At 39.4% G+C, this 72089-nt stretch overlaps 1 protein-coding gene across 1 annotated transcript; it reads right to left on the bottom strand.

Moving 5' to 3' along the window:
* Positions 1–32153: 32153 nt before the first annotated feature.
* Positions 32154–63357, bottom strand: LOC141744075 (uncharacterized). The gene is made up of 2 exons (XM_074589357.1): positions 59426–63357; positions 32154–32250 (listed from the first exon to the last, which is right to left on the bottom strand). Exon 1 carries the CDS (start codon positions 62378–62380, stop codon positions 60062–60064), a length of 2319 nt encoding a protein of 772 aa, XP_074445458.1. The 5' UTR covers positions 62381–63357; the 3' UTR covers positions 32154–32250; positions 59426–60061.
* Positions 63358–72089: the final 8732 nt, after the last annotated feature.

Genomic DNA, 72089 nt, shown 5'->3' with positions numbered 1-72089 from the left:
ATAACAAAAAGGTGCTGAATAGGTCAATCTAGCAGAAAGAACACTATATCTTAGCTGAACTGCAACAAATGGGACAGATCCCAGATCTAACTGGGGTCATGTTTCTAAATGCGACCAGATAATGTACCGACCGGTGTTAATGGAAAGGCAAAGCTGGTTTTGCCCTGTGGGTTAACTACAATAACTTTTACCACTTAGATCAGTGATACCTTGATGCTGTAATTACTCACTGCATGTGTCGGTCGATATTTGCAATGTGCTTATTTACTGCCCACTTTCAGGTTGGTAGCTGCTCTGGAAAGTGCAGATGGCTTGTCCCGCTGAAAATAAATCCATGTAATTTCTTTTTTTTTTTTTTTTTTTTGCTTTTTCAGAGCAGCAGGCAATTTTTCAGCTCGGCTGTATCTTACAGCTGGCTGAGGCTGCAGAATCATGAGCTACAAACATGGAGAAACTCTGTATGAATTCTGCTGAAACTTAATAATTACTCTACTGTTAAATATGCAGCCTGTATAGATTCAGAGATGGATCCAGGGGCAAGGGGGAAACCCGAACTCTTGAGTTTTGTTTAGCTCTGAGTATAAAGCTGTTCAATACATGAATTGAAGTGGTCTAGAAACTCTGAGCCATTTGCTCTGGGTATCTTTGCCATGCAGAAAACTAGAGATCATTAAACTGCAATTCAATCTTATGTGGCCCCCGAGTGAGCAAAACAGACAAGTTAAAACTATCTCCAGCCCTCAATGTGTCTTCTCCTTTTCAAAGGCTCAGAGGACATAGAAGAGTTTACAGTACTGAATAACATTATGCTCTTTACGGCCTCCTTCATGCCAGAGGAACGCTGTGTGCATCTAAGTGTTTCTCTTGCAGTCTAATGAGTGAAGGCTTTTGGGGACATCTTTTCTGCACCAGGTTTGCACAGGACCTGTCTTCGAGAAGTTAGAGAAGTTTCTGTCTCAATTTCTAGGATCCTAACTATTACAAATTAAAAAAAATATATATAAAATAAAATTACCAAGTCATTAATTTAATAGATTTTGCATTACTTTAGATCATTTAATAGATTTTAGATGACTAAGAAAGGGAATATCAGAGATGGAATATTTTGGTCTCTTCAACTGCTTTAACTCGTACTAGGAACAGTTGCCATGTATCAGCTAACAAAATGTGTATTAGCGAACTAATAGCTAATAACTATTAGCGAACTAATAACTAACTGATAGCTTCACTATCATAGTGTTTCTGATCTCAGATTTCGAGACTTGGCAGCTGGAAGCGTTTTGCATTTCCTGTTACAGTTGGTAAGTAAGAATAAAATGGGAATAGATGTCATTCACGTAAAGGCACAATTTCTCTTGATATTAAATCCCTTTATTTCTATTTAGGCTTCATTTTTAACATGTACAAAAAGCAATTATAGTTACACCTAAAGGTATGATTTGACTACAAAGTTGCAGGAGGGAGTTACAATTTATTATTTTTTTTTAAATTATGAAAGATCTACCTTATACATTTTAAATAGTGAGTAATCCTTCTTACTCTTAAAAATATTAATAGTTTTCTATTGCATTAGAAATTTTCAGAGCTTACATCCGACACATTGTGCCATACCCTTAAACCAGCATATTGATAAAGAACAAATGAGTAGTTTACTAAGGAATAATATTCATGGGTAGCATAAAGTATCTTGCAGATATTACTGCACTTCTCTCCCAATAAAACGCTGTCGAGTCTTCACCATAGTGGGTTTAAAATAGCTGACATTGTAATATGACCTGCCATAATAGGTCTATTCCAAATGAATGGCTAAAGTAATAGAGATTGAAAATGGAGCAGTCGCCCAATCTCTGCAAAAATAATTTTTTTTGGCATTGGGTGACATGCTGAAAAATGTTTGCATTTTGGAGCTGAAATGACTTTTCTTGCCTGTAGCCAGCTGAGTTGGCCCAGAGCCGGTGGGCAAAAGGGGCACTCGGGAAGTTATCTCATGGTAATCGCGCTGCAAGGCTGATGCAGAGGGAACTTGCAGTCCAATAAAAGCAAATAAAACATTACTTTTTATGTATATTTGAGCTGTGTGCAATTTGCTGTTTTACAAAGAGACTTGGCGGGTTCTCATAAAGAAGCCAGAGACGAGTAACAGCATACTGCCTATGCGTCTCTTTTAGCTGAATTCGGTGTGTGACAACAGAGATGCAAATCTCACTGTTCTTCACAAGCAAGGAAGCTACAGAGGCATGACAAGGGCACTTTATGCTGACAGCTGAGCTGGAGTGACACAAGGAACTATTACAACAGCAAGCTATCTGAATCATGAATGAACTGACAACCAGCTCTTGGGAAAATTTTTGACAAAACTTCTGTATCAGACATGCTGATTCATTAAAATCAGAACCATTGGCCTTAACAAGCTTTTCTGAAGAAATTGCTTAGGTCCAGGATGGCTTTCCTCACTTAAAACCAGCGAAAGAAGTCAGAATAACCCATAACCCAAAGGTTAGCGAGTGAGCTCAGAGACCAGATGAGCCAAGAGTTCAGTGGAGGGGCCATCGTATGGAGATGGCATAGGACAGTATAAAGCTTTGAAACAACTTTTATCAACTTTTATCTGTTTTTCCAAAACGTTGGAATAAAATATTTTCACAGTATTAAAAGGCTTCTGTATTGGGTTTGCGTGGCAAAATTTTGGTAGTGGGGGGGGCTACAGGGGCGGCTTCTGTGACAAGTTGCCAGAAGCTTCCCCCAAGTCCGACGGAGCCAATGCCGGCCACTGGCCAAGGCTGAGCCCATCAGCGACGGTGGTAGCGCCTCTGGGATAACACAGTTATCCCAAGATGAAAAAAGTCCTGTGTGGCGGCAGCCAGAAGAGAGGAGTGAGAATACGTGAGAGCGACAGCCCTGCAGACACGGAGGCAGGCTGTCCCTCTGCAGCCCATGGACAGTGGAGCAGATACCCACCTGCAGCCCGTGGAGGTTAACAACAGAGCAGATACCCACCTGCAGCCCGTGGAACACCCCACACCAGAGCAGGTGGATGCCTGAAGGAGGCTGTGACACCATGCAGAGCCCGTGCTGGAGCAAGGTCCTGTCAGGGCCTGTGGCCCCGTGGAGAGAGGAGCCCACGCTGGAGCAGGTTTGCTGGCAGGACTTGTGGCCCCGCGGAGGACCCACACTGGAGCAGTTCACGAAGAACTCCAGCCCCATGGGAAGGACTCATGTTGTATCACGAAGTATGTGGAGGACTGTCTCCTGTGGGAGGGAGCCCGCACTGGAGCAGGGGAAGAGTGTGAGGAGTCCTCCCCTGAGGAGGAAGGAGCAGCAGAGACAACGTGTGATCAACTGACCACAAACTCCATTTCCTGTCCCCTGCGTCACTCGGGGAAGGAGGTGGAGAAATGGGGAGTGAAGCTGAGCCCAGGAAGAAGGAAGGAGTCGGGGAAGGTGTTTTAAGAGTTATGTTTTTATTTTTTCTTTATCCTACTCTGATTTGATTGGTAATAAATTCAACTGATTTCCCCGTGTTGAGTCTGTTTCGCCCATGGCGGTAACTGGTGAGTGATCTCCCTGTTCTTATCTCAACCCATGAGCCTTCCGTTGTGTTTTCTCTCCCCTGTCCAGCTGAGGAAGGGAGTGTAGAGCAGCTTCGGTGGGCACCTGGTGTCCAGCCAGGGTCAACCCACTACAGGTCTCTCTTTCATCCTGATGAAAGAAAAAAAAATTAAAAAATTCTAGTATTTGCATGCAAAAGAAATTTTCATTTGGAAAAATGGAAATGGAACTCTGTTCCTGTTAGCCATAAGAGCCCTGTGGATTGTAAATGTATTAATGAAATGAATGGAAGGTATAACCAAATATAACTCTGTCTTAGGGTTTTTTTCAGTGTCTTAAGCAGCAGAACATTATGTCTCTGTGTCCTTATCTAGAATGCACATACATGGTGGCACAGTTCGTCCTGATAAAGTTCTAGAAATAACAAGGAGTCATACGTCTGTGTGACAGATGGCATAAATTCTTCATGCAATGTCTGCGATTTGTGATGCATTTTGTTAAAAGACAGGGGCTGAGAAGAAGGGTGGAAAGGTTGCCTCTATTCCTCATTCTGCCACCCTCTTTCGGATAAAAAGTGTCTCAAAGGAGGGGGAAAAAATATGCCCCTCTTCGGAATAACTGGAAAAGCCCAACGAACAGAATCGCAAGGCAAAATGCCTGTTGAAAACCACAGCTAGTTTCTCCTGAGCAAAACCTGGAAACCTCTTTTGAGGAGTAGAGGTCTTTCTTCCAGTGGATGGATTGTCTAGCCTCAGGGATGACCATAAGAATATTTTCCCGGGTGTTCAGGAGGCTGAGTTTTTCACACCCACGAAATCACGATGTATTGCATGACAAGGAAGTAAGCTTGGGGGAAAAGTGCTCATGCTGCAAAGGGAGGGGGAAGATTTGTTTCCAAACCAATTTTTCATCTGTCTCACAAAGTAAACATATGTTATGGTCTTGAGACCTAGCTTAAGAGGTGGGAAACCCTTAGTGGGTATTCTTTAAAGACAAAGTGGACCTATCATCAAATCGGTTTTGAATAATCATTTAAATTGTATTATTAATTAGTACACTTAAGGAAATCCCTATGTGAGTGCTGACCACCCTTTTCTCGTATTTGGCCAACTAATTAACATAACCGCGTTAATTGAGAGCAATGTCTTCAGTATCTGGCTTGAAGTTTCTGACTCTCTCTCAGACCGGAAGATGATCTTGACTGTTTGAAAGGCTCTTTTCCCTGAGCCCTGTCAATTGCTTTAATAAAAGATTGCATTTCTCCTTACAAATCTTACTCCTCGCTCGTTGTCGGTTGTTTTACCTTCTCGGTGGAGTGTTCCCTTTGCACCGTGCTCCCCAGTGTACCATTGTGCCTCCCACCTACCTCATGTTCCTGCGATTCCCGCAACCCAGACAGGAAAAGCTGGGGTGGGTTTTTTCCACGCCAAGATGGCCTTGTCCTGATAAGTAATCTGGGTGCTAAAGAGAAATGCTTTCTATTTATCGTACCATATATTCTTATATCATCCAGTCAATCGCCTAGCATTGACCTAATTCTGAATTCATCTGCTTACATGTAACACACAACTTCCAAAATAAGGATGCAGTTCTGTGAGGACTTGCTTCAGTAGAGATGAAGAGTTGTGTGGCTCATTTTGACTAACTCCATCATCTGAATTGACATCAGCAGTACATCTTGGTAGACACCGTGGTTTTCAAACGTGTGTGTGAGGCAAGATCATCAAGTCTGCACCATTTCTTGGGGCATATTCAAAAGCATTTAGCAGTAGCTCAACTGTTTCAACATTTTCACGTTTGAAGGAAACAGTTTTAACGTGGCTGAGCGTTCACAAATCTTGCTCTGAATATGGTCGATGATTTCTATGAGTAACAGTTTAAGCCTGGGTACCTCTCTTATCTTTAAATAGTGCATAATATATAGCATTTAATTTTCTGTATTTATCTTCAGTAAAAAATTCTGATATGAAATTGTTTTTCATCGAGCTTCATCTTGAAAATCTGTTTGCCCTGATGATATCAATGCATCGTATAACCTTGAAAATGCCTCCCAGCAATGGCATAGTATAGTGCTTATTTGCACATTAAAAACTTACTCTACAGTTTTATCCTATGCACATACTACACGTAAATACAGTATTCATTTAAATGTCACCGGACATATGTGTAAGATGGCAAATATTCCAAAATAGATAATGAAAATGACATTGTGATTACTTTAAAACAGCATCAGAAACTGACATAAGTGCAGCTAGAAAAGAATCATACCAGAAAATGAAATTATGAATAAAATTCATAAACTGAATTGTATTGTCTGCTGCTGAAGTTGCTCTATTATTTGTAGTGCTCGGTGAAGTAACTTAGTAAACAATGTGAAATCTAAAAGTAAATACACGGTTTACTCCACATTCCGTGATTTAAGATGGATTACGGCTCAGTAGACAGCTACATCCACCACTTCTCTGCTACCTATATTTTTCTGCTCTGCAAAATGCATTCTTTTTTTCTCACCAAAGTATATTGTAATACTTTCCACTTCTCCGTCACATACAAAAAGCTCCTACCTTCTTACCATCAGGGTGGAATACCCCCCCAAGGCACATTTGTGCCATCTGATGCTGCCCACGCGAGTCATTGCTCTACACTCTGTTCCTCAAAGCGAGTCAGAAATCGTTCTTTTGTCTCTTCTTGTGGACTAACACCGAATTGCATGCTCCTGGAGTTACTCTGCACTTGTACCCTTTGCTCTGCCTTGCTGCTCCCTCCCTCCCCTCCCCATGGCCACGTTGCTCCACACCTCTCAGCACAGAGCATCTCCCCCGGCTGTGCTCTCCTGTCACAACGTGAGCAGAATGAGCAGGGCCACCATGCCTTGCTCACAGCTCTGCCAAGCCACAGGTACCTCCCCGTCAAAGGTTTGGAAGAAGGGGCAAAAATGAAAACCAGGCAGCTCCTCAGGCGAGAAGGTGCGGTGGCTGGGAAAGGTGTAGCACCAAGGCAACGGTCCTGGTTTCAGCTGGGATGGAGTTAATTTTCTTTCTAGTAGTTGCTGTGTTTCAGATTGGCTAGGATGCATACTGTTTTAGTTGTTGCTAGGTGATGTTTATAATATTCAAGGATTTCTTTCAGCTTCCCACAGAAGCTGAGAAGGAACATAGACAGAAGAACGGAATGGCCAGTGGAACATTCCATACCATAGACGTCATGCTCGGTATGCCAGCCAGGGGGCGGGAATCCGTAATCACTGCTCAGGACGGCCTGGGCAACCAGTTCACCGGGTGGTGAGAGTGACTTGTGTTGTGTTGCTTTATCTTGTATATTCTTTTACCATTATTATTATTATTGTTGTTATTTTCTCTTTTCTGCTGTTGTTCTATTAAACTGTCTTTATCTCAGCCCACAAGGGTTTTTTTTCCTTTCCTTTCTCCTCCTTTTCTCCCTCTTCTCCCGGCCCTTCTTGGGGGAAAGGGGGAGAACTGCACGAGCGGCTGCGTGGTCCTAGCTGCTGGCTGGGGTTAAACCATGACAGCAGCAGGTCTGGGGAAGGCAGCACTGCAAGGCAAGACCAGGGAGTTACCTGGGAAGCCATTTACTAAACATAGTATTCATACCTGGATGGACTGATTTTTACTGGACCGGTCTGCAAGAAAAAGAGGGAGAAATATCAAGGAGAGAGGAGGACGGGGAGAATAAAAATCTAGAAACAAGCTACTGAGACCAAGAAAAGCGGAAGAAACTTGAGGGATGGGAAAAGACCATCTGTGATTTTGTGTCACCTCGAATGTGGATGTTATTCCAGTATGCAACAATCCAATGACAAAAATTATTCTATAATATGTTTCCTCTTTACGCTTCTGCCCTTTCAATGAGATAGCCTGTAGGAAGAGGCAGCTGTTGTACATCTTTCCCTCTCTTCTTCTCTACTTGACAGCATAGCCTTAAGAAGAGGAATGATCCTTTCCAGCTCCCCAAGATCAAAATTTTTGTCTCCCATCACAAAACAGCGCAGTAGCCATAAACAGCAATTGTGTTTCTCCTGCTGTTCTCACCATTTGACTTTCTGACTTACCCACAGCGTCTGGCAGGGCACCAGAATAGCTGAGATGCCGGGTGCGCATCCTCTGTCTCCCTCCTGTCCGCCCAGCCAGAGGGTTAGTCCAGCAGACCTTTTGAGGAGTCTATACCTTGTATCTATTGCGTAGCTATAGGATATCCAGAACATTATTAATGCTTTGCATTTTGAGTGCCTCTGCTTATTTTTTATGTTTCAATACTGTCTAAATCAAACTGTATTCTAGATTATTAAGTACAGAAAGATGCGATATCTCTTTCCAGTACAGCAGTTAATCAGACACAATCTAATGCATAATCTCTGTATTACTGATAAAATATTGACACAAATGGATGGTATTCCAAAACGGTCTAATCCTTTAAGAGGCTGAGTGCCCTGAGAGATGCTCGGCAGACTCTACTCCAAATGAAATTAGTGAGCCTCTGAGACCCAGCACTTCACAGCACCAAATCCTTTAACTACGTTATAAATGCTTTCTACAAAAATAGCAATGGAAAAAAAAAAAAACAACTAACAACCAACCCTTCTCATTATGCTAATGTAAATAAGTAACAGATTGGCAGCAGTGCGCAGATAGAAGTCTGTGAGGCGACGAGTGAGACTGCTGGGTTACCAGGGGTAGGGGTGTAATTGAGGATAAGATACTGCGGAGAAGCCGAGGGCTACGCTCTAAATTGCTTACTCATGTGGCTAGTCCTGCTGCAGTCTTCTGGAGTTAGCAATCCTACCCATGGGAGTGAATGCTCCTTCATCTGAAGCTTGAGGCTGTATGAGCCGTTCTTTGCTAGGAGGCTGCACTCTGGCTCTTTCCTGGGTCGCTTTACCGATGCCAAGCTTCCTCCCATTTTGTGCCAGTATACATGTTTGTATGGCCACGTAGTGACTTGGCTTAACAGATCAGTGTCTTTAGGGGGAACAGAGACCCAGACATTTCATTTAGGGATAGATCCAGAGCCCTGGATCATCTCCTTGACTTGGTTCACTGCATGAACAGCTGTGTTGGCAGCAGGGAGAGGATGGGCAGACCAGAAGTAGTAGATCCTACAATTTTGCAGGCAGCTTAATCGGATAAAACTGTAGACCAATGCCAAAAAGCCAGTTTCATTGTCCACTTCTCCTCTTCTCCCACTGCCAGCCATACATCCCTATGCTGGTTTGAGGTTAAACAGAACCAGTTTTCTGTTCAGTGGTTTTACTTGGTAGCTAAGCCTCTTCTAACTCTCTGAAACTCTCAAAATTAACAGCATATTGTGCAGAAAGTGTTCACTCCCAGAGAGATAAGACCTGATTATGCCAAGGAATGGTACGCAGAGAGGCCCTGGCTTATACATATTGCTGTAACAACCAAGGTCACCTAATTTCGTTATTTGCCCTGTTAGAGGGTTGGAAGCAGAAAAGCGTAGAAGGGTCGCAACTGCAGGGAGGAGCGGACAGGACAGGAGACCCAAAACTGACCAGCAGGGTATTCCATCCCATCTGCCCCACGCTCAGTATAAAAGCCAAGGGATCAAAGGGTCAGTCCTCTTTTCTTCGATGGCCGGCGTACAAGGAGGACCCCGTCTATTCTTCTGCCTTTGATCTCAATCCGTGCATTCCTGAATCCAGATCCAGAATCCAGTTCCCGTCCGTTGCTGAGTCCAGTCTGAGACTTTCCCCATTCCTGCCGGTGACACGATCATCATCCTGGGAGCTTGATCCAGCTTTGTATGTATTGTACGTATTTCATTATTTTGGTTTTTATTATTTTATTAATATTTTCATTTAAGTAGTTTAATTCCTTCTAAACTCATAAACCTCTTTACCTCTCTCCCTCCTCTCCTTGGAGTTTTTGAGATGTAGGGAAAAGCGTCTGTTGTTTGTCATTGGCCAGTCCAGCCCAAACCGCGACAATCCCACATCTGCCTTCGTGAGCACAGCTCCTTCTACGGGTATGATTAGGCTTAAAAGAGGGATAGGAGCCTAGCCAGGACCACCCTTTTGGCAGGAATCTGAAACCACCTGGGAAACTGAAGAAGGAAGGAGGTGGAAGGTGAGAAATGTTTGAGCTGGCCATAGCAGTATGGCTGCTGAATGTAAAACCATGGACACCACAAGGCTTTATAGCTTGACACTAAATTATTCCTTTGCATTCATCTTTAGCGCAAAAATTCTTGGAATAGATTTTTGTCAAAGACCTTCACTTCCAGGAAATTAAAGGGAAATTTTATTTCGCTACCTCAATTTCTCCTAAGGGGGTGCTGTAAGAAACTCAAATTGTAGTTAACAAATCATCAGGAAACACATCTCCAGGTTCAGGCAATGTGTGTTCCACAGCTGTGGGAGAAGAGAGCGTTCATGCTGCTAACTACAACATTCGATCCTTACAATGGTGTTTACTACCGGGAGTTAATGCATACAAAATACTGTCTCTGCCACAGAATGCAGGTGTGGAACTGGCTGTCCCACGGCAATACACGGCTCAGGAGTTTAGGAAAAGATTCAGAAATGGATAAGGCGTTTCTCACAGAATATTACCAAAAACCTGTAATTATTAATGGGACAAAGGGCTTTCTAGAATAATTTCAAATGTTCAGGTATGAAAAACAAAACTCTGACAATAATGCATCAGCCGGCACTGACTGGTACACAAAGCATTTTAAGATTTCTAACCTTGAAGCCGATTCTCACGGCAGCTCAGCCGTAGAACTCCCCTGGATGAAGAAATAAGCCTTCTGGCACGTCCTTAGGTCATTACATGCCGTGTACTTTAGATTACTATGATTAGTAAATTCCAGGTTTTCTAAAAATTCTCCAAGTCAAACAGTCTGTCTTTTGATAATTCTTTATCTTACAAAGACAGCTCAAGGCTCAGTGCTTCCATTGGCTAAAAATGTAACCCTTTGGCCTGAAAAAACAGCTGTTGCTCAGATAAGTATGTCCTGTATACAATGATAGCCTTTTGTTGCTGCTGCTGATAAGGAGGTAATGCCCTAGAGGATAAGCAAAGCATTGGCAAGCAAATTTCTGTGGAAAAAAAAAAAAATTTAAAAAAAATCTTTTTCTGTTGAGCACTTTATTCTGCAGTTGTTCAAGTCAGACACTCCAGCATCTTACCCTGAAGCATCTGGTGCTGGCGGCTACCGTCAGAGGCTGGGCACTGACTTCCAGCAATTCTTAAAGAATTAATGGAATCTCAAAAATTAGTGTCTCATGTACGATGTAACCTTTGAGACTTTTTTTTTTTTAAAACATCCAAGCATATCTGTAGTTTCCACGCCATCGTTATATAAAAGAGGACAAACCCGAGAGAGAATTCTGCCTGTGTGCAGAAGCAGCAAGAGACTTCTGAAGGTCACGTTACCCTTAATGACTTCTCAGAGCTTTTCTTGGCATCGATGGGATGATCTAGGCTTCAAAGGGCAAATTAAATCTCCTAAACTGTCTCATAAGCCTCCTATTATTGCCACAGGTACAATCTCCTGCTTGATTATTTACATATTATATGATAATAATACAGACTTTCATAGATAAATAAAGCTCTCGGAACACTGCATTAAAAAATTGTGAAGAAACCGTCATGAAAAATCAAAGCTATTGTTCTTTGCACTGCAAGTTATGAGTATGGCTCCAAAGTGACAACCGTTACTTTTGGGGAGACAGGAAGGACGAGAACAGAGAAAAGGATGTTGCAAGACAGCTCTGCGTAGCCCCCAGTGGCCCAGCTGGCTTGTAAGGCTCACAGCAGGACCTGGCCTGTTAGCATTTCGGCATAGTGAAGAATACATTGGGGAGCCAAAATACTTGATTACAGTGTGCCAGGGTCTTAATTTATAGGCTTTCCACCCCCTTAGTTTGTCATCACATCACCTAAAATGAGCCTGAAGTGGAGGTGAGCGCACCCGTTTAATCTTTTCCCCTCTTCTTCCCTCCATAAGTAGGAGATACATCTATAAATGTTTTTTTCCCCCTTCCATATGTATGTAAATATCTCCATATTGAACTAGGAGTTGTCTGCCACACACACTTCTGCTTCAATGAGATATATATAACTCTCATTCTTCCCTTTGGTAGCTACTTAGCTTTCTCCAACAAGGAGAAACCGAGCATATGGAAACTTTTTTTCGTGTTTTTCTGCTTTTTAGCAGGCAGATATTCACCATGGGTTTGGTATTAGTGCACTGCACTTGTGCTCTCGGGATGGTCACATCTTCTGTAAAGATGATGGTGACTACCTGCCATTGCAGTGGACTGTAATACTCAATCTTTACCTCCTCTACATCTTTATTTAGCTCTATCAAGCGCACCTCTGACATGCTTGAGTGGAGTATGCCATATGACTTGATCCACCCGCCCTCTGTAGACCTGGAATAGTTTCAACCCATTAGGATCCAGGCCCACCTGGACTGAACTGGGGCTCACCACTTATCACTCCCAGCCACATCCCTCTCCACTACCATGCCGTCCTTACACACCTCCTTTGCAACGCATGACTAATTCCCACGGGAACCCACACGTGTTTGAAATGGAGTTAAATTCTGCCAACAAACTGAGAGTAGGGGAGAGGAAGGCCTTTTCTCTGACAAGATTCATAATGAATCCAATGATTCAAATGAAATTTGAATTTTCATTTCAAAATGAAAGTTCAATTCTGTATGTCGCCGCCCAGCATCCCATTTACTTGAAAAGTTTACAGACCTCTACTTCCAACGCACTCAACAAAAGGAATAATTTTTATTAAACACAGAAGATGGCTGCATTTGGGAAAATACCTAACGACTAGCTGTCTACTTGTAAAGCCAGCTGAGGTGTTTGAATTATCTGAGAGGCTACTTCTTCATCTGATGTTGTAGCAGGGAATTAATCTGAATACACATGCGGACAGACATTGCACGGGCGATATCCAGTCCCTAAATCCTCAGATTATAGAGTTACGGTGGTATTATCATAAGTTAATATTTTTGCTGGAATATTTAGATCCTAGTTTTCTTTACTCTTCTCCCTCACACCTGAGTTTTCCTATTGCAACAACTGAGCAAAGTTGCCATTTATTCCAGAGAGAGTCTATGTTATGTTAATCCTTCAATGATTCAGTTTTAATAGAAACTGACAAATATTTTGTGATTTCAAAAAATAATAATGGATTTTTCCAAGTTCTTATAATAGAAATGTACTTGCTTGAGGTGAAGACTTTGTTTCTGAGAAAATGCACTGAATCTAACCTTTATTTGTGTTTTCAGCTTAAGTACAGGTGGACTTCTTGACCCAACTGATTTCTACAAATAAACCGTTTCTGAGAAAGAAATCATTGTGAACTTGTTTTGAACCAAATTTGGAAGGTACTTCCAGTTTCAGTAACTCCTTAATGATTTCTCTGAGGAAAGTTACCTTTTGGGAATGTTTTTTAAAAGACAATAGGAAAAGAATGAGAAGCTGCATTAGGTGTGGTTGTGGTTGGGGAAAAATGGAAAATACAAGGATCTCTAGTACTGTGTTTACCAAAAAAAATTGACAGTAAAATACTGTAGCCATATCAAATCTGTCGGCTTATGAACAGTAAATAAGAACCAAATGTTAAATATATCCCTGCATTTGAAAAATATAGGAACATACTTACAATGTTCCGAAGACTGTGGAGGTAATTACAGAGGATTTAAATCACCTGTTTAATAATGGGAAAAAAATATCTGGCTTAAAGCAATCTTCCCAGGTTTCTCAAGATCACAATACCACCACTTTCTTACAGTGCTTTAGACACTGTGAGAAAATGTACCTTTAGTAGACTCCAGGTTAATAACACTGGTGTTTATGTTTGGTAGCTTGTAGGGAGGTGAAACTCATGGAAAAGATGGACCATCGTCTTGTCTCACCCAACAATTTCCTCCCTCCCCCCCTTCCCCCATCCTCACTTTCATGATAAAACCTGCTTGATAGCAATATCAGCTTAAAGAATGAGAAACTGCTCAGGAGCTGCTCTGGAGTAGAAACTGCTGCTGCTGGCTGCTGTATTCCAGCTCCAGACGTGGATGATCTCTTCTTCAGCTACCCTGACACAGTTCTCAGTGCTGAGAATTAACGGATGAGATCGGGGAACACATCCAGATTATTTTTGGTTGGTTGGTTGGCGTTGGTTTTGATGTGGATCAGTTCCCTCTTTAGCTCATACAACTGCCCCAAAATTTGATCTGTCAGCCTAATTTGTTCCTTAGCACGCTGTAGAACATGTACAATAGTAAATGGGAAAGAATGGGTTGGAGAGAGAAATACCTTCAAATAGCATTTCTGGAGACTGACTATCATGAAAGTGGACCAGAGAGTTACCTGAATGCTTTTGTTGCCTACTAGAAGCACTATTGACTGCTTGCAATAACAGAGTGGATAATAGAGTCATTAGAAAACAGATATTCTCATTATGGCCTTAGACAGATAACCAGGCAAGCTAATTAAAATAAATCCCTGCTCCTCCCCTCCTCTTCCTTCCTCTTTCCCCCAAAACAGAGCCTCAGAAGTCTCCCAGTTGCAAATGGATCTCTTAAGGTCACTTCCTTTCACTTTGTCCCTTTTCTTGGGAGTCAAGGCAAGAAATGAGAACGAGCCTTTCACACTTCAAATGTCACCTCAGTAACTCCTGCAATCACAAAACCAAATCATGTTGATAGATTTCATATGCTTTTCTTCTTAGACAATCATTTCAGATGCAACCATTATTCGTACTACTTAAACAGAGGATATGGTTAAAAACAAAAAAAAAAGCCTTTTTCAGTTTTTCTGAAGTCAAAAGGAGTCACGTACCATTGAGTTTCTTGACAGCAAGCAGTAAAGAAATGATATCTGTAGCTTATATTTTTGACAGGACAAATACCGGTGCTGCAAATAGCTCTGAAAACACTTCAGATGTGAAAATATACAATTAAATCTCTTTGAAGTGTCTGGTAATGACAATGAAATGAATTCTGCGGTGATATAAAATCTACCCATAGGTCCTTCTATGTTCTATGACCCCTTGAAAAGCATTTATCTATGTGAGTGGGTACATCACAGCCTCGCTGAGCATAGCGTTTCATCAGAACAGTCCTAGCGAGTGTTAATGGACCTTAGAGTAAGAATGCTTAATAGATTTAAAATGTATGATTTTGAATTCAGAAGAATAGTTGGATTATAAATAGAAACTGAGATGAAAGATAATGATTAATTTGAAGTCAGCTACAATACGTGCTGATTAGTGTGGAATTTGGCATGCCTGGCCATCAAAAAACAGGGCTCTTGAATATGAGAGGGATATACCAGGAAAGGAAACGTATGAAAAGCTAATACATAAAAAATGAAGACACTTCTGAGAGAGCGAACAGATTTGGAATTTATTTTTGAAGTGCATTGGAAAAACATCACAAAATCAGACTCATAGGAAAGAATAAATAGGAAAGAATAAATACAGTTGTAATTTATCTAGTGAAGGTCACTTTACATTTCAGGCACTTTCTTTTATATGTCCTCTTCAGCATACCTAGACATTTATTTTGTTTTATTTGTAGAACACCAGTGCCAATATAAATATACTTTTTAGCTTTTCTTTCAGGCAAGAGTAGGGCAGTGACACTTTTGCTGTCAAACTAACAGAAAACCTGAAAAATGCAATTAAGAACAGTATTAAGAAATATATTTGTAAAATTGCAATTATGGCAAATTTTTCAAGAAAATCACATTTGTAGTGAACAAAACCATAGATTCTTCCTTTAAAATAACTTCTGAAACATATTATTTTGTAATTTACTGTCTTTGATACAGTTGAACATAAAAACCTAACTTTTAAAATGTTCTGATTATTCAAGCTATGAACGTAGACAAAAGATTTTGTGGAAAGTTCTGAATGAACATAAAAAGGGTAAAAAGTTACGCTAATTTTTTTTTGCATTTTATTCTAAATCACCCCAGTGTGACATAACCGATATTTTAAGCACTGTGTGGCTTTGAAATACTGTACTCCTGTTACGTACTGTCATCTTTAGTTTTTCTTACAATATGGGTTTCCTAAAGGGGAAAAAAAAAAAAAGGAAATGTGAAATCGGTGCTTGCTACAGTGATTACCATTAAAAATTCAACAGTGTTAGCATATTCTTCACAGTTCCAAATTGTTTTGTATTCAGAATACACAAAGAAAAAGCGGCTCAGGTGACATTTACTGGAACCCTTGTTAAAAACCGGCTTTGTGATATATGACTACCATACTTAAAATGCTACAGCCTTCCATGAAGGCTGTGTTGAACCTGCGATGAAACAGCGTTGCTGTTGTGGCAACAGCATGAAAAATTTAGGGCTAGACCTAGAAGATCAGCTTTGGGACAAGAAATGACCTTAGAACAGAGTCACAGAAATGCACTTTTAATGCCTATTTATCAATTTCATTTTAAAATCTACTCTTGCACTGCCCAGATGCCTAAATTTGAGTGTTTACGCACAACTCATGGTTTCAGGAGCTAAAGATTTTAACCCTAACTGAACTTCTGCTGTGATGTAGCCCTGAGTCAGAGGGATGTTCTCAACGCCTCTGTTGAGAACGCACAGGAATCTGTGCACGTCAATCACCGCACGTCAATAACAACACTGAATCCAGGACAAGCCAGGCAGATTCTGGAAGCGGCAGAAAGGTCTGCCTGCTGTTCACATCATCGTTTTGTGCCCATGTGAACTCCCTTCCCCTCTGCCTTCCCCCAGGGCTGGGGAAACAATCTTTACTCTCTCTTCATGCTGGGAAGATTTCATACCTACTGCTGCAGCTTCTGGCGAGAGCAGTCTAAGGAGGCTGTAGATGAAACTGAGTATGAGACTTTCTACTTCATGAAGCCGTGTTATGCATTCAAGAAGATCAAGTTTCTGGGGAAAGAAGAAAAAGGCAGAGGAGCTACTCTTCTGTGTTGCAGAATTTCGGGGCTCTGAGGTAGAATACCTAGTTTTCAGCTTCTGAACTCCAGAACACATCTGCTTATATCTTGAGATTAAGTAATATAATTGCATTAAATACTCTGTGAATCCAGTTTCTGCTCTGTTTGAGGACTTTCATTGAAAGAAAAAAAATTTAGGTACTGATTCTTTAGAAACCTTATTTGAAGACCCAAGCCAGACTCCTATCCTTGGTAGATGACTACTAGGGGATGCCCCAATTACTAGTCACATGAACTAGCATTTAGAGGCAACGTAATTTCTGTATTGCCTAAAAACTTCACTCTGGCACCTCCAGATGTACCTAGGATCAAACAATTAATTTTAGGTACTTCAATGACATTGTTGTAAGTGTTTATGTAGGTTTTTTTGGATCACAAATCTCAGGTTCAGGGTTGGATGCGATGTCTGAAGTGCAGGTGCTCAACTGGACCAGTATCACGCATCCATCAAGGGCAAACAAAACCACCAAAAGTTGCCCTCTAACGTTAGGTGCATGCAAATGACTGTGTGGGTGTAGCCATAACATGCCACCAGAGAAACCCAGAGAGGTGGACCCAAGCAAACTTTACAAGGTTCAACAAGCCCAAGTGCAAGGTCCTACACTTGGTTTGGGACAATCCTTGTTATCAGTACAGGCTGGGGGACGATGTGATAGAGAGCAGCCCTGCGGAAAAGGACTTGGGGGTACTCGGGGATGAAAAGCTGGACATGAGCCAATAATGTGTGCTTGCAGCCCAGAAGACCAATCGCATCCTGGGCTGCATCAAAAGAACCGTGGCCAGCAGATCCAGAGAGGTGATTCTCCCCCTCTACTCTGTTCTCCTGAGACCCCACCTGGAGTACTGTATCCAGCTCTGGAGCCCTCAGCACAAGGACATGGACCTGTTGGAACGGGTCCAGAGGAGGCCATGAAGATGATCTGAGGGCTGGAGCACCTCTCCTATGAAGACAGGCTGAGAGAGTTGGGGTTGTTCAGCCTGGAGAAGAGAAGGCTCCGGGGAGAAATTATAGCAGCCTTCCAGTACCTGAAGGGGGCCCACAAGAAAGCTGGGGAGGGGCTGTTTGCAAGGGCATGTAGCAATAGGATGAGGGGCAATGGTTTTAAACTAGAGCAGGGCAGGTTTAGATCAGACATTAGGAAGAAGTTCTTTACAGTGAGGGTGGTGAGACACTGCCCCAGGTTGCCCAGGGAGGTGGTGGAGGCCCCATCCTTGGAGACATTCAAGGCCAGGCTTGATGAGGCTCTGAGCAACCTGATCTAGTTGCAGATGTCCCTGATGACTGCAGGGGGGTTGGACTAGGTGACCTTTGAAGGTCCCTTCCAACCCAACACATTCTATGATTCTATGATTCTATGCTTCCTCCGGAACAAGATAAATGGCTATTGGATTTGAGGAGAGCTGCAGTTAAGAGTGCTTGTCCTCCCACCTCCTGCTTGGACGCTGGGCACGCAGCCATACAAATTACGGCTGCCTCCTGTGTAGGTGCCTACATTTGGGGGGAAAACATCTCTCCTCCATTTAGCACATTTGTTCAAAGCTGAGAGAATTTGGCTGACTGCTGTTAACTGTAATCCTAAAAGAACAAAAGAAGCTGCATGTAGCAGGTACCATCTTTTATATTCAGAGTAATTACAATACATGATAATATAGGCAAGCTTTGGAAAAGATAAGAAGAATTAGCCTTGAGTTGAATTCTCCAGAGATTGTTTTAGTGGAAGTAACCAGACTAACAATATATCTGCAGTCTCCTTGGCTTCATTTTTGGGTTATTTTATTATGGCTTATTTTATAAAGACTAGAGTAATTAAATTAATAATTTCGTCAGAAAATAATGCAGATCAATCGTACTTCAGAACAAAGCCAGCATAATTTTTTTCTTTCAAAGTAATATTTACATTTGAATATCAGTAGAGCTCTACATTCTAGAATATTAAATTTGCATTCAAATACCTGATTATCCGTAATGTATATCTTTATGGCTTTACACAGAGTGTTGGCATAAGCTCTTTGTTATTACAGTATAAGAGCTTTTGGCAGAAAATATTCCCTTTGGTGACAACCAAATTTTAAAACAAGTCAACATAACAGTCTTAAGAAAAATAACTAAATTGTACTTTTCCAGGGAAGAGGTGTGGAAAAGCACAGATAACATGGAATAGTTTTATTGTGCTTTATTAATGTGACAGTTGAGCAGTGAGCCGTGCAGTATTATCACTGTTGAGTACCACCTTGAGATTTTACAAAAAGTCGCATGTTACAGCGGCAGCATTTCATATTATGATTTCAACTCTGGAGATCCGGTGGTTTTAATAGCGCTTCACCTCATTCTGTATAATTATCGGTGGTCTTACACTTTCATGACAAACTGCTTATTGCACTGAAAGACAGAAACAACTATAATGCAAGATATTGCCCATTAAATTTGAAGTGATGGGCCTGAAGGCATCAAAGATTGTTTGATCCCGTGAGATTTTAACAAAGATCTTTGATTTTCTGCAGAGTATTGAGGACCCACCTTCGAAAGATACGGACGTGCTGGAACGTGTCCAGAGAAGGGCCACAAGGATGATCAGAGGGCTGGAGCACCTCTCCCATGAGGACAGACTGAGAGAGTTGGGGCTGTTCAGTCTGGAGAAAAGAAGGCTCCGAGGAGACCTTATAGTGGCCTACCAGTATCTTAAGGGGGCCTACAAGAAAGCTGGGGAGGGACTTTTTAGGATGTTGGGTAATGGTAGGACTGGAGGGAATGGATTAAAGAACAGATTAAAACTAGAGATGGGACAATTCAGACTGGACTTTAGGAAGAAGTTCTTCACCATGAGGGTGGTGAGACACTGGAACAGGTTGCCCAGAGAGGTAGTGGAAGCCCCATCCCTGGAGGTGTTGAAGGTCAGGCTGGATGGGGCTCTGAGCAACCTGATCTAGTGGGAGGTGTCCCTGCCCAGGGCAGGGGGGTTGGAACTAGATGATCTTTAAGGTCCCTTCCAACCCTAACAATTCTATGATTCTATGACTCTATAAACAGCTAGGAGGGAAGGAAAGGTGTAGAAAACACTTCTTCTTGTCTCCTTATTACCATGCTCTGTCTACTCACCCACTGAACATTTTCCCTATTTAATTGTTCAGCAGGCTGCATGCCACATTCTTTTCGATGTTGAGTTTTGTCAAATATTAATATTCTTTTTCCTGTGCTATGTTTAGAAGCCACTGACCCAGATGGATTAACATGACTTTTCTCATGACATCGTGTGATCCTTCACTACTGTAATGTTTCAAAATAACTACTGGACATCATAGATGAAAGTCTCAGCATCATCAGGCCGGTCATACTGGCTAAGAAGTTTTAGGAATGCCCTGTCAATTCAAGTCATTTCAGTGTGTTGGAACTGGATTTAGGGTAACTTAACCATGGTTGGTAAACAAGATACAGCTACATTTATCCTACATTAAGTAAATAAAGTACTTAAACTATTTAATTTCTTAAATTTAGATAATCTTCTTAATGTCTGTAGAAGTCCGAATGATTAGTAAAGGAAGATTTTTTTTAATTGTTCTACCAGAACAATACAGAAGCACTAGCTATGTGCTTCATATACACTCTGAAGAGATTCAAGTCAGTCATCGTGCAACTTTTCTTAACATTTAATAAATCATACAAAACCAGAAATAAAAAGATTCTCAAAAGAAGGTATTATAAACTGTGAAAACCTGCAAGTGTTGCTAAACTGAAGGTACTTTTGAATGTAAATTGTTGCATTGCAGACAATGCTCCACCACAGGTTATTCTATCTGCCAAGGCTCTTTTCTTCCAGGCTTTTGAAGAAATAGATGTAAGCACACTGTTTTCAATCAACTCCCTTAAATTCATAATCTCACAGATGCAGAATGCACCTCTGAAGGTTTTTGAAAAGTGTTGAGTGTTGGAAAGAAGAGCTCTGTAAATAAATGTTAAATTGATCCAAATAAAATCAGATGTATAAATCTGCCTCTGTCTCTCTGGATTCTAAAAGGGGAGAGGAACAAGAACTAATCCAAAATAGAAGATGGCTGGGACAGAGACAGACAATAATCCATAATTTTTAATATTTTGAGTAATGAGTGAAGAAGAATTATTCCAGTCTTGTGCAGAGTACTTCACAATCCTACATTGAATATAAGTCCTGTAAAATCTATTTTTAAGTGATTTTGCCCATATTTTCTACACAGAGGTGATTTCCACCATTGGGATCTATGGATTAAATAAATTACGACAGAGGAAATATTGCTATACCTTAAATGTAAATATAAATGAGTTTTGCCCCAGGATTCATGCTTCACAATTCATATGGTGATTTATGTGGCTCATTTCCTATTTAATCCAAAAGTTTAACTAAAAAAGCACAACCTAAATTATAAATTGAACTATAATACCTACTTGTGATGTGCATTGGTCATAGAAAATAATTCCATAGTTATTCTTGGAAATTTTATCATTAATTTCTTAAAAAATATTACTGAAGTTAAGACTTTAGTACAACTATGAAAGGATTAGAGATTTATGAAAATTAGGAAAACTTCCACGGTTATTTATATAAAATGAAAACATATGTTGGCTATACAGACACATATTTTAGGTCTCATACCCAGCACCAATTGCGTGGGATATGGAAGAAACTCTTCTACAAGCAATTTATTCTTCTTTTGAGTTATGGAATTTCTTGCACTCCATATGAACCAGTGAATACTGAGAGAAGATACTTGACATGATATTTCCAGTGGTAAATCTCCAAAATCAATAGAATAACTTTAGGCATGAATTTGACCCAGTGAGGTTTATTGATCCACTGAAGTTATTGACCTAACAGAACAGTGCAGTCTTCCTCTGCCTGGATATTTCATAAAGGACCCAAATTTTCTTCGATATTGAATATCAATTTGAGCTGATAGTTCAGATCACAGCTTATTAATTGATTTTAAATAGCATATGTTACCGATTAAATCTGAAGGCTTTAAGCAAAAGCAGTGCATGTAGGATGATAGGATAACTTGTGTTGGAAAGGAACTCAAGAGACGGTATTGTCTGACTGCCTGCTCAAGTGGTGGGATCAGACCAGGTTGCTCAAGGCCTCTCAAAAACCTCCAGAGATGGGAATTGCACATCCTCTTTGGGCAACCTGATACACTGCTAGACTGTCCTCGCAGTTTTTCCTTATATCCAGTCTGATCCTCTCTCATTCAACCTTTGGCCATTGCCTCTTGTTCTCCCATCATGCACCACAGGTACAGTAGGGCACAAAACTGGATGCAACACTCTAGATGTGGTTTATGGAGTGCTGCATAGAGGGGGATAATCCCTTCCTTCAATATACTGGCCTCATCCCCTGCTAATAAAGCCCATGAGGCTGGTGGCCCTCTCTGCTGTTCACGTGTTCCCCAGCACCCCGTACGGCCCCACGGAGCTGCTCCAGCCCAGCAGTCCCCAGGCTACACCTTTCTGCAAGGAATTATTCCTTCCTGGATATGAGAGGTACGTTGAACATTGGTTAGAAAGGTGGATTGGCATCAAGAAGAAATTCGATAATTTTTTCTTCTGTCTTTTTTGACTTCTTTCCATTCTTCTGGGTCTGTTTCTTCTCAATTTATTTGGCCAAAATGTCATTTAACATTCATTCTCCCATTCAGCTGTTGCTTGGATTTTCTTTTACTCAGTAATGAATTTTAAACAAATAACGATTTCATTAATTATATATGTTTGTGTACGTATATATGTATGTACCTGTAATCCATGTGATCAGTGTTGTCAAAATGTACAAGGAAAAATACGATAGCTTTTTTTTTTTTTAGCAGCAGGAAGAGCTTTGAATTATTTAAATTCATTTTCATCTTGAGCTGGGTGCACACTAATGAAAAGCCTGAGGTGTCAGGACTTCTGGGAGTGAGGAACGTGCCTGGGGAGCTCTGAAATATACACACAGGAGATCACTAAAAGGAGCAGGTTTGTTATCTCTGGACACCTAGACTAGGATTCACTTTATGGGGGTCTGAACCTCCACTCGCATTCTCAAGGTCCCTGAAGACTGACAGAAAAGTGTTGACAACCACAAGATAACTCAGATGAGAAGTTCTGTCACTGAGATCCCATCCGCCACTGCGGTAAAGGAGACCTTTATTACTGGCTACCACAAATATCTGATGTATTCGCCTGTTATTATAAGCTAATTCTCCCTTTTTTTTTTTTCTCTTTTAATCATTTTTAGAGTATCCTCTCTCAGCTTTAATTTTTGTTATAAAATTTTTAATTTTTTTAATTCTGTAATTTATCCTGAATTCACAAAATATTACCTCAATCACACAGCATTTTCTGCTGCTGTGGGAGGCAGCACAGATTCCACAGACTTGCACATAAAAGCAGAACTTGCTCCTAAATTTGCTTGACGGGGGAGGCTGGAGGGAGCGGGGTCCATATTAAAAGAAACACCTCCAATACTGCAAGTATATGTGCTAATCTGAGCTTGAGTGATATCTTCTTATCTTTCTTTTTTCATGCTTGTTTATCTAAACTTGAAAAGGAATAACCAGTAATGATAAAGATGACTCTATCTATTAAAGATCTAATAGGATTGCAAGAGTTGGAAAAGCTGAACTATTTTATGCTAAAACCTGCTACGCTTACTTTTACCAGAGTACTAGAATTACTCTTAGTTCACAATAGTACAGCTATTTCTTATTTTTGCCAATGTTCCCATGTGCCATCCAATGTTACCTGGAAATGTGAATGTCCCTGTATCAAAGAAGAATATATTGTATAATGTTTATATTTACTAAAACTCACCTCTGGGCAAATTAGTCAGCTATGTATTCACTCTTGAAAACTTTGGTTTCTATTTGCTGACTCATAATGACATTCGATTGCACTAAATATCCATAGTAATGTCAAGAGGAAAAAAACATAAATATTTCTTTGTTCTAAAACAGTTTTCACCTCCATCTGAAATATAGAGTTGTTTGGGGTTTGGTTTTTTTTGGTGACAGAAATAACTACTGAAAGAAAAAAATATTGGAAGAAAGAAAGATTCTCATTAGGCAGAGAGGTTTTTTTTTTCCCTGAGACTGCATTTTGACAAAGTATGATTTTTAATCCAGTTCTAAAATATCAAAACTGATTCCATTTCCAAACTTCCTTGTAAAACTTTTCAAGTAGTGTAATTGCAGTTTGGTTATTACCGTGTGAGAATATTGGATTAGCGCTGAAACGAACTGTGTTATTCAACAGGTTTTTTCTTTCCTACCCCTAGTACTCTATTATGACAACCTAGGATAATATTTATGCTCACAAAGAAGAATTACTTACTTAATGGGCTGTCTTTAGTTTCCAGAATCGTCATTTATTGATAGAAAAAATTTGATAGATAAAATTATTTTCTGCTAATGTCACATTAGCCATATGAATATAACCATGCCTGAATCCCATTCTTGTGTCCTTTACTTTCTTTCACTGGGCCTAATTCTGGCTTTCTCATCCCAACCGATCATTCTCATTACTTTTTTTTTTTTTCTTTTGCAGGGGAGCCAAAGACTAGTGAGAGAAATAATTATTATTATATTTAAACTTCATTGTTATAATGCTATGTGGGGAAGAAATATCTGTATTTTCCCCAGTGTTGGGCTATACAAATGTGAATGGAAAGAGAGAACAGACTGTAAAGTTTATTACTTGTATTCCTTATACCCCGTATTCATGGGAGCTTGGAGTTTCTTGGGATGGTAACAGAATAGGATATTTCAAAATCACTAAAAAATGGCTTCTCGTTATTCTTAGAAATGTCCACAGTAAGTTCTTTGCTGACTTCCATGGGAGCAGAGACAGACTTCAGAAATTCTACCGTAATTAAACAATTCACAGAAAAGCAGCAGCTCTTAGGATGGAAGAGGTTTTTTAAAAAAGGGGAAAAAAAAAAAAAAGGCGTAGGGGGAGTACCCAAGAAGAAATACAATTTTCACATTTATCTGTACCCACTGCCGCATCGAAGGGAGAAGCCAATTATGAAAAGAGATCCTACATCCTATTCTCCCTCAGGGGAAAGCGGCTTTCAAACAAAGCCCGTGTTCGAAAGCCGCCCTCCTGGCAGACGTTGATGCCTCTCTCATCCAGCCCCGGTTCCCCCACATCCCTGCCGTCCCCAGGCGCGACGTCGGAAGAGGGGCTGTTGGCAGAGGTGAAGGGGGCAGATGCCTCTGGGATGCGGTGGGTGAGAGCAGTGAATGAAAAGAGGTGGCATGAGGAAAGAAGAGACACGTTGGAGAAAAATTACGTTGCCATCTTTGCAAGTATATCAAAACACCTATCGTAATAAAAAAAAAGTCATACCATATTTGACCTCACATAGTCTAAAAAATCCATCTTGGTCTACACAATTTCTTGCAATTCTTTGTGGTCTTTTTTTTTTTTGTCTAAAGAATCATAGCTATAAAATACCTGCTTTTTTTTTTTTTAAAAAAATCTTATTTCACATACTAATTTCCAGTCCCTGGACAGGAAGTTTTTAAAAAGGCTTAATCAGACAGTGACCTATTGGCTACAGCATTAAAAGAATCAAAGGCAGTATTTCAAAACTCAATTAAAAGTTTCTCATTCCCTTGTGACATTCCCTTTAACAGAAAAGAAAAAGGTTTGGTTTTTTTTCTTTTTAAATTCAGTCTTAGCATACATTAGCGTGTAGACCATGATTACTGAATTGAACATCTCAAACTTGGTCTCACAAGTTCTGAGACTTTCTCATAATTTTATTTGTGGTTAGTTTGGGCTCAGCTTTGATCTACAAATGGTATGGATGTCCATGCATATGTCCAGCTTTTACCATTTCCAGGAAGAATGTCCAAAGGACAGAAGTGTCTGTCTCATATATACAGGTCAGAGACTGAAGTTATAGCTGCGATGCAAAATCTTAGCCTTGAAATCTTTCTAACCCTTTGAGAGCAATTTTACCAGTACTTATTGAGTGGTGTTTTTAAGTTGGCTTTTGAAAACTTTCTACGGGTACCTGTTCTTTGGGAGGCTCATGGTAATAATGTTTTTCAGACTCAGTGACAGAATTTTCAACGTTGTCATTTACATAACAGATAAATCAGCTTTAAAAATGTTCCTGCACATGTATATACCAATATCAATCCAATATGAAAAAAGTAAACGTATTGAAGAAGGTAAGATAAATCAACTGATCCGTAACGCCAAAAATAAACCTTCTGAAGATTTGGCATGTCACTGAAAAAATACATTTTAAAATCTGCTCATAAACCGGTAAGGAAGAAGAGGGCAGGGAGCAGCAGTATTTATTCTCCTTATATATGCTTATATCTAGCTTCCAGTTTCTCTGAGGGACAGGGAAAGAACGAAAACAAGCTTTTTGTAGGTTGCCATAAGAAGGTAAGAAACTGAATTGCTGCGAATCTGCACTAAATCTTCTGTGAAGCGTCTGGATTCTGAAACCAAAGCTTGGTGGGAGATTTGGTAAGGCCTAAAAAGTCTAAAGGGAAATGCTGTATGGTACGGGAAGATCGAGTCTGATGCGAGGTGATGCTGGGCTAAGCCGACGCTTAGAGCTGCTGAGGTAGGGTTGATGTGTTGTGAGAGCTGCAAAAGCCCAGCTGCAGAAACCCATGCTGCCGATAATTTGAAGAGACAGAAGCCATTACTCTCTCCTGTTATTTTCTTTCCTTTGATAAAACCTCTGTTTCCCTGCACTTGCAGGCTCTTTGCTCTGCTATTCTGTGTCAGCTGGTGATCAAGACCTCTCCCAGCACCTATGAAACTACCTATTAGAACAGCAGCGTGTGTATGCTGATTTAGCGTGGAAGCGGTTAACCAATGTGAGCCATTTTCTAAAAGACCTTTTGTTCCAAATCAAATTAGGTCGTTAGCAGAGGAGATTGTGTTACATTACGGCATCATATTTACAGGTGAAGGTTTGAACTCAGAACTTGGGAACCAATTTCATGCTATTCTGAAAATACCAGCTTGGGACCGGTGGCAGGAAATTAATTTAACACAAATAAAACTAATAGATGTAAAACAAGGCAAGCGATGAATATCCACATTTTTAATTTAGACGACTACTTTTAAATGGGAAATGTAGGGCTTTTGTGTTTGTTGCACTGGGCTCCCTAGCACGATTTGAAGTTGCTGGGCTATAACAAAACAATACAAAACAAAACAAATGAACAAAAAAAACCCTTTTTTTTTCTCAGGTGAATAAAAAAAAGAGAGGAGAGAATATAAAAATAAGTAATGTCTGAAAAAGGTAATTTCAGGTGTTAGGATCTCTATAAAGAATTCCAAAATATGACCTAGAGTATTAAAAAGAAAATACAACAGAGAATCAAGCCCTCATGCATGTATTCAGCTCTTCATTATTCAGTGAGCCAAAATAGTCCTGACCCCAACTGATAAAGGTATGGAGGTCACTGCAGAAACTTTCCAGTTCTCCATAATGAGTTAGTTCAGGGTCAGCTGAGCTTGTTAACTCTGGCTCAGCACTTTCCTCGCTAGACTCGTGTGGCTGCTCCGAAACCTCAGTGGGGCTCCTTGCTCTGCGCCTGAGTACTCCAGCAGCAGGGTTTATTAGGTTGAGCGCAAAAGTAGCCTGGATCCAGACCTGGGGGTCCCACAGGGCTAAACCAGTCTGATAACCCTCCTGCAACCAGGGGATCAGGCAGTAGTTGGCCTGATCAGTAGTTGGCCTGGCCTGTGTAGTTGGCATGGCTAGAGATAACAAGTCTACCTGAACTTGGTGTCCTTCTGAGCAAAATTGATGAAATGTTTCTGGAGCACAGAGACATTCTGCCTATTTAAAAAAAAAAAAAACAAAACCAAAACAAAACCAACAAAACAAACAAACAAACCAAGCTGCTTTCAGCAGCAAAATACCCATGTTTGTACGGGGTTTCTCTCATCTAATAGCACTGCCTGGCCCAAGGAGTGCTCAAAAACAGCTAAAAAAGGGTGTCAAAACTGAGTGTCATTTCATTATGTTTCTATGAATATAAAAGCTTACAGATGCAGAGTCATACATTAAAAAGAATTGAGCCCATTCAGTTAAAACCATTTCTCTTCAGAACAGAGATTAAGGATACACCTAAATCAATTTTTTTACGATAAACTGCCCCAAACAGGGGTACTTTTCTTATTAGGGTTTAAATGTTGGACACGTTTGAATTAAAATTCAGCAAGTGAAACATGATGCCGTTATATTTTAATTCTTCAGCTATCATTCAAAAAGGATCATAACATCCTCAACAAAACAATGACATCTCGTACAAAATATATGTAAGATGTGGTGACTTAATTACAAATAATTGATTACTACTAGCTTTTCTCACAGCACAGGGATTCAATATAAAAGATTAATTGCATCTAGGTGGTACATGACACTATCAAAAATTTCTCCAAATGCTTCTGACAGATATGAATTTCAGGTTGTTTGCAAAATGGTAAATATGAGTGAAAACATTTCAGTGAGATGCACTAATAGAAATTCATTTCATGCAAGAATCTGTTTACCCCGGGCACCAGCATATGCCACTATGTTTTAACTGATGAAAAGAACAGAGTGGAAAACAGCCCCTCTAGAAGACTTGAATCTATGGATGTAAACAGGTTCCTTCCCTGAAATGACTGAGACACATTGTGATGACACTCGGCTGTCAATCATGAAACCTCGACTCTTGATCTCTTTAGTGCAGGTGACATATCTGGGGTTGTTTTCTAAAGAGCGTTCCATGCTGTTCTAGCTAGAGGAGGAAAGCTTTTGGATACATCCGGAAACATGACTTCCAGGAAAAGCTACAAATAGTTCTCTCCTTCACAAAATTACTTTGAAATAAATTTGCGCCTTAGAATAAAAGATTTAAAAATAAATCAGTTACCTACTTCTTAATGTATCAAGACATCAGGAAAAGGCAGCCCAAAGCAGGATGCTTCATACTGCACCATTCATGTAAAACTTCCAGTTCCATCTCTCTAGCATTCCGGGTTGTTCTTTTGTGTTTATTAGGACTATCATATTTAACATGTAAAATATCGTATATCCTCAGATAATAGAGCACTATACTTTTCCATGCGAATAGAATAAAACAAATTCAAAATCGTCCTTCTGGGTGCTTCTCTATATATCAAGATATAAAGGGATTATAAAACAATCAGTAACAGAGAATCCTGCAGAATAAGACAGAGAAGAACAATCTCACCTTTAAGAGGACATACGAGAGTTCTCTAAATAGCTGAGATACCTGACAGCATTTAGTATAATGAACGCTCTAGGTATTTGTTGGCTTAGCATTTGTCCTGCATAAGAAGTCACCCAAAGGGACAAAAATCCTTGTGTATGGATATCTCCTTTCCTCTAGTTCTGAAAAGGAGACGGCAGCAAGCCTGTATCTTACCAGGAATGCAAAACTGTGCTCCAGACCTAAAACTATATGCAGCGTGTGGAGTCCTGAGAGCAAAACAAGAAAACACCCAGTGCTTGGCTGAATATAAATTCAACATGTTTATCTCAGAAATGGTTTGGAATTCCCTTGAATTTCCAAAATTTCTGAGTGCAGCTGAACCTCAACAGCTCCATCCCTCAAAGAATTCCGTTTCTCCAGCAAAAGCGAAACATCTTAAAAATATTCTTGAATGTAACTGCTGAAGAGTAGGCAGGTGATTAGGGAGTTCGCTTGACATAAGGGAGAAACTCTCAGAACCTATTTTGTTCTGTTGAGATTAATATTTTTCAGACCCAATCAATGAAGCGGGAAGAAAAAGGACATCTTATGTGAGTGTCCAAAGCAAAACATAATTTTGGGTTAAGGAGACATTTTCAGCTTCCTTTCACGTCTTAAGTTAGAGAAACTTGCCTTATGGATCAAAAAGTAAATGATCAAAGCCCAACAAGTCCAAAAATAAAACAAAATTCATTTAAATATCAGTTTTATTTAGAAAAAGCCCTTATTTTTTCTTCAGACAGCACTATTACAAATGGTCTTTCAAAGTTACGTGATTTGCAGTAAGACAAGCCTGTTTTGGTTCTCAGTCATCAGTAACTAGGCAGATGAGAAACGTCAGCGAGTTTTGCACAGTCACTCTTCCTCATTAGCAGAACTAGATCAGTTGCGGTCTCTTTAAAGAAGAAGCCTGGAAAAAACATTAAAACTATAAATTCTTAGGCAAAAGGAAGTGTAACATGCTAAAAAACATAGAAAAAAAGTAAAACGCTCAGCTAATATGATTGGAAAAGGAAGTATAGGTTACTGCCACGACTGCTGAGGTAAGTGCAGAACGTGAGAAGTTTAGGTTGTTTCCCAGAGCAGATCCTTTCCTGGCATACTTTGAAACATGAAGTAATAATTTGAATTTCTATTTTAAGTCTAGTCCATGAAATAAGGAGGAAACATTAGGGAAATACAGGGCAAATGTAACGAATAACTTGAAATATAGAGGATGGGAAAGTGTTGAATTTTCTACTAAGCAATATTTGTAGGATCTTGACACGCCTGAAACTTGGATCAATCTCTGCATTTAGGTAAGTCATAGATTTTTCTGCCTTACAGGTCTACCAAGAGAGAAAATGGGAATAAATTCTTCCTTTATCTTAGGCTTTGGTATTTCATTGGTGCCATGACCAATTCCGTTGAATAGTAGAAGAGGCCCTTTTATGACGTCCAAAATGTTTGTGGATTTGTTTTGTGGTTTTTGTTTTTTTCTTTGAGACAGGGTATGCCAAGACAGACCACAGCGAGCTGTCGGAGAGAGACGAGCAAGACAAATTAGTCATGTGAAGCCTGGAGGAGCGACTCCTGCTATCCTCAGCTACTGTGGGTACTGCTACATCCCACTGCCGTCTGCAGGGGCTCACGAAGTAAAGCAGCCGCAAGGTAATTAAACAGCGTTTAGCAGTAGCATTTGAAAATGTAGATTACGGCAGGAAAAAACAATAGGTGTAAGTTAGCTCAGACCGCAGAGATAGGAGATAGCTGACATCTGGACTAGTTTCTGCTTTCTGATGAAGGCAATTTTAGGGCCCAAATTCAAGAGAAAATTAAGAGAATGAATTCAAACCATACATGAATGTTACGCAGAGGAATACTTGAGTGAATGCTGGTGGGGTTTTGTGTGGTTTTTTTCTTTCAATTAATTTCCTTTTTAGATAGCTATGTGATGTCTGGGTCTGAAATTATTAGTTGAAATAGGATCTGAAAGCGGAGTCTTCACATCTAGTAATAACTCTGCCTTCCAGCTCTTTTGGCAAATGCAAAGGAAATGCAGCATGAATTAAATCTAGGCTGTTCCCTTCATAACTGTAAATTAAACAGTTCTGACAAAGTGCAGATACCAAAACCACTGACAAAGCAAAATCTGGGCAGATATCACATGCTAACCAGCTCTGCCAAAATGAATATGAACAAAGATGCTTATCCTAATTTCTGTAGAAAACTACAACTAAACAGCTACAGAGAGAGCGGGAATTTAAAGTGTTAAGATGAAGCCCAAATTTATTTCTAAAACGTTAGAATAGGTGCTCTGCACATTCTAAGATTTTGGGGTTTTGTTAACAATTTTCTGATTTATTGATTGTTGTCCAAAGAAAGATTCAGCTGAAGAAAAAGGAAGCTACCCTCCTGAATACAAAATCAAAGGACAGAGATTGATAAAGTAAATCTATGACAGGGCAAGAAACCAAATTACCTTATTTCAGATGCAAACTAATGACAAGTAGACAAAAGCAAGACAAAAGAAGCACATATTGGTTTAAACAGAATTCCTCCTCCCTGAAAAGGAGGAAAGAAAAATCCCTAAACCCTTGCTCACATTTGAAGTGAAAGACAACAACTTTTCTTTTCTTCTCTCCTTTTCTATTAAAATCATTAATACCATATTTTCTACGTAATTGGTTACCTCATTATAACACTCTTACAGTACAACAATTCTTCTAACAGTGCTATTCTATGGAAGAACACTGCTGTATTATGATTTAAGTGATTCATGAGTGTTAAAGGAAGAAGGACATTAGAGAGGGGTAAACAAGGAATGGTTTTAGGATGGAATTTACCTGTGGCCTTAGCACTGTTTATAAACGGCAAATACAAATTATGTCAAAGGCATTGAGAAATAGGCCCCAGTGTGGGAAGGCAGAGTGATGAGCAGCAGAGAGATGGAGAGAGGAAACTATTTGGAGTTCGTAACAGGTCATGTTGTTACTGCAAGGCACAAGGACCTAGTTACCTGTTCCTGTATGATAATTGCTGGCATCTTATCTATCTGCTTCCACATGGGCCCTGCATTTACAGAGCACTTCAGCCCGCAGAGATGGATTGCTGTTCCCTTAGGGCTTTGCAGCAACTTTCCCAGCAGGAGATGTATTTGACCTACCCAACTTTTCACATGGACCCAAAAGATTAAGACTTTCCACAGATGCAGTGAATCTCACCTGGAGTTGCAATTCGCATCAGTATTTCCATTCGTTCTGTGCTTTAATCTTCAGCCAAACTCTGTTCTCTGATGTAGGGAAAGCGAACTATTTTCAGCTCACCTCTGGAGTCATATACGGTGTTAAATTTCCTCCTTGACTTGAATGGAGTCCAGTATATTCCTATATTTTTGTGAAATGCCTTCCTACCAGTGTGTTTCTCAGACACTGGCTTTCCCCAAAGGCACCGTGATTAATTATTTGATGCATTATTTATACTGCAGGCCTGTAAAGGAAGACAGAAACGCTACCTTTTAGCACTTGCATTCTAAGATGTATAAAAGCCAGTAAAAGTAACAGGATGAGAGCATATATTAATTTGAGTTTAGAATACATAATATATAATATTATGAAGAGTTTTATTGTGAAGAGGTATTAATCAGAATTAAAGAAGCAAATATGAGTGACTGGAAAAGATTAGTTAAAGAAGAACGAGGCATGAGAAAAAGGACAGAACTGCTGGATCAATTACATCATGATATATAGATTTTATTCCTGGTGAGGAAATGTGTATATCAATCTCCTGGCTGCTGAAAAAGTTTGCATGACATTCTTGGTTCAAGAAAAAAAAAAAAAAGGGATGATGATACCCTAAGGAGAGAAAGTTGGCAGCTGCCAAATACAGGACTGGAGGCTCAAGGAACGCCTGGCCTTAGCGTGTCTCTGGGATGCAACTATAGCTCATAAGTGATTGGGCAACGTAGTTTGGCTTGAAGTCTGAATAAGAAATAAAAAACCAAATAATTTCTGTAAAGGAGGTGACAGGCAAGGGTGCACTGTTATGACATGAAGAAACGCTGTCTCATTTAGATCATTAACTTCAAGGAAAGGAAGAAGCAAGAGCAGCTGAACATTGACAGAGGAAGGCGTCCAAGACTCCGCAGCTGGGGCATTACAGGGACAGGCTGGGAAGGAACAGTTGCGGCTACCAACAAAATGAAAAAGCTGTGAGTCTTTTCTGCCCACACATGTCACTGTCTGTTGTCGGGATTGCTGTGTCAATGGCTGGAGATTTCTACTTTTTGTCGCTGGAAGAGTAGAAGGCAGCGCTGTGTTAAGCAGCCTGCATGGTTCCAGCTGCAGAGACAGGAAGATATTAGGAAGCCTTGGCATAGCCATGCTGCCTTTGGCTAAATCTGTGTGTTACTCATAATAGAATAATACCTTTTCTTTTTTCTGTGTGTAGATTGTTTCACAGTGGTAAGTAAAATGTCTTCCAAGAGCTGAAACACCTTGTGAAGTTTTTAGGGTAAAATATGTACCCCCTTGCTGTCCAGTTGAAGAGCAGTGTACAGAAGATGTATAAGATGGCTCTGCAGTATTCTTATAGGAGGATGTGGTTGAGTCGAAGAAAAACCTATTAACATTTACAGACTTAGCTATTTGCCTCTGCGCTTCTGTATTCTGGTGAGAACTAGAACGGCTACAGTAAGAGCTCTGAACAGAGCTGTGAAACAGTTAATAAGAGAATCGTTCAAATAAAATGAAATATGACTGTCCCCATCAAAATCCAGAAAGGCTGGAAACGTCGTGGAAAGCAAGGCACGTCTCGTGAGACACCCAGTCAGGTGCTGCATCCTAATCAAAGCTCAAAGAACAATACTTATGAGGTTTGACTGTCACTAATGCTAACTATTCTTAATTACTGTGTTATTAAAATTTCTTTTAAGTATCCTTTGATTTCTAATACCATTAGAATGGCAAGTATCTAATAAGTTCCCGTCTCTATCTTTCAGAGATTTCAAAGGGTTATTACATAACAGATTGCCGATTTATCCAACAATGAAGTAAAAATGCAATGCAGAAATCCAGACTTCAAATAAGTCCGATGACCTAATTCTTTATCAAAAGCTACACTACGAAGCAGAAGTAGGTGTTTAATTATAACACGTCCACCACCATTAGGGCTGGGGTTTCAAATACAAACAGGAACTACAAACACTTCTTCCAATACTTTCATTACCTGAGCTTATTTTATCTCCTGTAATACAATGCTATTAATGCCTTTCCCACAGCTGTACGTATTATAGGTAGCGGTATGAAATATTCACATGAAGCACGCTTTGAAGTGTCTACATTACTTAGCAACTTCGTGTCACTGGAAGAGGAACGTAAAAGCGGAAGACCATGGAACCTTTCTGTTGTTCTATTCACTTTGCTGCGTTTCTCTTCACACTAGGTTTTCTTAGCATGCGTTGCAAGTGCACAGCTATAAACTGGATGTTACTTAGGCTCTTCACATAGTGATCCTGGAAATTTGTATCTTACTATGGCCATCTGTGGTCTTGGAGCCTTGCTGTTTTCTGCAAGATTTCGGTAATTTATTTCTAGCGTATCTTCTATCCCAAACACACGTTGCCTGAACCCACACAGAGTAAGTTTTCGCTACTCAGAAATACATCCAAATTCATTAGCCTTCCTAATTTATCTTGGCATACACAAGTAAGACAGCCTTCCAGAGGTGCAATACACGGGATGAATCATTTATCTGCAAAGTAAATGAGCTGAGAATATAGGTCATCAAACAATATTCAGCAAATATTCATTACTTTGTGCTGAGTTCTTAATATCCAGTATATTGTGTGGTTAGATTTGTTATAGTTTTACTATTGTTGCATATGTATGTATGAATATAATGTATTTATCTTTGTAATGGACTTTTTACGACAGCAACAGAGTTGTATAATGTTTTCTGATGTTATTTATGTAAATCTGTGTTGCATGATATGTATGCATTAGATGTAAACCTTATCATAACCAATAATGGCTTAGAACAGAGGTTCTATACATAATATACACAGAACCTTAACTGTCTTATATGTGATATACTTGGAACTTTAACTGTCCACTATTATACAGACCAAATGGATCCTACCTGCTGGAAATCAAAAAAGTGAACTCTGCTATCTGAAACCGTTCATATCCAACCTAATGTGTTGTCTTCCCTCAGATACTCTAATAGATCCTAGACAATGTACCTTGTCACTGTGTCTGCCTTCTGAGGTCTCCAAAACTAAGCCCAGAAATTATATCCTGCTCTTTCTTCAGCATTTGTGCTCTCTGCAACGCACAAATATACTTGCAGATCACATAGACATGCTCAAGCTAGCCTGGACAGGCCTCTTCAGGCAAGCGCCTGTGAAGCAGCACATATTGAACTCTGTGGAGCCGTAACCACACTGTTATCAGGAACTACGCTGATCGAGGTGTACCTTTACAGGCTGCACACTGCACTGTAGGCACACCCTGTGTTAAACATAGCCATTCACTTAGCATTGCCTGTCATCTCCACTGGGAAATAACAACTGGGAGTAACTAGAGTAGTTTACGTGTCTAAATCTGTGATAACTTTGTTTCCCTATATAAAGGTACATTGGGAGGTGTAGGACTTGTCAGATATTTTAAGAAAAAAAAACCCTTTGAAGCATTCTGATCTCAGAGGTTAGTATCTCATCTCCATCCTATGCAGGTTTTAACCAAATATTTGCAGACTTTCCCAGTGGGGACCAATAATATTCCTGTTTATTCCATGTAGGTTGTTAGCTGTAGACCTGTTTCCAAAATAGAATCATAGAATCATAGAATCACAGAATCATGGAATGAGTTGGGTTGGAAGGGACCTTAAAGATCATCCAGTTCCACCCCCCTGCCCTGGGCAGGGACACCTCCCACCAGACCAGGTTGCTCCAAGCCCCGTCCAGCCTGGCCTTGAACCCCTCCAGGGATGGGGCAGCCACAGCTTCTCTGGGCAACCTGGGCCAGGGGCTCACCACCCTCAGAGTGAAGAATTTCTTCCCAATATCTAATCTAAATCTACCCTCTTGCAGTTTGAAGCCATTCCACCTTATCCTGTCACTACATTCCCTGATAAGGAGTCCCTCCCCATCTCTCCTAGAGCCCCTTTAGGGACTGGAAGGGGCTCTAAGGTCTCCCTGGAGCCTTCTCTTCTCCAGGCTGAACCCCCCCAACTCTCTCAGCCTGTCCCCACAGCAGAGGGGCTCCAGCCCTCTGAACATCTTTTTGGTCCTCCTCTCAACCTGCTCCAACAGCTTGTAATGTATTTTTATAACTAATATTAAATAACTACAGAGTAAGGGGTCGGGAGACACCTTCCTTTTACTGAGAGGCAGTACTGCTTTCATCAGGTGAAATTTATAAAAGATTGAATCTCAGCGTCTCATCTTCAGCCATCTCTCTCTAATACGATTTTAATGTCTCACATTCACCAGTGTTTGCTCTAAGACCTCAGAGATGAATAATGGGGAGGAAGCCTAAGGATGTCCTTCAGCATCACTTGCCTCACAGATGCCACTCACCATTTGATCATAAAACTGCTTCTTGTAACTCAGCTGAATTGACTAGGATCAATAAAATATGGCTTTAAAGCTACTTAGAATATCTTAGTGCAGGAGTGGTATAGTTGCATTCTGTTTCATCTTTGGTGCAGTTTAGCTATGAACTGGCAAACTTGTACTGAAGAAAACATGGAAGATTCAAAATTCAAGGAAAAAAGCTTTCACTGAACTAAATGGTGCAAAAAGACACTACTGTTGGTTTCAAACAGTGATTCTGGGATTATATCCCATATAATGTCTTTCTTCGGAGGAAAAATACAAAGCAGTAGTGGTTTTCTTCATATTTACTAAGGAATTTGAGAAAAAAGCTGGCTTCATAGAATTAACTGGATATTTTACCATTCACTTCAACGGATCTTGGTTTTGTCTGTAAGCCTGATGAGTTTCGTTTTGTTCTAATATTATCTCTGAAATAAGATAGAAATGCTTGGAAATTGAAATTTCAATTTTAAGGTTTCTATTATGAAAAGAACAAAATAAGAATTCTTTGTGAAGGGCTGCTACCAAACGAATACTTGTCATTCTCACTGCTTCATTCAGTTCATGCAGCTTTGTAAAAAAATTGATTAGATGCATTCTTCTCCTAATTTGAGCCTTTTAAGCATTAAGGCAACAAATTTAACTCTCCTCTGATGATGACTTGCCAATTTCTTTAAGATGTTCTTTCCCACTTCCTTTCTCATGTTCAGTGTATGAAATTTTGTTATGCATCTGTTAATATCACGCTTTTCAGATATTTTCCAGTTTCCCACCAAATTCTTTTTACTTACATTTTATCTTTTCTTACTTGTTTTAATGAAGAGCATGGTAATTTTCTCTAAGTTCAAACCTTAATTAGGTTTTGGTGCACTGTATCTGTCTGATTCCAATAAATATCTTTCTTCTTCATGTACCAGCACATAAAAAAAGATAACATATAGACTCTTTCCCGGCTAGTCAGTGACTTGCTGTGTAAGGTATCTTAACACTTGAAAGACTGAAAAATAAGTGTGAATTTCCATTAATCCACATGCAAAATGACTTAAAATTGGAGAAAGGATACATTTTAAGATACAGTCTGATTTTTTCTAAGTTATGCAGCTCCTACTCTTTTAAGGCTCAGATGCATTTTTAATGCCTGAAATTAAACAACGGTTCACTGCCAGCTTCCATTTGAAAGTTTACCAGAAAGAGAGAATGTTCTTTTCATCTCAGATACAGAATTAATTCAGGTTTTGTTTTAACTAACTAACTAAGAGAAAGCATGACCTGGTTGTCATGGTTACCTGTCTGTGTTAGACCTATCACTGACTGAACCATTAAGAGTAATTCTACCAACATACAAATGGACTTGACTACCCCTTATGTTACTTTAGCAATAATAAAAATTATAAAAGGGAATGGAGTCTTACATTACACCTAATTATTGCCCTTTTTATCCTGACAGATTATTGTTTATAACACTAACGGAGCGATACATAAATCTTTATGATCATCTTCATTGTTCTCATATTGATCTCCCAGAAAATTTGAAAGGCTTTAGAGTAAGTGGACTGAACAAAATAAGGGTATGACCTTGGGTTAAGCAGTATCCATAAAATGTAGTGTGTAGCTTTTTTGCTCTCCAGTAAACAGTTGCTCCTTCTTCTAAAGCAAGAAGCGGATTACCTTAAAATAAAGGAATATAAAAGAAAAAATAATATGGAACATCACCAATTAATTTAACTGACCTTCTGGTATTCACATTTAAATATTCACATTTTGTAATATATATCTTCAAAAGGGCAAAATTTGACTTGCAGTAATTAAGAAAACTTAAGTGCTTCTCCTCATCTGTATCTTTTAATGCCTTACTAACGGAAAATCTGGCAGTAAAAGAAATATCAAAACAAATTATTCTTGAGATAAGTAGCTTACGTAATAGTGAATCATTAACTGCATTTCTTTTCAGAGCTTTTTATAGTCTTGAAACCTTCTGTGGAGTATAGTCTGAAAAACCATAGAATCATAGAATGGTTTGGGTTGGAAAGGACCTTAAAGATCATCCAGTTCCACCCCCATGCCCTGGGCAGGGACACCTCCCACCTGACCAGGTTGCTCCAAGCCCCGTCCAGCCTGGCCTTGAACACCTCCAGGGATGGGGCAGCCACAGCTTCTCTGGGCAGCCTGGGCCAGGGGCTCACCACCCTCAGAGTGAAGAATTTCTTCCTAATATCTAATCTAAATCTACCCTCTTGCAGTTTAAAACCATTACCCCTCATCCTATGGCTGCCCTCACTGATCCAGAGTCCCTCCCCATCTTTCCTGTAGGCCCCCTTTAGGCACTGGAAGGGGCTCTAAGGTCTCCCCGGTCCAGGCTGAACCCCCCCAACTCTCTCAGCCTGTCCTCACAGCAGAGGGGCTCCAGCCCTCTGAGCATCTTCATGGCCTCCTCTGTTCCAACAGTTCCGTGTCTTTCTTATGTTGGTGGCCCCGGAGCTGGAGGCAGTACTCCAGGTGGGGTCTCACCAGAGCGGAGTAGAGGGGCAGAATCACCTCCCTTGCCCTGCTGGCAACGCTGCTTTTGATGCAGCCCAGGATGTGGTTGGCTTTCTGGGCTGCAAACACACATTGCCAGCTCACGTTTTGCTCCTCATCCCCCAACACCCCCAAGTCCTTCTCCTCAGGGCTGCTCTCAACCCATTCTCCGCCCAACCTGTATTTGTGCTCGAGACTGCCCTGACCCAGGTACAGGACCTTGCAAGGTAAATAGGATGTATACATATTTAAAAATCAACCAGCAAAATGTTTTTAACAATATTTAGGAAAGCTTTTTCTTTGAAATTCCAGAAGATATTTAGCATACTTACATGGGGCCTTCCACAATAGGGTTTGTTCAATCTCAGAAAGAAGACCTTGGTTCTTCATAACCAGTCATAGATAAAAGAGCGTACATTTTCAGTGCACTCTAAATCTGAGCATTGAACAGATGTCCCCCCTGCTTAACGGGTCTGTCTCACTATTTGAACAGGGATCATTAAGCCTGGATCACCAGACTGTACTGTAGATCTGCACAGCATCCTCTGTGCACCTATGACTCACATCTGTGAGCATGGTGGGGAGAAAATTATTTAAACTTGTTAATTCACAAGAGTTAAAATTTTGAGTTCATAAGAAAACTGGAGCCGTGTTTTACAAAGTGACAGCGTGACACCTCCTCCCAAGGACATTAGCACTAAAGCACACTCATTAGCTCAGAACAAACAGCAGATGGCCCTTGGAGTGTGGGATGCTTATTTGGAAACAAATTGAGAGCAGGGATACAGAAAATCACAGTTTCTATCCAAATAAAAAGGTACGGGGCCAAAGAAACAGCTGGCATAAACTGGCGTATCTTCACTGAAGTCAGTTCAGGAAGACACTCCCATTTCTATTAGTGGAGCCCTGGACACCAGAGCTTTCCAGGGTTTGGAAAGGTTGCAATTAGAAGGGAGCTCAGGAGGAAGAGAGTATAGCCATAAATTGAACAAAAAAAGCCAAGCCCTAAACAAGCAAATTGCAAGCTATGCTCTGGAATACATTCCAATCAAATTCATTTTGGATTAATCAAAAAAATGGTTTGTTTTCTTTGGAAAACATTAAACTACTTAAGTCTGATTTTGTCCCTTTAAAATGGGGGGGGGTTTATGTGAGTGATACATGAAAAGATATTTCTGGCAACTCATTGTGAAATCAAAATTCCAAACTTCTCAATTCCAAATGTCACAATTAAGAAACAGGGTTTTATATGCAAGCATAATTTCAGGGAACTTAATCTACTTTTGGAATGTTTAGATTCAACAGCTGAAAAAAAACCAACAAATTTTAAAAATAACTTTTACATATCCTTTACTTTCCCATTTATAAGGAATATATAGTGTTTTTCTTTTGACTCATAAAATCTGATAGGCATCAGCTGCTATATAAAAGCAAAATATGAAATAAGGGTGGTCAAAGGACATATTTTTGATGTTTAGATAGTGTCAAAAGAAATCTCATATAAAACTCTGCCAAGAACTTGAAACAAACCGAAGTGTTGATGACATCAGCTTTAATTACTGTTAATTTTTTTGAGAGGGATTTGGTGGCTTTTTGATTAGTTGAAGACATGAAACGGCCCATGATATTTCGTATTCCTTCTTCCACTTCCATAATGCTTCGGTGCACCTTTCCAACATTACAATCATTGCAGGCTCTTTCCAAAGTGAGCGTTGTGGCCCTGTGAAGATGTGGTCGTGGTACACACAGAGGACAATTTTGAGCTTTCAGTAAGAAATAATGGCCTGATACTTCACCCCTTCAGCAATGTAGAAATGAGTAAGAACATACAGCTTTTATCCAAGGAACTGATTGATAGATCTGGGGCAGGATCTCACAGTAGTTCAGTGTGTTCCGCAACCTCTTAGAGGCTTTAAATCTGAGTGCCTATGTGGTTCTTCACTACTTTTCCAACAGTTGGATCATATTTACAGCTTGATAAACCAAGAAGCTTTTCCCTTTTAAGTTTTTATTACATTAACTTAAATTTTACAGATTGGTAAGTATCCTTTTCTGCTAAGGTTTTGGTTTCTTATTGAATTTATTTTCGTAAAACAAAGTTCTAAGGTTCCAAGTTCTTTTTACAATCCATATAACTATAACAGATTAGGAGCTGAAAATTATTCATTGACATTTTCTGTGCTTTCTGTAGTACAATATTTATGTAAAAGTTATTAAAATAAATAAAAATATTTTGGACACTAAAATTACATTGCCATGTCTCTAGAAGGACCAAACGTGGAAATCAAAAAGTGTTACAACATATGTCTATGACATCTGCCATTCATTTTTATTACGTTTAACTCCTCAAAGATGTATTTGAGTAAGCAGAATATGGATTGGCATCCAAATTGCTTATAGAATGTTTGTTGTGGTATTTTTACTATAGTAACAATTTTTAATGATGTATTCTGTATGTCTCATCAGTGATGTTTATTACTGAAGATTCATAAGCTGCTAAAGCATTATTAAAAATATCTGAAGAAATAACCTTCTGAGAAACGCTCCTGCATTATTTACAGGTATTTCAACAAAATGAGGGACTTCGCATAATCTTGTTGTTTTCTGGTACTAGAAGTGGGAAACCTAAATTTCATTAGACTAGTTTTGGATCTGAAGACCAGAAGAAGAAGATGCTTCTTTTACTGAAAATATCAGTCCATTTGACTAGGTCTTGTAAAGCAAATTCGATGTGGAACAAGCTACCCACACGGGAAGTCACTTCTAAGATCTCAAAAAAGCATTCTAGACTACTCACTCACAAATCCTTCATTTCCCTCAATTTTCTCTTCTATTTGGAATAGTAAAAATCTATTTGCTTTTACCTCTCTTTACAAAAAAAGAGAATCAGAATGTTCACATGACCTAGCCATGCTTAGAAAGAAGTCTTGTATACAATTTATCACTATTATCTGGGTCAGACCTAATAATCTATCGTTGCCTCAAAGCAAAGCAATATTTTGAGCTGAAAAAGAAATATCCCAGTGTTAAAGATATAGACGCACATCTGTAAGAATGTGGACAACTTATTAGCTATTCTGGACATTTAATATGAACAATATGAAATATCCCCCAGCTGCCAGATTCCCTTCCCTTGTACTAAATTTCACTCTGGTTTAACTCAAAAAAAAGCTATGATCAAAGACTAGATTAATTTCATCTGGTTTTCAGCTGCAACACAAAGAGAAAAAGGCCAGTTCGTCTAAGAGGAGGGGACTAATTGTCTGAAAAGAAGTACCAGTACTTATTCAATGTATTTATCAATGACATGGAAAATGTTGAGCAATGAGGTGACAAAACCTGCAAATTCTATTAAATCATTCCAGTTTTCAGTTTTATGAAGCACTTCAGAATGATATCACGAAGCTAGGTATTTAGGGAAAGTGGTGACAGGCGTGAATACAGGAGAGAGGGTAGAAGTGGGCATTAAGAAGAGCTCTTCAAACTACATTAGAGTAGCAAACGGTAGAGACTACGCCATCTTAGCTCTAGGAATACCCTCGCTTTACCACTTCCCTACCACAGAGGGAGGAATCTATGTTTTAACCCTTCTTTTCCATAGTTTTGTATTACGAAGCAGCCACAGCAGAGTTTTTGATCTACTCTTCTTATCAACTCCTACTAACTGAGGGGAAGTAAGTCCTACCAATAGACAACTCATTCACTTTTTGCTACTTACATGTTTTTACGTTGTTTTTCCTCTTTACTATGAGAGGTTCCATAAATACAAAACCTGCTTAACAGACAGATTTGCCTTTGAAAGATTACATTTGTGTGATCAATGTTAAGCAGTGCCATCCTTGTCTCATAGACACAAAATATGTCATATTCAGATGGAATATGGAAGATCTCTGAAGCTGTAATGAGGCCAAATGATTTTGATATTAGCAAAAGTAGGATTATTGTGTCCTAATTATTTGATATTAGCAAAAGCAGGATTATTGTGTCCCAATTATACGATATCTGTAAGTTCCTGTGGAACTTTTGGTTCCTGCCTTCTACTGAGTTGTCTTCCATCAACTACCATGTGAAAAATTATTGCAAGATCGTGTTCAATTCTGCTGTTTAGGGTAAGTTTCTCTCATGGCTACCTAACGAAAGAAAGCGCTGCTGTCATTGGGTATATAAAGGACTTCTCATAAGAGTTAAAGCTGTATAAACCAATGTTCTCTGTTCCCGTAGGTAGGGATTTTGTATAAGGATGTGTATTTTTTCCCTTTTATTTTTCATCCTACGAGATGAGATTTTTAAGATTAATCCAAAGAAATGTAACCACAGATTAAAAGGAAAAGGCAGCATTTTGAAATAGTAACATAAGTTATTTTGAAAGGAAAAGCTGGAGTTTAAAGCAACTCTGATAAACATTCATATGAGAAAAGGAGGTCATTCAGTTCCAGACAGATACTGTATAAAATCGGTTGTTTTTTCTTGTCAGAAAATGTCATTTTTTGATTTGTTGAGATCAATATTGTCCTCATCGTCTGCACTTATTACTTTTAGCATGGGTGAGGGGCATTGTTTTGCTATGTTGATGGAGGTTTAGTCCAGTAGAAATTTAAATGAGATATAAATGATAGCTCTTTGACTGTCAGAGTCGCAGATATGATCAGAAGGCCTGGTGAGTAATATGGATAACACCAATGATAGATATAATTAACTACTCTGAAATGTTAGAAAACAACAAATCTAAATTACATATTTTTCTGGCTCTAACATATTTTGTTGCATCGACTGACCCAGACCACTAAATATTAAAGTTGTAAGCAGTTTTCTGGAAGGATGTGTGAAGTCCATGCAGTATAAGCAAAGCCATGCAACTCCTATCTTCTGCATACCTGTGAATTCATTGTTTGCTAAAATTATTTCTGAGACTTCCAGAGATCACGTTGTCTTGAGACGCTAAAGAAACGATTATAGTATTGTAAGACTTCTGCCAGAGGAAACTCTACAGCACTTAACCCAGATTTCCTCTACGTGGGTTACTGGGCTCTAGAGACAAATGCAGAAATTGCTGACTCTTTCTACATTAAACCACTTGTTGAACTCAACTCAGCTTTCAGAGATGGAAAAGGACTTCAGCTTCAGAAATTTTCCGTTTCAAAACACGAAATCTTTCTAACAGCTAGGTTTATCGTTCCTGTCCAACTGATTCAAATATGCTCAAAATGTTTAACTTTTCTCCATCCTAGAGGCATGCAAAAGAGAGAAGATATTTCTGCCTCCCCTGTACGACCTCTATTCACACCAATTCTACTAACCCCACCACTCCCCTTTGCATATAGGAGAAGGCCAGCGGGCAGGACAATCCCCGCTGCTTAGGTCAGTGCAACTTGATCTGCCACCTACGAAAGATGACGCGATTCTGCAGCAGTTGATGAGCTTCCTCATGCTGCTTTCCCCTGCAAGAAAGGAGAAGTTCAGGGGCTGAATCAGGACTCTTACAACGCGGCCCTTTGGTGCTCCTGGGAAAAAGAAGTTCCACACCGTCTCTTAATCAGGTTACCAGCTGTTATCCTTTAATCAAGCTGGATTTTTTGGTTATTTTCTGATATGGAAGGAATTACTAATACCATAACAACAGCTATTTTTAAGGACAATAGTTTTAAATTCCAAACAGCATGGCTTGCACTACTTTGGACTTTCTATAAAGACGATACTAGTTATTTTTTACAGATATTTTTATCTCAAATCCATTTTTGGATTATATAAAAATATGCATAAATGCTAAAAATAATGACCTTTACTCTTTTTATATACTACCCTTCTGGGAAAATAAAACAGTAACATTTAAACCACATGACAGAAAAACATGTTGTCCAAAGCATAAAAAAAAAAATTCTAGTGAAACAATTTGTAGTAAAAATGGTGTGTGTCTTTCACCATAAATTCGGCTTTTGAAAAGAAATATTGTTTCTGAAGATCAATAAAAAGGCAGTCTTCCTTGCTGCCCTGTGTGTGTCTTCCTATTTTAGGTGTGATCAGGCCTGGCTGCCATTTGATACATCCCTGCTATTAGATGTCAAACACCATTTATCCTACTCAGTGGAGAAGAGATGCCTCCAACGAGTGATATAGAGCACCTAAAGTCAGCTACCTACACTTCATCAAAACCCAGAGAAGCCAGAGACTCACTGTGTTGACTAATGAAAGAGCATCCTGCCCGGACAGAAGTTTGCAGGTGTTTTCCACAGAGGCTCAATGCCCAAGAAACAGGGTTAGGACCACTTTGGCGGCTTGATTTTTACCAACGAATTGCACTGAAATTAATAATATTCTGCAGTCCCAGTTGGATTGCTGCTCAAGGCAATCTTAAAAAATTATTATTGTATGTATAGGAGCAATTACAAGATTCGGTGTTCGATTTTTCAGGCAAATATGCAGATTAGATAATAACGGTCTGGATAGTATTTGGGGAAATAGGGAAAGAGAGAGAGAGAGAAAAATATTCCACTGACAATAGGGAGGAATAGACTGGTATTTTAGGGAGTAGTTTGTCTTTTATATATGTATGTAATATTTTGGCTGGTGTCTGTACTTTTTCTTTTAGGATAGAGTACTGTCATTACTCACTGAAATATCTGAGTCCTTCTTGCATAAAATAGGTTAGTAATAACTCTTACAGACTTCAGAGAGTCTTTGGCTCACTTATATATTTAGAGTTTATATATTTAGCCAGGGCTGGGATAGAGTCTCAGCTGCTCACATCAAATACTTTAAATCAGGATCAAAGCAATTTATTGATTTACAAATGACACTAATTAACTCATAATCAGTGAACTATACAGCTAGGATCAATATGAGCAGCAAACAATATATAAATGACAACTCTACACAATTATAAAATGTTAATAAACACCTCTAAATTTCTAAACACCCTGCTAGAACTAATTTTAAAAAGTTCAGTCACACAGTTGCAAACACCCTCCCACCTCTCCTAGAAGGGCAGGTTTCCATGTTTCCACACACCTCCAGTTGGAAACACGGCTGCTCAGGCTTTGTGAGTACCAGAGCTGCTCCCTGCAACGCACTAAGGCACAAGTCAGGAAGAAAACACCCCTTGAGCTCACACGCATGCGTCTGCAGAGTGAGTCTCAAGCACTGAACACCAAGCTCTAAGTGTTGGCTGTCAGCCCACAGGGTTCCTCAGGTGATCTTTCGATCTTCTCTTACAGTGGGAAGGGCTTTTCTCCTGCAGTCCATGCCTTGCAGTCCGTCCACTTGAGAGGTGTAGGGGGAGAGGGGGCCACTGAAGACTGAGGCAAAAAAGTTGTTGAGTACCTCAGCCTTCTCCTTGTCCGTTGTTACCAGTTTGCCAGTCATACATACCCAGAATCGTAGAATCGTAGAATCGCCTAGGTTGGAAGGGACCTTTCAGATCACCTAGTCCAACCATCAACCTAACGCTGACAAAAACCATCACTAATCTAAACCATATCTCTAAGCACTATGTCTACCCATCTTTTAAATCCCTCCAGGGATGGTGCCTCAACCACTTCCCTGGGCAGCCTTTTCCAATCCTTAATAACCCTTTCAGTGTAAAAACTTTTCCTACTATCCAGTCTATACATGCATACACACACACACTATACCATACGCTCTTCATTTACGTTGCTTATCTCCAGGTAAGAGACAAACAGTCTATTTCAGCATTAAGATGTACGATCAATGTTGTTCATGGTCTGACTTCTGAGATGTTGGCATTTTAGTATGTTAATATCATATCTCCACATGCTTTTGTTTTTCTTAACTCTGAACTTTACTTTCTCTGAAGGAATGAATTTTTGTTACTGTAAGCTTTACAAATGACTGTAGAGCTTTCTTGTGTTGAATGCCCCCAAATAGCTACAATTCAGTAAGTAAACCCTGTGGTATATGAGATTTTAGCTCATATAGTCTATAAGACATGCATGGAAAAATGGAATTTTCATTCCTTATTGATAACTCCATACTTTGTTGAGAGTTATAAAAAAGACAGAACTATAAATTAGCTTTAATCAACCAAGAGGAACAGCAAGTGACAGAACGTGCATTAAAGTGTCAGTGAACAGACTATCTTTCAGTTTGAAATAAATGGAAATGAATGTAACTTTTGCTATGGAATGAAAGAACTTATTGCCATTTTGGCAAAACAACTTGGTTTATATGCCCATGACAGATATGACAATTATTTACATGTGTCCTTACATTCCTTAAAGGTGTCTCTCTCATTTCACACTTACGTATTATTATTTACATTCCAATTCATATGCAACAGACAAAATTTCTTAGATTTTGCAGGTATTGTGGTTTTTGTCCACATCTGAAGACTCTTTGGGGATAAAAGCCTTTTGGTAGAGGCTTGTTGGTCGCTGTTCATACACTGCCCAGCTGATAAGGTTCATCTTCTCTCTTTTCTCTGTCTGAGTTAGATCGATCTGCGCTTCACCAGCTTGTTTGTTTGGGGTCTTTGTTTTGGTTTGGTTTTTTAACTTTCTTCTCTATAATTTTTATTTTCTTTTCTATGGGTGATTGATTTTCAACTTTGCAGTCTCTAAATTGGACCTCTAAGACCCTTGGTTTTCACTACCAATATGGACAGTGACTACTACCCATGTCTTAAATGGAGCCTATCAATGCCAGTACTGTAGGCTGGAGGCTTATGTTTTGGAAAGTATTAAAGGATTGTCTGTACAAAAGGGCTATATCAATAAGGTGCCATATCAGATATCTGAGTCATAGATATTTAAATCATATTGTATGGTTTTCTTGAACAGTATTTCTAAAGATGTACAAGTGTTTATTAAAAAATATGCAATCTGTAAAATCTTTAGCCATAAATAAGAAATATTTCCTTGCCTCTCAGACTCCCTATCCACAACTCTATTGACCTGGGAAATGTATTACTGCTAATAAGAACTATTTAATTGCTTTTATAGCCTCATATCTTTGTTCAGGTTAAATAAGGAAATTAGATTTACCATTGCCATAAGTAACAAAGCCTTGATTTATTCCATAGTACCTATTCTGATACAAATTTACATTGACAGGCTCTGAATTTTCAGCACAGAAATATAATAATCGAAATGCATTCTCTGAGGAATGTAAATGTAGCTAAATAAAAAGTTAGGGGAAGTACTAAAAAGAGTCAAAATAAATAGAGGAAGGAGATCAAACTCATAAAATACATAAAATAAGTCACTGATTGCTACTTACTTTCTCCTAAAGATTTGCTAAAAAAGGCCAACGACTCCAATAGATGAGTTATAATTCATAAAAATCTATCAAAGTCAAGGCTATTATTTTCCTAAAAAGATCTCTCAGACATGTGTTAAGATTAAATACATCAAACCACAGTAAAGGAAAGCACTTAGCATCATGATGTGGGTTCCTCAGTCAAGTCAGATAAAGTTGTATGTGCAACACAGCGCCCAAGTGAGCTCTACACAACTCCAAGTACCACAGCATTGACTCTCTTCACCTAAACTGAATACCCCCCAACGTAACCAAAGGGCTTCAGGTTAACTTGGGTATCTCATGTGCTTGTGACTGGTGTTACTTAAAGACAATCTCAATTTTCACTTCAGTTACCTGAAGTGAAGTTTCACTTCACACGCAAGGGAATTCTAACAATTCTGTGATTCTATTCTATGATTCTATGAATGTGAATCACAGAATCACAGAGTGGTCGGGGTTGGAAGGGACCTCTGGAGATCATCTAGTCCAACCCCCCTGCCAGAGCAGGGTCACCCAGAGCAGGTGGCACAGGAACGCGTCCAGGCGATTTTGGAATGTCTCCAGCGATGGAGACTCCCCCACCTCTCTGGGCAGCCTGTGCCAGGGCTCTGCCACCCTCAAAGTAGAGAAGTTCCTCCTCATGTTTAGGTGGAACTTCCTATGCTGAAGTTTGTGCCTGTTACCTCTTGTCCTGATACAAGGATTATGTTACTGGAGTTAGTTTATAATGAAACAATTCAAAATGGTCCTCAGAAGGAAGGCAGAGTGTGTACTATAAATACAAGGGATTATTGCAATAAGAGAATGAATGGATGTGCTTTTTACAGGCTCAGTCTGAGTTCCCTTAAGCTAGCTGAAAGATATCCATTAGGTGAAAATACCACATAGGTTTCATAAAATGGCTTTTGCATACAGATATAAGGTAAAGTAGAACTAGAACCTTAATAAATTATACAGAAACTCAGCTGTTTATCCATTTATCTGCGTTATCTGTAGGTATCAATCAAATAAACTTAATTTTTTAGAAGCAAAGTTGCCTACTGGAATACCTAACTTTGTTAGCTGCACAGTCTGTAGCCTTTCCATGGCTAAACCTGAACGTTTCCAGAAAAGATTAATAGATACTAATGCCAGTCAGGTGGTGAGCCCCATTCTCCATTCTGTCTTTCCATCTTGAAGGAAAACAACATATGTTGTTCAATTTGAAAACAGTTTGCCCATTTTTTTTTTCTTATTCAGCCATCAAACTGAAAAAAAATCAATCATTCAAAGTTTTACTCTTGTCTGGTCACCAAAAAAGGAATAGTCAATTTCAAACATATTCAGTCAAGCTTACCTGTAAAGTAAATTAAACACTCCTCTCTGCCAAACTTAACAATTTCCAGGGGGTATGGACTGAATTTATCAGAACATTTTTTCAAGCCAGACACATATTTTTTGGGTAGCGCGTTGAAAACATCACGATACAGAAGATAATTTCTTTAATTTCCCCTTCTACTCCAAGGATAGGGGCTTTTTTATTATGTTGATCACAATGACTTTTGTAGTTCCTCTCAGCCTACGGCGATGCTGCACATGATTGAAAAATTACTCCCATTTTCATAACATCCTTCAAACCCAGACGTTGCAGCAAGCAGATTCATTGCAGTCTCTTCCTGATTATTTTACTTCTCTCACAGAATTTATACTTCCTGAAGAACAGTGACTTCCGTACTACATCTTTTTCTATATCTCCTATATCTAAGTTTAGTTCTGTCACCTTTGAGTATGTGCAGTTGTGTTTAATTTTGGAAAAAAATCTATGCAGTATCATTTAAGTAGCTTGTAAGATGTAGCATCTTTAATCATGCACCTCACAGGGCAGGCACACCATCTTCTATTTTCCATCTCTCAGCTCTAAGCTCTTTCATAGTAAAACCTTTTTTTCAGCTAACAAAAATCAAGCATTTTGGCCCTGTTGAACTGTCTACATTCCGAGGAACTTGTGAAAAATATAGACTACATTAAAAACAAAAAGTACTATTTTGGGTTTATTAAACCGAGTATATAGGTAGCAGTATGTTTTAAAGGTGAGAAAAATGGTGATTGTAAGCCCAGAATTTTTTACAGCACAATAAACACTTGCATGATGTTATGTTGGTCAAATAACATATGTCATAAGTTACATGGTCAAAATGTAAAATCGACTGCCTTGTTTAATAACATGCCGGAGAGTAACTTTAGATTAGCCAGCCACAGTTTTGTTCAGTATAACAGCATCTGCCCTTCAACACTCTCAAAAATCATCATTCACTTTCATTTTGAAAATCAAATTTCTTCTTACTGGTCCTCTGAAGTCCATTTTCAGTTAAAGCAACAAGCATTTCTTAGTTCCTCTCCAATCAGTATCTCCTAAAGTGGATGAATTTTTCACAGTTCTCTATCTGACTAGATATTTTTTATTCAGTCACATATAAGTGAATGTTAAACTGCTTCTCCAGAAATTAGTATATGCATCGGATTCTTTATGCAGAAGAAATCATCAAAGCACCTTTTCAAGGCAATTTTTAAATAAATCATCTTCTACTTTGACCTGTTTTGCAGTCAGTGATGCATAATATTTTACCTTAAAGTTACTGACTATTAAATTTACTGTCTCTAGAAAAAAACTGGAGCTCATGGGACAAGCAGAAGTGCCATCCCGTTTGGATAACCAAGAATTATGTTTATTCAGATAATATATTTTGAAACATGGAAAAAGGGTAACTTGTTGCAGGGCAAACACGTGGTTCTCGTTGTGGAAGTCTATTTAGTTTACGAAGATCTGTAAATGCCTCAAACATTGCTATCTTTTGAACTGTCAAAATGTTACCAAAGAAAAGGAACAGTGGGAATACATCACGGTAATGAGAAGGAATGGGAAAGTAGATTAGTTTAACTTTGTAATTTCTGTTCAAAATTGTATTTAAAGATATCCGAGTACTTTGAATACTGAGAGCTTGTACATTAATGCAGACACCATGTTGGATTTTTTGTTATTCTTCTTATCACTATTAGTATTTTATAGAAATTTGTATCTGAATGTGAATCTCTAAATCATTAGAATCTTATACAATTTGCTAATTTTTGGCTAATTGACAAACATCATTAATGTTCCTTCCCATGTGGAGTAATCTGTCAGTCATTATGTATTTGCAGGGGCAATGGCTGCAGAAATAGACAACTGTTGCATACTGCTTGCTAGATATTTTTTTTAAATTCATATGTTTAAGTTTAGAACAAGTGAATTCAAAAGCTTTACTATATCACAACAATATAATACATACAGCTAGCATCAAAAAAGCCAAATCCAAAATCAAATGCTGACATTCACTCTAATTTTCCTATTTCCTTAGTCAAAAAAATAATTCAAAGGTTATATATGGAAATCTACCGAGCTGTTAGCACATTGTATGCATCTCTAGTAAAATTATTCACCCAATAAAATACTCTACACATTATTTGTACGCTGTTTCAACTTTCCTTTCATGCAGCTTAATTCTTATTAATCTAGATTTCATATTGCACGCTGAACAGTCACTAATTCATAAATCATTGAATTCAGCAATATGGCTCCATCATATTTGAGCGATCTCCTTTCCTTTGGCATCATTAGCCTTTCTTAGGGACCGCATCCTTTGCAATCGTGCTGTATAAGACTTCCTAAGATATATTTAAGGTACGGTTTAGTGCAATAAAACAACGCCAATTTAGTTCTGAAGATTGCTTCAGCAGTATTTCATTCCTGACTCAGAAACTCTGGTTTACCGTGAAATTTGACAGAGACAATTACTCAGTCCCTTCACTAATAGGAGCCTGTTTGCAACACAGTGCGTACTGAAGAGGATGAAGTATTATACTAATTCTTGATAATGCTAGGAATCCCAGAACATGTATAAAAGTCTGCTTCTATTGAAATAATTTATTTTATTCCACATTGCAGTTTTGGTGGAAATTAGAGAAGCTATTAGCTGCCTAATAGAAGGTTCAGATGCTGGTATACAGCAGATCAGGCTCATATTGAACTGCCTTGTTCAGCCGTAACATACTTTTAGTACTAATTAAACCTTATAGATGTATTTGTTAAATTGTGGGAAGCCCAAACCTTAGTATTAACAGTATAATAAACATCTGCTTATAAGTGTTGAATCACTGGTCCTGAAAAAAATTGCAAGAAAATAATATTGTATGTGTGTATAGCACTGAAGTGATACCTTTGTCTGACAGAATGTAAAATATCGAATAATGAGTTTTTTCTTCTGTTCTTGGGGTTTTGCAGCTAAATAGCTACAATTTATGAGCCATGTATTGAGCAAACAACAGTGAGATCAACAAGTAAGTAGTTAACCACTCAGCAATAAAGTCTATTCACAGTAAGTGTACAAGTAAATGTAGATTTGGCTGCTTGACAGCAAGTGGGGACTAAAAAAATAGAGTTTGGCGATCCCCAGCCTTTCACACTGGTGACCTGCAGGCCAGTAAGGTAATCTTTCGGCAATTATGATATTAGTTGGTAACACGCCATGCATGTTCTCTTAAGAACAAATCCCTGACTTCGCCAGAAGGGCTGTAGTCTGTTCCGCCATTAGTTGGAAGGTACTAATTGTGTATGAGGCTGCGTGTGCTGATTAGATCCATACTTCTTGGCACGCAGACTCCAGGTTTACAGTGGGGTGACCGCACTCAGTTGATTGAAGTTACCATGTAACTTAGATCTGAATTACTCTCACTTTCACACCAATGTCAAAAAAATACAGCTAAGTACCCTGGAAAGTTGGTGTATCCAAAGAATTTTCTGGATAGAAGACTTAAATTAATCTATTATATTGCCAGAGTTTCCTGGGGTTTTTTCCATCCATTTCCACTACCATTACACTTGGGGTTCCTTGAAATATGCATTTTACTCTAGACTTTTTAAAATCTTGTTACATGAATGACAGTTCACTCATTTAACCAAATCATTGCAGTGGATTTAAACATGACTTTACTCTTGACTGAAGTAGCTTAGTCGTGCAAGGCCATTGTAGGGGTCCCAAATACTCACAGCCAGCCGCTTTTGAAAATTAAGTTCAAGGAAATGTGTGATATTTTTAATCTCTATTTCTAAATACAAAGTTCAGTTTCATTGGGTCCCTCCAAACCTGTGATACAAATGTCTACTCGACCATTCTAATCTATATGCTTTCTCCTTTCTCTCCCAGTTCACCGTTCTATAAATTCACAAATTCGGGATGAAGATGAGAGCGAGCGCTCTTCACAGAGCTGTCATGTTTCTTTTGCAGTAGACTGCTATAATACCCAATACAATGCTTCGCAGAGATACCTAGGCAAGCAGAGATGCCGAAAGCAGTGTAACTGTGTTATTGCAATACCCTAGCTAATGTAACTCAATTACTTCCACTACAGCATCACAGAGTGGTACCACTGAATTGCATAAATATATCCAAGTTTAATATGCACAAAGAATTCCAGTTAATCTAAAATAAATGGCATATTTCTAATAAAATTGAATAGTTCGAGGATTTCATGCATAGACTATATAGTCCCTGATATCTTTCAAGATTGAAAATTAAATTCCTAATAATATCAGACCAGAAGTTTTCCTTTATTCAGTGTGAATTAGCCTGTACAGGGGACAATTTAAAGCTGGCCCAGGGACATCCCCATATACCACAGCCATTTCTGGGGCATAAACTGAAGTAATTGTATACAGTTTTATGAGTTATAATTCTCTTTGCATTCTCACTTTCAGTAATTCATTGCTTTTAGCCTGCAGAAAACAGAAATATAAGTTCATGTTAAAGGCATTTTAGCTCGTAGAAACAAAGAATATGTGTATTTTTCAAATTTCTGCACGTAGCGCTCTGTAGAACAAAAGTAGAGTACAATATTCTGTGCTAGATATAATATAAACACAGAACGCCTACCGAAATCTGAGGGACATTTGCCCAAAATAAGGCAGTGATTCTTTCATTTTGTGATTCTAAGATTATAAAGAGTGACCAAGGAAAATGTTCTTAACCTTCAAAAAAGAATAATGTATTGGGTAGGAAATACTGATTTCCCAAGTGGGAATTTTAGAGATTCTCATGAAAGATAAGAGGGAAAATCCTGTTAAAAGTGAAATATTTTCTTAATATTTTCACATATATTAAATAACGCTGAAAATTCCCACCTTCCAGATCTTGGCAGTGGTACCTACAGCACTTGTTTTCTAATTTAAATTGAATAATAAGAATATTAACTTCAAAGATCAATGATTTGTGCCTATATCTTCAAAAACAAAAACAAAAAACCTTCGTAGACCTAATACTACTCTGTCTTTTGCCTTTGGAATGTAAAACCTTTCTTGGCTCATAAACTTGTCCGCTTTTTATGCAAAATCTAAAACAGAAAAGAGAATATTATCCTAAGCTGGTCGAAACATCGTTAAACATCATTTTGCTGGTTAAGAAAAATGCAAATTGGAAAAAATTGATTTAGAACAGGATAACCTGGCTAGTGGCACATTATACTCTTTGTCTCACCAAATAAACTCCAAATGTATGTAATCTGTAGGCTATATTCTTCTCCACATAAGCTCCCTTTCTTAACTGATTCTATGATCACACCACTTTCCCGTGTTTAATGAACCCAAAGATTCATATCCTTTAAAGCACAGTATTAAAAGTATGGGAGCTCTAAAAAATGGAATAAAATTACTATTTATTAAATATTTCTAGCAAAATAAAAATGACGGGCTATCATTATGAAATTGGTCAAAAAGAAATACATTATTTTTGTTATTACTTGTTGAAAAAGTTGTTTGTTGAATTTCTCCCTTTATTTGGCTAGAGACGTACGTGTGATGAAAATATGAAAGATTTTCTGTCAGCTGTTCGATGGCTCACTCAGAATGATGGTTTCTTTGTGTCAATGACAATTTGAAAATTGTCCCTGACCTCCAAATCATCTCTGGGAATGATGGCATCAGTAGCATATTTGTGAGTTGCGGGAGACCAGGTAAGCAATCACTGCCTATGCCCAGAGAATTTCAAATAATTGAACCCCAGAATTTTGTCAAATGCACCTAGGAGTCAAGAAAGCTGAAGAGCCGCCGTTTTTTCTTCCTTTGGGGTAGGACTCACTCCTATGCTTATGTGCCGATGCCAGGAATTGTCAGTCAGTCTCACATAACAATTCCTATCTCGTTTCGAGAAATCCGTAAAACGATGCACGCCGGTTAGATAATGCTGTTATAAGCAGTAAGTTTGACCTTAGACTCAGAAAGGGGCAAGTGTGGGGTGAGTGACTAAACTAGAATGGTCTACATCATCCACAGAATAAGGAGGGGGGTTTCATGAGGTAAGATGAACTGTTTAATTTTTCTTGGGAGGTTTTTTTTTGTCCTTGCTTTTGGAACACTATTCCTTGTGTTTAACAAGATATAGGCAAATAACCATAGCAATCCGTGCAAGGAGAATGAATTAATCTAATTATTAAAAGGTTATGTGATGAATAGTACTGCCATAACTACCCTGAATCTTTTGCATTTAGTGCTGTACCAATACTAGCACTGGGTATGATATCTGCACATTTTTTAACTTACAGCCTTTACAATCAAGGTTTTTGTTTTTTCATGGTGTAAACTCTTTTATTTAATGCACTGGTTCCTATTCCAACCCATTAACTCAACACAACTGAAGTTGTAGCAGATGCTTTCTACTTGTCTGGTGTCTGTTTCGGTACCTATGACTATTTCATATAACTGCTCATTACTCTTAGACAATAGAGACAATCTGATGTGGTGTTAGATTTCCTGTTAGATAATCAGAGGAAGGAAGAAGTTAGAGAGAGGGAAAAGTTTAAAAAGAAAAAAGGGGGGAAAAAAGAAAGGAAAGAAACAAAAATGTCCTAGAAAGCTCAGCAAATGCTAGCTTCACCACCACTACCATATTAAAACTACCAGAAAATATTTTAAAGCTAAAGAGAAAAAGTGTTGTAGCAGCAGACGTGAATTCTGGAAGGAGGGGATAATAGGAGACAGTGGAGCTATGAACAGAAAACTATTTGGCAAAGCCACTCTCATTGAAAGACCACCTACCCTTGGTGGTGTGTGTGCCAAGGAAATGTTGCAGACATTTGACAGACAGAGTGTTTTCCATTTTGGTCCAGGAGATATGCATGGGACTTCCAAAGCCAAAGAAGTTGACACTGAACCACATCAAGACTGAAACCAATGCTTAGCAAACCTCTACTTGTGTCTGGCATATGTAAGTCATCTGCTATGGCTATGAGACACCATCTGGTCAAAAACAGTGGTACCAAACACACCACCAAATTCCTCACCTCTTATTTCTTTTACTGCGCCAGTTAACTGACTTCCTTCAAATCAGTGTGAAGGCGACAAGAATAAGAGTCGAAAGGTTATGAGGAAAAGGAGAGTTTTACACCAGGGCTTTGAACTGCAGCTTTGTAAGGAATGACAGACTACAGGCTGAGGAATTGTTCTTGGTTTTTGGAGAGTTCGGTGAGAGGATCACAGTGAGCAGACTTTCTTCCTGGTAAAGTACAACAGCAACACATGAGGAAATTACAGCCGTTTTCACATCTGTCTGTAAAGCACTCGTATATTTAAAGTCTTCTGTAGACAAAAAGGTTTCCCTGAATGACTTCGCTGTGCAAACATACTTTTCTATTTTGCGATCCATATTTAATTTCTGACAGAAAGTCACAATCAAATTGACTTCAATGTCCCGTAAGAGCCCACTGAGAACTGCGAGTTCATCGCTGTTGCAGGTACAATCCTGTGCTGCGAGGCAAGGTCCCACCAACACATTTATTCTTGTGCAGAATGCATCAGAGAGCAAGGCACGGTTTCTATATTCAGTAATTTTCCCTGCATGGGGGCAATGGAGGATAGCTAAAAGGTACTATTTACCCTAGAAAATCATTACTTATTGTCTTTCATATGATTGTTTCCTGTAGTTAGAGCAAAATACTATATTTATCCTAGTGACATCATTTTCTGCCATTACATGTGTTGAAGATCCTCAATAACTTGATTGTTGGTAGGAGGAAAGAATATTTAGTCATTTTCTATGCCCTTAAATTGAAGAGCAACATCATATGTACTGGTTCTTATTAGGCTTTACTTGGCTAGCTGAGGTCAGAGTTAGGCCAATGGACTTCCAGATTTTGGACTAATAAAGAAGATGGTATAGACAACAACCTCGGATTTCGAAGCTCGGGATCATCATTCCAGGACATTGAATCCAGTGTCTTTTGCAGTGCAAAGCACCCTAATTATACATTGTGCCTAACATTAAAAAATTTATATCTTATTTTATTGGAATAGAGATATGCCCACCTTAGTTAAATGCCACATCAGCTTATTAAGATGGTCATTTTAGGACACCGTAATGCATTCATCCTAGTTTATGTCAGTTTATCGTTACTGTTGATGGTGAAAAGACAGAATAAAGCTATACTGAGAAACAGTATTTAAAGAGTTGGGTTTACCTGAATTTTGTAGCTTTGGCGGCTACCCAAATCATCTGCAGTGTGCTATGTTTGCTCCTAAAGAAAGCCTTTCTTTTGATAATCTTTTCTGTAATATCACTAAAAGCAAACTACCTCCTAGGTAGGATCCACTGGACAAGAATGAAAATCAGCAGTCTTGATTCTCTATTGTCTTGTACACTATACTGCTTTGGTTTTGAATGGTGTTTTTTTGTTTATTTTAATAGCAATGTAGAATAGAAGTAAATTGATTCTATACTGATATAACATTTTGTGCCCACTTTATTTTTTATTTACATCGTTGCAATCAGGAATAAGGGTCTAAATCTGAAACTCAGACTGGTTAAAACAACTTCACTTCAAAGGTGCACTAGCTTAATGTTACCGTCTCTGAGTTTTATGAGTGTCATTTAGAGAAACTCACCTTCTAGTATAAATTGCTTTGAAACCTAAGGAATAAAAATAGCGCTATTTTTGATTTAACTCTGATTACAGCAAAGTAGAGATGCTTGAATGACTGGCTAATGCGTTGCCCCAATAGTTCTTTAGCAGCTCAGAGAGAGGGATCTCTGTTTCCTGAACCATACAGCCATTTTAGTCTGGTACTCTGTCCAAACTAATGAGCGTAATGAAAAGCAGCTTGGCGGAGCTACGGCATCTTACTAAATAAACAGCTTCTAGATGGTTTATCCCAAGCTGACTAGATACTCGCTCCAACTACCTGTCACTGGTACTAAGGACAATCTTTCCTACTTTAGGAGTAATTTCACAAGAATCAGTGCATGAATCACTGTAGCAGTGTGTCTTATAGCTATGAAATCTCCTTTTTTATCTTTATAAAAAGACATTACTTTTTTTATTGAAAATTCCTATAAAAGTATAACAGGCTAATTTGAATTTTAGTAAATCACAGCTGAAACATCTCTGATCCTCTATTAACTTTCCTTGTAATAATTCTTTCAAAAAAATGTTTAAAGCTCTACATAATCACCACATAAACTGATGTATCTGCAATTTCCTTTCAGAACTGCAGGCATTGTGCTTACTTAGCCTTCAATTTGACTTATAACTGCTTTTATTCATCTTCAGTATAGTGTACCGGGTCTTTTATAGTTCTAGAGCAGCAATTCTCTGTTGTGCCGTGAGAGGCTGGAACCTCAAATTAATTGTCTCAAAGCTCGCTTAAGCTCCTGCAAATCGATGGCAGGCTTGTGGGCCCATAAGAAGCTTGCTTGTACCTATTTAGCACCTTCTGCAGACCATTCTTTTGCTTATCAGTCTGTTGCGTGAAACGGGGCCAAGCGGTTTTGGCAGAAGATAAACCCCCTTGCGTTCTAACACTCCTCACCGAGGTGGGAGGCTAGGTGCGGCTAGGTTTAAATTCTGAGTGATGCCCAATTCAGCACTATCAGTCCAATCGCGTTTAATATGTATTAAACTACTACGATTTGGATACACTAATAGTGGACTGCACCTTCAGTCTAGTCGTGCTCCTGAACTAGCACGGCCTCTCTGTAGTTTTGGTCGCGTTCAGTGAGAAAGCGGAACGACTAGCTACTTAAACAGTGCAGTTTATTTAAACAACAGATATACAGGTTCTTTAGGATTGCCGGTGATAAATACACTGTCTGCAAAGCACGTGCAAATAAAGATATTGCTAAGTATACAAACGCGCGACAAAATTATAAACGATACAGCCTGGCTATAAATGTAGGGTAGAGATTCTCTAGAGAAATTTCTAAGTCCCCGAGAAAGCGCTGGGTGTAATCGAAGTCTTACCCAAAGGCGTCCCTATGGGGGGGAAGAGAGGCTCAGCCCGTCGACTGATCCTGGAAATCAGCGGTGGAATCCTTCACGATGGTGTCTTCCCTGACATCCCCTCTCTCTTGGGCTATTTTTATATTATTTTTTTATCTTCAAAGTGGAGTTTGAGTGACTTTAGTCATACGTACTTTTATTATGATTAATGTATTCAAGGAGGAGTGTTCACACCTCGGGGGCGGATAGCCTCCGGGATGGAGGTGTGTTTTGGTACATTGTGGTGAGCAAAGTTCGCACAAAAGGACAGCATTTCATCAACATTTGACGAAATGTTGGCTCGGGTAGCGTGTAGGCCGCTTATCAGTTCCGTAGTACCATCTCGTCCCCATATCTGCTACTCGTCACAAGGGAAGGCCACGGAACAAGCGTGTTCCGTTCCATCCCTCGTGTAGTTTCGCAAACAACCTTGTACAGGGAATCACAGATGTTGCATTCTTCATGTGCTAGCTGCGGCTGTATTCTACCTCAGAAGCCTCTTGATTTTATGACTTTCCTTAATGTGTGAACAATGCTGTATTTTTGTATTCTTGGCCAATTTAGTAATTATTCCACATAATCCACCCCGTGACTACAGTCACTCAAGCTCCACGATAATCAATACTGATGGGGAATATCACATGTCCTCTTATGGCGAGGGATATCAAGTGCAAATACTTCTTGTGGGGTGATTAAGCGAGTTAAGCGTTTCATCATAATCCGAAGTCTAACATACAAAACAATTGTCAAAGCAAAGCACAATACAGTGAGTACTAGTAGAACAACAACAGGATGGAGCATCTTGTTAAAAAGTCCTGTAGCTGTCGGTGACCATCCAAAGAGGGTGTCCCACCATTCATGTCCTCCGTCTCTCTTGACCCTTTCCAGTACATGGTGTATTTCTTCAACATCATGATGGACAGTAATCAGAGTTCTTTGTCCATTTTCTTGGGCCTCTTTCAACAATCGCTTCAATTCATCGTGTTGTAGCAACTTCTTCACTAGTGAGAGATTCATTCCGATAGGGGTAGGCAGCAAATCTCGAATCAATGTGTAATTAGATTGTAGCAATTGAAAAGACGTAACAGGAGCTGAATAACTGAAGTCACATCCAATGATGTTAGTAAAGTTACAAACACAAAGATTTGAGTTATTACTTATATCTACTGCTATGTCATCTACGAATACAAAAGTACAGGGAGACCTCATGCAAACACACCCTTTCCCAATATATACAAGCACAGTTTCTGGGGTTTCATCAGGTTGTATCTCAAAATGACAAACATTCTGGTTGGTGTCAAGACAAATGTCTTGTGCCTTGAGAGTATTACTCTCACAAATGAATCCTTGTTGATCTCGTGAAATGCATGCTTCAACATCAACAGTTTGCCATTTATTCTCGTTTTGTTGTGCCCACACTCTATGCTCTACCGGATGGAGTATAGCTCCATGGTGATTCAACCCCAGTGCGATGATTTGGTATATGGTGTATACTGAGGCATTGCGTATCGTTAAGACAAAAGCTGTGGCTTTGCTCTCAGTGGGGTCGTAGGTGAAATTAACCAGATACCACCAGGATTGAAATTTTCTCTCAAACTCAATTGCATTATCCCATATTACTTTTCGAATTTCAGTGGGCAAGGTGCCTTCTTCACCTTCCCTTATAATTGCGGCTGTCATAGATTGCATCCACAGTTGGGCTTGGATACAACTAAGGGCCAAGGAAACATTGTTTTGGGTTGTACCAAGTGCATTTGTGATCAGCTGATGGTCTTTTTCACCTGTTTCCTCCCACTGAGGCAATATATTCGATAAAAGCCATTGGTGATTTCCCAATGCTGATAGAGAGGACTGTAGAGGATGTTTTAATTTGTCTAGATCACTAGTAGTTGTGACTAGTTTGTTTGCAAGTATCTCAGCATCTATACTATTTAAGACTCCCAGTCCTGTTCCTAAGATACCAGTCACCTCTCTCTTCAGTCGTTGTGAGGTGGCAACAGTTCGCCGGCCTAACCATGCTGGCCATCCTGTAAGACACAAAAGAAAAGGGAATCTGCTCGGTCTTACTTGACCGACGGGGTTAAAAAGACAGCGAGGTCCACCAGGAATAGTTGTTAAAAACACTCCTGGTCCCCAAGAATCTCCTGCTTCTTCCTCACTCAGCATAATTCTGTCCCCCCCTTCAGAAGAAACTCGCCACACGTACTCAACAGCTGACTCTTCTGGTCGCCTCGAATATTTCTCCCTTATTTTTGTTAACTTGGTTGGTGTCCATGGAACGGTACGCACAGTGGTGTGAATTTCATCATCGTCATCAACCGCAGTTTCAGTTTTAACCAGAGGACGTAAAGGAAAAACTTGGGATTTCAAAGTAAAAGTCCTTTCCTCCTCATCTTCTTCGTCATCCTCACTATTAGACAAAAAATCTCCGGTCTGGGTTCCGGAATTTGGATAACACATTAACTTACGAATCTGTTGGACCTGGGTCGAGGGCTGCATTTTATCTAAGAGCCCAGTCACCCTTTCCAATAATATTTTAAGTTGGAGATTTTCACTCCCAAGTTGAGCATTCCGGTTTCCTAAACATTCATTCTCGCTCACAAGCTTATCAACTTGAGTTCTTAATTTTTCTCCTGTCTCCTTTTGCAAGGCTAATGATGACTTCAGCACCTCATTCTCCGATTTCAGGGTTGCATATTCTACAGCTGAAATCAGATTAGGAGCAGGGGTTTCTCTAGCTTCTTGTTGTGCACAAGATAAACAGGCGCCTAACACAGCACAAATCACACCCTTGCCTTTCCCCGCTCTGAGCTTCTGTGAAACCCGACACTCTTCAATACGTTCCACCACTTTCTCTTCATCCTTCCAAAATTTTTGGGCCCACTCCTTCCCAGCCTGGGAAGGGGCACAATCATATTTTTGCAGCAGTTTATCCATGGCAATCCTGCCGACTACGCCAATTCTGTTGCGTGAAACGGGGCCAAGCGGTTTTGGCAGAAGATAAACCCCCTTGCGTTCTAACACTCCTCACCGAGGTGGGAGGCTAGGTGCGGCTAGGTTTAAATTCTGAGTGATGCCCAATTCAGCACTATCAGTCCAATCGCGTTTAATATGTATTAAACTACTACGATTTGGATACACTAATAGTGGACTGCACCTTCAGTCTAGTCGTGCTCCTGAACTAGCACGGCCTCTCTGTAGTTTTGGTCGCGTTCAGTGAGAAAGCGGAACGACTAGCTACTTAAACAGTGCAGTTTATTTAAACAACAGATATACAGGTTCTTTAGGATTGCCGGTGATAAATACACTGTCTGCAAAGCACGTGCAAATAAAGATATTGCTAAGTATACAAACGCGCGACAAAATTATAAACGATACAGCCTGGCTATAAATGTAGGGTAGAGATTCTCTAGAGAAATTTCTAAGTCCCCGAGAAAGCGCTGGGTGTAATCGAAGTCTTACCCAAAGGCGTCCCTATGGGGGGGAAGAGAGGCTCAGCCCGTCGACTGATCCTGGAAATCAGCGGTGGAATCCTTCACGATGGTGTCTTCCCTGACATCCCCTCTCTCTTGGGCTATTTTTATATTATTTTTTTATCTTCAAAGTGGAGTTTGAGTGACTTTAGTCATACGTACTTTTATTATGATTAATGTATTCAAGGAGGAGTGTTCACACCTCGGGGGCGGATAGCCTCCGGGATGGAGGTGTGTTTTGGTACATTGTGGTGAGCAAAGTTCGCACAAAAGGACAGCATTTCATCAACATTTGACGAAATGTTGGCTCGGGTAGCGTGTAGGCCGCTTATCAGTTCCGTAGTACCATCTCGTCCCCATATCTGCTACTCGTCACAAGGGAAGGCCACGGAACAAGCGTGTTCCGTTCCATCCCTCGTGTAGTTTCGCAAACAACCTTGTACAGGGAATCACAGATGTTGCATTCTTCATGTGCTAGCTGCGGCTGTATTCTACCTCAGAAGCCTCTTGATTTTATGACTTTCCTTAATGTGTGAACAATGCTGTATTTTTGTATTCTTGGCCAATTTAGTAATTATTCCACACAGTCACCACCCAAGATTGCCATCAGCTGAAAAGGGTGTGTTGCCCCCAGCTGAAAAGGGTGTAGGCCTTTGGTTATCAGAGTGGCCAGACCCTGTTGACCCCAAACTTGCTGAGGCATGAGGACTGTGCTGAGCCAAGCGCTGCCCAAGCAACAGGGGGCAGGAAGACCTCATATGGTGACTGTGTCAAATGACAGTTAGCTGGGCAAAGGCCACTGCCATGCTGGTTGGTCAAGCTATGGACTGACCTGGACTATAACTGGTGCGGTGACCCACCACAAATTGGGACTGAGATCCCCACCATTGTCAACCATAGATCAATGGGATGCTGCCGAAATTCCAGAGGACTGCTCAGACATCGTTGGGCCTGTGGTGGTGACTGTACTCTTGCTATGCTCTGTAATACCGCTTCTCCCTTCTGCCTTTCCTCTACTTCTGCCTTTACTCTATCGCTCGTCTCAGTGACTATTGCTGGGGAATAGCAATAAACCTGCAGTGAGTGACGTCTGACCTCATTTGTGTCTTAATCTCATGCTTGGAAATCATTGTGAACCTCTCCCGGGATCAATGTAGTCGGACCAGGACATAACAAGTGCCCAAGCCAGGCACAACAACCTTGGTTTTGTTTCCATCTTGGTGTGATAACACCCTATACCCGCCCCCTTGCAGAATTACTACCCTTATTTAGATTCAAGGCAAATAAAAAAAATCATTTTATTTCTTAAGTTTTTAAAATATTCAATCTGTACCTTTTTCTCACCATACAAAGATGACTATTCTTTCCCTCAATCCTTTTTTATTTATATCACTGAAGATGATTGTAACTTCCTATACTACACCAAGTTTATGTAGCCTGTCTAAAACTACAAGACGTACCCTGTTTTCCATCTCTGTTTTCATTCTAAAAGCCTCCTTAATGCAGTAATTAATTCATCTAGTTCTTTAGCTCTCTTCTACACTAGTTGTTCTTTTCCTTTCCTTGAATGGCAGGTTTTGGTGTTTCTTTTATTGCACAAATATATACTTACATGATGGAAAAACTCTTTTTAATCATATGTGTATTGGAGCTTTAATAATTGGTACTGCTTCCCTCTAGGCTCAACGTTATTTCTAAACTCCATGAGATGATAAAGTCATGAAAATATGGACATCAAAATTAATTCTGTTAAAAACAACAATAAAAACATTTTATCATTCTTTAGAGAGTAAAGAAATGGCTAAGAAAATGTGTGAAAACACGGCTGTAAATGACACCCTTTATGAGAAGGAGCTTAATTATAACTAACTAGTGGAGAAATCACAGCAAGTGTCAAATAAAAAGGACTTCAGCATTGGAGGGAAAGAGTAAGCTTTGGTCGGTCTTGTCAGAACTCCAATAAATAATGAACATACTTGCCTAAGTTAATGGAGTCTAAATGGGGGCTATATAATAATGAGGCCAGAGATATCACAGGTGGGTGGGCATTCAAGCTTAGTGATTCCTGCTGAACATATTACTACTGACCCCTAGTAACAGACAGACAAACCAATACAGGTATAAACCTAGTGGTTCAAGGCCACCTAAGATCAGCAAAGGAGGGAGTCAGCAGGTAAGGAAATAGTTCTTTCTTTTCTTAAGAAAAGAAAAGATCATTATGGAAGCATATAAACTCTTATAAGCACTTACGAAAAAAAGGCAATGAAGATGGCATCCCCTAAGCTCTTGCTGAAAACAAACCATTGCATTTTCCCCAGTTTTGGTCACCTCTGTCAATGATATTTGCTAAAGGTGGCCAAGATCCACCGAGGGAGCGAGGTCAGGCACAAAAGTGGATGGGGGAGTGGGGGATTTCCTTCCAGCAGGGCTGAAGGCAAGCTACAACACACATTGAAAGTGGTCCATCCAGGAGACAAGCTGCCCATGGTGCAGAACAGAGGCTAGTGCAGGAGGCAGCTAGAGACGGGGATGGAGACCAACAATTCCATGGCACCTTTGGGGCAGGGACTGAGGGCCCCAGGCTGGGCTGAAATGTGGTCCAGGGCCAGGGGCAGTTTGTGGCCCCAAGGGAGTCTGGTCAGGGCCATTGAGGGCTGGTGGTGCCCTCAGGACCCTGAGAAAAGAAAGAAAAGGACATGGTGAGACAGAGCATCAGATCGGTGATTGTAAATTAAAGATAATTGGAAACAAACTGAATGATAGAAATGTCTACAGTGAGGAAGAGTTAGCAGAGAACATAACCTTAGCAACACCAAGATGAATTTTATTTTTATCAGGAGGAGACATTGAGCTGACCACTACACTGATCCAAAGAACAAAAGTGTGATTTATCTTCCAGCAGCAAGGATATTTAGTGTAAACCTGAAGCTGAAAATTATTTTTAAGGGAAGTCCACAGTAAGTACGAGGTGTCCTTCATGTCAAGAGAGATTCTGCTGCTCTATTCTGCAGTGAAATGATTCAAGGGCAATCACGCTGAGCAGGGTATCAAAAGAAAGGGGTGGGGAGGATTACAATGATCTGAGTGGAAGTCTTCCAATCCTTAGAGAAGGTGGTAAAAGATGACAAGATATTACAGATCACTAGGCAACAAAAGAAAGAATTCTGTAAAACTATCAGGAGTTTAGAATGCACAATCACTGGTAAAAAAAAAAATTATGTTTTAATGTTACGTAGATTAAGATCAACACACAGACCCTCCAGCCACTGTTAGATTTCCCCTGGGCTACTAACATGCTTTGTCCATTCTTTTCCTTTAATCGATCTAGATTAGGACCACACAATCTTTTCATGGTATGGCTTCACATTATAGAGATTGTCTAGCAATATTTATCTTTTTTGTTAAGAGCATCGCTTCTGTGGGAAAACGTAAGTCTTTTCTCTGTTGACTACCGAGGAAATAAATAACAGAGCCTAGTTCATTCTGGATAGGATTTCTGATCAGCACCATTAAGAATGATACTATACTAGCATGGGTTTTTTTCATGTGAATTATGTCAATAACTTCTGCAGTTTAACTCTGGGACCCTGATGAGCAATGTCTTTGGATGGATTCATTACAGCAGACCAAAAGCAATGTTGTTGCTCTCTTTTCCAGGTGATCTCATGCTTTGTTTCTGGCTCACCTGGCTCACCATGGTGGGCTTGAGGACTACCAGAAACTCATAGTGTAAACTTTCAGGTAAAAGTCATCCTTGAATGCTGATAAAGGACACTTTCATCAACATACTTAAAACCTTTTACTTGGCTTCTGTAACTGGCTTGGTCATTCCATAAGCTCTTCCTTAACGAGTAAAGCTAAGAAATGCAATCTAGCAGTACAATGTTAGAGCAGAAGTGATCAATCTGTCCCTCTTAAGTAGTTTTTGAATGACAAACGCGGTCATCAAAGTGATCTGCCCAGTGCTACGCATTTGCCATGCCATTGGTGAGATAGGAAGTTGTGCTCTGGCATTCATTACTGGCTGGCAGGGAGGGCTTGATGGGTTTTTCCCATGAGGCTAATATTAGATTTTGTGGAGTTCTTCAGAGGCAACGGGTCCGCATCCTAGGCTCTCTTGTAAAAAAGGAGTTGTGTCAATTACAGTGAAAGCTAGTTCCTGCGAAGAAGCACAGAAAAGGTGGTGAAGTAGCAAAGGAATAGTTCCGCTGGCACTTACCAGGGATGAGGCTGTTCCGTATCCTAGGAGCCTAGAGGTAGCCTACATCGTTTGGGTGAGTGCATCCAAAACGCTCACTGGCACATACAAAAATTATTCATGTGGCACGGAAGAACCACAGCAGAGCTAAATTTACGTGCATGATTTTGGGAAATCATCTAATGATGCTTCAGCTTTTCAACTCAAGGCAGTTATGTGCCAATCAAGGAGTGAATAATTGCTCTCTAAAGCACCAAATGAGCCTCATTAGATCCAGAACATGGTATACATAATCACATGCTCAGATATTCTAACAAAAATTCATCAAATTTGGGTTGATATTTCCCGACTGGAAAACAACAAAATAAAGCAATTGGCTCAGATCTCTTCAGCAGGCTATATAAAATAGGAATGTGCATTACTTTCTTCTCCTCTCTGAGAGATGAAGTAGAAAAAATCCAGTCCATAAGGATGACAAAACAGCTCTGAAAGTGACTTACTCTGTAATTCTAGTAACGATTTTCCCTGTTCTGCATCAGTCTACTTTGACATAGATTGTTTTTCTGGTTAACTTTTAATATCAAAGAAATAAATACAACTGTTTATGTGCAAAATGTTCAGAATGTGCTAATAACAAACCTTGACTGTAACTACACTAAAAATTTTGTGCAAACCAGTAAAAAAGTTGTTTGTTTGCCCTTTTCATGGATCAGCAATATCTGTATGTAAGTATGCAACTACTCTTAGATATTAATTTTCCTTTTCTTCAGTGGAATTACAAAGACAGTATTAGAAATAACAGTTTAAGCAATTGCACTTGAAGAATGAAAAGGAGAAAATATGGAATTATTAGGATATAATATAAAGGAACAGAGAGGAAAGACAAAGACTGTCAAGAAGGGCAGGTAGATAAACTGCGCTGAAGTGGGCAGAGAAGAAAGAGAGAAGTGCTAGGTATGGAGGAGCACGTGCATGCATTTTTTGGTTATTATTTTACTCAGACATACTCAGGGCATTGTCTCACATGTTCAAAAATGTTTCTTGGCCAATTTTCCCCTCACCATGGTGGCCAGACTTGCAGGTACACACCATCTAGTTTTTAGTTTATGCCTCCTGGGTTTCCGCTGTAGTCTCTTCACTATTACTACTCCTCAGCTGAACTCATGTTCTTCATATTTAATCAGATTCCGTTTAGCATCCATCACATGTAATTTCAAACTACATGGCTAGCTTGTAATCCAAGTTGTGTTTTTTTTCAAATGGGGAAAAATTGAATTCTGAAGTGGAGTTGTGCCCAGAGCAAATGGACACAAGAGCACTTCTAAACTGTAGGGGTTCATTTGTCACCTGCTGACCCACAAAGCCTGAATTTTTCTGATTTAGTGACGTGTATTTTAAGTAAGGCACGGGATGGGGGGAACACGTCCTCTGTGTGATTAGTCTTAAACAGAAGAAACAATTCAGGGATGCTTGCTGGTCTTTGTTTCCAGTGTTTAATTGGAAACAACTAAACTACACCACCCCCATCCCCATCCTTTTCATTTTTAAGAAATCCATATTTCATTCAGCTTTGCCTTCCAGGTGAGAATACAGCATAGTTCTATAATCCTTATTTAGTAATCTGGTTAACTCCTGAAATAACTGAAGAAGCTCAGTTGTTCTTGGGTAACTAGTGCGCTGGTGCCACATTAAAAATAGACAACATACAGAAATTGTCTACGTTACTCTTCTGAGTCTTTAGATTTAACCATTCTCTCAAAGGCATCAATTGAAGCTAACTGGTTGGGGCTCAGGACAGAATTGCTGCAGCGAGGAACATTCATTTATTCTAAATTAAATTTAGAATAGGTGAATTGAAGGTCATAGTCTTATTTAGTAGACCTAGTACAATATCTACCCCTGATTAACCTAACACTTGGTTTGAGTGGCACGTACATAAAGCTGTTCCCTCTGGTCTTCTGCAAAGAACTACAGGGGGGATACTATCTAGCTGAAGATGATAGCTGGTACAAAAGTCACAAGACTAAGAACATGGGATTGTGCAAGGTATCAAGCAGAAAGAGGAGAGAAAGTTCTATTTTTCTCCCTCAAAAATCAATCATATTTGTTAGGACTTGCCAAAGGCAATGGCCCAGCAGAGGTGAGGCTGCCACAGGCCCATCTCCTCAGGTCCAGCAAGTAGCATGGCTGAGCTTGTATGCCCAAGAGACGCACTCGCACACATGCGTGCACACATAGAATAATTTAGGTTGGAAAAGACCTTTAAGATCATAAAGCCCAGCTGTAAAGAAACATGTACGTGCACAGCCAGCCACACACGTCGGCACAGACAGACACACTCAGCACTCGCCCAAACGGCGCCAATGGCCTCGTCCTGGTACTTTCGCTGGCTGATGAGGATGAAAGCCCATTAGTGGGAAGTATATATTTAAATTACTTATATACATAATTATACATATATACAGCATGGAACCCTCCAGTAGCTGACCTTAGACACTCAATCTACGCTGGCCCCTGGGTCCCCAGTCTTCCCAGTTGTAGGTACCTGGACACGTGAGCCCCGGAGGATGCAGCCCCCCTCCAGCTGCTGGTGCTCAGACCTACACACACATTGGATCCTTCCATCACCTGGCCTTGCACACCCAAAATGCAGCTCTTTATGAACAACTAAGATATGAACAGTACCAAACTACGGTCAAGAGCCAGGAGGTGCCGTTCCAGCCTATATTAAAAGATCATTCTTCATGTAATACCTTCTGTTTCAAAGGAATTAAATCAGAATTAAGTTGGTCCATTACATTTGATTAGTTATGTGTCATGTGATTGATGAAGTAAACATTTTAACAAAATGTATGCTATGAAATAATGAAATCATTAGTAATTGCAGTTCATTAGAAACAATTAGTTGTAGGAATAAAATCATTTGATCTTGAAGTTTGACATGATCAGCTCACAAAAGAGGGTAAGAATTATAGTATAATTTCTCTCCTACAGAATTTAAATAAAATCACATACTTCATTACTTTTTTAATCATACGGAAGAAAAATCTGTACTTAATGCTTACATGGACGCGTGTTCACAAAATGCATATATTGTTGAAAATATTTGTTCATTTATCTTAACTTATAGTAGAACAAGTACAGAAATCTTTGAAAACCATATCTATTTATTGTGTTATTATGTGGAATATTAAATCATATATTTATGTGGCAAAATAAAAGTTTCACTACTAATTTGGTATGAAAGTCATAAAGGGTGCTCATATGGCAGGTTCCACTGAAAAGTCCCCAAAGATTATCTCCCAATAATGAAGAAATACAGTAGCAAAGATGACAAATTATAGTGTTTGTGAACGTCAAGATGAGTAATTTTATTCATACCATCTTTTCTATTTCTGTTTCACTTTTCTTTGCTGCTATAGTCTTCCAGGTATGCTTTAATATTTTTTAAAGTTGACTTCTAAAATAAATTTCTTTTATTTTTCATTAAAATGTACAAAAATACATTGTTCTCTTTGTTCAGGTATTTTGGACTTTCCTCTAATTCACACTGACACCCAGTGAACTTGCAGTACCACAAAGACTTTCAGGATACTATTTACTTCAGGATACTGCATTACCAACTGCTTTTACTTTCCATGGAAGTGCCTCTAAATACGCTGTCTTTATTTTGTCATTATGTAATCTTCTATTTCTGAAAATAAAATCACCAAATTACTCATTTTTAGTAAATAAATCTGAATAGAAAACATCTAAGATATTTCAAGTTTTAACAGTGCAGGTCTTGAAAAATATTAGTGATTCCTAAGCCATGGTTCATAAGGGCATGATAAATGGTTTATACGCCGTACGTATGGCCATTGTCACCATAACATTTATAAATTGTTGAGACTGGTGGCAGAAAGAAGTTGCAAGGGATTAGGAGGCAGGCAATCGTGATTTCAGTAGGGGACTTTTTACTCTGTCAGTCACCCTTTACGATGAATTATTGGATGAAATAGGAAATGAGATTACCGGTGCAGTGAAAAGAAGTCAGGTTAGGTTATCATAACCCTTTCTGTTCTTGAAATTAATGAAGTCTAGATTCTGAAAACTTGGTCAAGTAGTTATGCACTGCCTCATCTAGCCTACGTGCTGGTGTAGAAGGAAAAAACCCATGAAATTTACTGTAATTGAATTGTTTTCTGTGAATGGAAGGAAATGGCTGGAAGGCTCTGTAGAAACATAATGTTTGCTTTTCATATGGACAAGTGGGAAGAGTAGAAGTAAGGGCACATCGGCACGTCTGGGAGAATGTACAGCCTGAGGCACTGAACTGTTTCAGGTTTTCCTCCGTCCTTAGCAATCACTTCTTGGCACTTACAAAGTTTCATTCTCCTTCCTAAATTTCAGCAAACCCAGGACAATCAATTAACCTTAATTCTGGCAGAGAGGAGTATAGCTTTGTGTCCTCTAAACAAAAGGGCATTGCTTTGGAGAATAATAAGAAATATTTGCTACCGCATGCTTTTAAAATTTTCAAAATGACCCTCCAGTTTGATGTTTTTCTGGACATCCCCGACCTTACATTCTGCAGTGCTTGTCTGAACTACATCGCTATGTCAACACGAGCATAGTTGGAAAGCAGTAATACAAACAAAATGCCTAAAAAGATCTTTAAACACTTTAAACTGCTGAAATATTAATGTGAAGAGGAAAAAAATGAACTGGGGTTTAGGTCTGGGAAGCCGTGAAACTTCAAAGAAATTGGCAGGTTTAGGCAAAGGTATTTCGCAGGTTTTAAAACCTCATAAAATATGTGAGTCCAAGGTATCTGCTTTAGGTGATTAGATTACTGAAATTAAACATACCCATCCATCTGAGCAACAGCCCTTAAAGCGCAAATATGTATGTCCCACATTGCAGTTCGCACTCAGCCATCCGTGAAATAACTGCAGGTGGGGGAGCGAGGGAGAGGTGTCAAAACAGACAATCC

The sequence above is a fragment of the Larus michahellis genome, chromosome 5 (genome assembly GCF_964199755.1).
Source record: "Larus michahellis chromosome 5, bLarMic1.1, whole genome shotgun sequence".
NCBI lineage: Eukaryota > Metazoa > Chordata > Aves > Charadriiformes > Laridae > Larus > Larus michahellis.
Note: the sequence above shows the minus strand (reverse complement) of the source record. Positions and strands in the feature narration are given on the sequence as shown.

Coding starts and splice junctions, on each gene's coding strand:
- LOC141744075 (XM_074589357.1), bottom strand. CDS start 62,380: ATGGATAAACTGCTGCAAAAATATGATTGTGCCCCTTCCCAGGCTGGG.